General features: G+C 32.3%; 3 protein-coding genes and 2 long non-coding RNA genes across 5 annotated transcripts; 3 read left to right on the top strand and 2 right to left on the bottom strand.

Annotated features, from left to right (window-relative positions):
• Positions 1-476: 476 nt before the first annotated feature.
• LOC136974699 (uncharacterized protein F54H12.2-like) lies at positions 477-1,520 on the bottom strand. The gene has a single exon (XM_067269641.1). The coding sequence runs from the start codon at positions 1,518-1,520 to the stop codon at positions 477-479; it is 1,044 nt and encodes a 347-aa protein (XP_067125742.1).
• Positions 1,521-4,892: 3,372 nt separating this feature from the next.
• On the top strand, positions 4,893-5,667 carry LOC136974698 (uncharacterized). Its single transcript, XM_067269640.1, has 3 exons — positions 4,893-5,300; positions 5,390-5,468; positions 5,564-5,667. The coding sequence occupies exons 1-3, from the start codon at positions 4,893-4,895 to the stop codon at positions 5,665-5,667; spliced, it is 591 nt and encodes a 196-aa protein (XP_067125741.1).
• A 12,143-nt stretch (positions 5,668-17,810) lies between these two features.
• LOC136974701 (uncharacterized) lies at positions 17,811-18,455 on the top strand. The gene is made up of 3 exons (XR_010880682.1): positions 17,811-17,830; positions 17,915-18,255; positions 18,334-18,455. It is a non-coding gene; the product is annotated as an uncharacterized lncRNA (long non-coding RNA).
• A 906-nt stretch (positions 18,456-19,361) lies between these two features.
• On the top strand, positions 19,362-20,867 carry LOC136974697 (uncharacterized). Its single transcript, XM_067269639.1, has one exon. The coding sequence runs from the start codon at positions 19,362-19,364 to the stop codon at positions 20,865-20,867; it is 1,506 nt and encodes a 501-aa protein (XP_067125740.1).
• Positions 20,868-23,565: 2,698 nt separating this feature from the next.
• LOC136974700 (uncharacterized) lies at positions 23,566-24,163 on the bottom strand. Its single transcript, XR_010880681.1, has 3 exons — positions 24,076-24,163; positions 23,806-23,912; positions 23,566-23,633 (listed from the first exon to the last, which is right to left on the bottom strand). It is a non-coding gene; the product is annotated as an uncharacterized lncRNA (long non-coding RNA).
• Positions 24,164-72,089: the final 47,926 nt, after the last annotated feature.

Below are 72,089 nucleotides of genomic sequence, written 5' to 3'. Positions count from 1 at the left end.
ATATTCTGTTTCGATGGTTTAATCCCATAACTATCGTAGTAAAAACAGATTTTTCCGTCAAAGAATACCGATATCCAGTGACTTCCGGGTTTATTTCTTTCGTCTAAGTTAATTATAAACGATTTATACTTAGCGATGCAAACAGGTAAATCATCCGATGCAAAAACTCCTCCAAAAGTTTCTTTTATTTTCGGATCGCTGGATGCGAGCCTCCACAGCGTGACGGTGTTCATTAGTAATCGACAAAAACAGTCCTCGAAGCATCGATTTCTAGAGTATTATTGTATTCGAGTAAACAAATAACGTTTACAGTTTCTAGTAATGCCGTTGCGAACTTAAATTCGATTGAGATGTTTCCTATTTGATTTATACTCTTATGTGATTCGGAGGCGGCTCGATCCTGTGTTAAGTCGAAACTGTAGAGAGTGTATCCGTCTTTATACTCTTTGTAAGATATGTTAGTATATTTATGGTGATTAATACATCCTATATCTTCGAATAATGATATAAAATTTCTTCCATAAGCGTCTTCCATAATCCGGAGAATATGGTTGAGGCGGCAACATTTGGTTGTCTTTTAATAAACATATATAATTTAAATTGTAATTTTTAAAATTGAAAGGATTATATTTTACATTTCCATTAAATGCCGTATTAGAAACTAGTCCGATAGTCATTCTGTAAGGCAGCTGGCCGATTACGGCGTTTGAGATATTAGTAGATTGTATTCCGCTACTTAGGGTAAAAACTTTTACATCCGTTCTTCGAAACGGCATTTTTATGATGCCTGTTTGCAGCGCTTTTTCTATTCCAATTTGAACAGACGAACTAACGTCTACTTTATTAATTTTTAGAGACGCGTTTTTTATAATTATTTTATAATTATTGCTGGTAGACATTAGAGCAAAATCGTCTTTAGATCTTTCTAATTTAATTCTTAAATCAACGTTATTAATTAACAATTTAGGTTGATTAGACAAATCGATATGAAGCCTTCCGATTAAATCTATTAATTTACTTTGTTTAGCAATATTAAATCTTTTAGCCAATCCTTCATTATTATCGTCTAACGAGTCCATATATTGCGCAGTATCTTTATAAAATAATGCGCTCGTTAAAAAAGTTTCCTGCGCATCTTTTGAATAAAATAATAATGCTTCTAAAATAGATCGGTAGCAGTAATTAGTCTGCGAAATTATTTGTTTATCATTTAAAAACACGCTGCATTGAGAAAATAAACTATTTAAAAAATAATTAACAGGTGCAACCTTTTCTTCGGCAGAAACGTCCGTTCCGTCGTTTTTAATAATTTTTGCTTGAACGTGGAGATAAATCGAATGCAAGTCGATATAATTTTCGCCAGAACCGGATATGTAAAATTCTATCGGGGCACGGCTATCCGATATTGTTGCTACGGGATGAACAATAACTTCTGTAGTATTGTCGATGGCCAGTTGCGTCGAAACGGTGCTAAATAAGTCGAGCTCGCTTTTGGTGCAGGGGCAGGAATTCGGGTCCATTTTTCTTATTCCGAAAATATATCGTGTACTTTCCGTCTTTTATTCTGCGTCTGCTTCAGTCTCTTCGGTCGCTTTCGTTTTATACCCGATCCGCCTTGCACTTTTTTAACTACATCATCTTTAATTTCAGAGCCAATATCCTTTAGATGCGATTTTGCCGATTCTTTAAATGATTTCCCCGCAATTACGTCTGATCCAACACCCGACGCAAAATTTAATGCTTTGCGCCCCAGATACGATCCGATCTCGGCCCAGAATCGGTACTGATTTTCTAAAAAGATCGCCGAAGAATCCATACCCTCGCTGAATTTGAGGCCCCGCAAAATAACCTCGTCCCGTCAAATGTTGCCTCAAATATAAATCGGGAGTCCATAACGTACCTCCTGCTTGATTACAGTAGTAATTTATACAAGCTTTTGGATCGAGCTTCATTTTGCACTTCTTAAAGACAAACTAATGCTAGATATTAAACTAACAGGTATTTATAACTGTTTAAAAGATAAAATTAATATTGTTTTTCCTCCGAAAAAGACTATCTCTTTTCCGCTCGCAGATCTCAGTTCGATTTCGATTGTTTCGATAAAATTTTTCCTAATAGGAAAATACAAAGGTTTGGAATAAACTTTGACTATCTGATCTTCTTTCGTGCCCATAACGGGTATAACTCTTAATAACGGGGCTGTTATATCTCCTACGTGATGAGAAGAAATAATATTCGAGTAAATAAAAATTTCCGAAATTCCTGCCGACATTTCGATGGGATAGCGACTTATATATTCGCCGGGTGGAAATTTTGTAGCCGTAAATCCGAGAAAATCTTTCAATTCATCTCCAAATTCTACAGAAATATTCCACGGAACTTTTAAAATAATTTTATTATTAGGCAGCAACGCCAGTTTTATATACTTAAAAATGCCAAGAAATTTTTCGGGAGACGAGTATAATCCGATAGGAATAAAGATTTTTTCGTCTTTATAAACTTTCTTAATTACTTCTCTCTTTCTATTTTTCTCCACTAAATTAAAATATTCGTTAGAGTAGTCCTGAGTCGACAGTCGAAAATTATGAGTCGAATTACCTCTTAATACAGTATCTTCGTTAGGTAAGTTTAGCATATAAAGTAATTTCGACGAATCCTTTACGGTGATAAATAACTCGTGCTCGTCTTTTATATTTATATCCACAGTTTGATTATTTTTATCGAAAATAAATTCTGCCAAATTAGAATTTGTTAGACTAACTATGTTCGAATTTATTATATCAAACAATTCAGTTTTATCGCCTTTAATAGAAAGTTAATGGAACCAAATATGATTTATCCGGCAAGGGCTCATCTTCTCCTTTCACGCTTTCTTCGATCGTCACAATATACTGATTATTATGATTAGATATATTAAACCAGTTTCTCGGAATAATAGCTTCGGCAAGACCGACGGTCCAATTTCCGTGTAAATTAATAGGAGGACTCATTTTCACCGTGAAATGCGACTGCGTATTCCCCGGAAACAGGTCCATACTTGCATTACTTATCAGCGTCACGAAAAAATCTGATTGCATCATTTTGTTACCTTTTGTAATTCTTCGGTATAAAACCTTCCTTCTAGAATCTCGTTATTCGCATCTTTTAATACGTAAGTCGGAGGATGCGATAGAAATCGGTCGTGAATAACAAATATTTCCTTCGTCCAGCCCGGCAGATATCCGCGACTAAATGTTTTACGTATTTTCGAAATTCGAACTAAATCACCAATATTAAATTTAAATTTACTTTTCCTTTTTATACCGTACAGCCTATCAAAAATCGAACCGTAATGCAAAAGACTAACTTCAGATGGAGCCATCCCGATACTTCTATGAAAACTATTATTATATCCTTTTACAATATCGTTTAATTTATCGATATATTGATAAGAATTACGATAAGTAATTAATCTATATATTTTATTTCGTAAAGTTTTATTTAATCTCTCGACCACCGAAGCCTTAGTATCCGAATGGGTCGAATAGTGATTAATTTTATATTTTTTAAACAAATTTTTTACTAATCTATTATAAAATTCGGTTCCCTTATCGGTTTGCATATTTTTAGGAACATTGCGTTTAAAAATAATTTGAAACGCTTCGGCAACAGACTTAGGTTTTTTATCCTTTATTGGCACAACGTAACAATATTTACTAAATACATCAATTACTGTTAATAAATATTTTATACCGTTATTATATCTAGAAAATTGCTTTAACACAATTAAATCGGCTTGCCATAGGTCGTTAGGATAAAAAGCTTTAGTTTTTCTTCGCGAATATTTAACCCTTACAGGTTTATGCAACGAATAAACAGGTTGAGAAGACAGCCATTTTTCGACAGTAGATCTCGGAAATTTAGAAGCTTTAACTAGTTTACTCACTCCTCCAAACGATGCCGAAGATTTGGGGTTATAATATAACCGTCTCAGTAGTTTCTCCATTCCGGACTCTTCTTCCTCTTTTTCGACGACTTTTTCCACTGGTAAAATACTCTCGGAGAAATTGTAGAAAAAATTTCTTCGGGACTTTCGACTTGTATCGGTTGATATCGCGGCTTTTCGCCGATTTCGGGTAGAGTCGACAAACTTTTATTTCCTATCCACTCTCTAGGAAAATTTAATTTTCTTACAGCTTCCCAAAACACGTTAAAACCGATAGGCGCAATAGATGTTTTTCGATTGCGAGACAAATGAGATAACAGATCAATTATGTGGCTTCCTGGTACTGGAGTGCCGCTAACTGTTAATTCACCTTTTGTATTCCATCCGTAGTCGTTTTGTCTCAGTTTATCGATTAAATGAGGAATGTATTTTTGATATAGCTGGGGTACAGATATAGTTATTTGTTTAATAAACGCATCCTCACCGTTATCGGAGGTAGGTGGTTTTTCTTTGGGTAGCTCCGGCGGTTTTTCATCGGGCACAACAGATATTCTGACAGGCTCTTTCGGCTTATGGACGGTTCTCTGATATCTCGAAATCAACTGACTTAATAATTTAACTTTACTATCGTCGGATAAATCGGTACTCTCGAGTAATTCTTCGATATTACTTCCAATTCTTATTTCAGGGGCTGTATTCTGGTCACTTATCTCTCGTCTCTTCTTTCACCGACGAATGACGTCAAAGTGAGAGACGAAATTCGTCTCTCATACAAAGTGGCGATTCTGGTCGTTCGTAACGATCTTGTCTTTGTCGTTGACGTCACGATTCTATTCAGTTGATTATACATGTTCGGGTTATCTGCGCGCGCAACGCGGTATAGAATTTTAACCAATGAAATTGTACAATTTTCAAAAGTGCAGAATATGAAAATATAGAGCACGTGGTACCACAAGAGGTAATCAAGATGTCTCGACTTATGTTATCATCGGAACAAATGGAAATTTTGGTAACCAAGTTGCAAAAGCGTCTATATTTAGCTAAAGGAAAATTGGACGGAAATATTTCCAAAAATACTTTACGAGATGGATGGCAAGAAATTAGGGATAAAGTGAACTGTCTAGCTGATGGTCCACTGATCAAAGTGGAACAATTAAAAAAAAGATGGAGTCAGTGGCGTTCCCCAACGAAAAGTAAAGCGGCTGCTTTAAGGAAAGATATACTTAAAACAGGTGGAGGGAAAAGAAGTACTCCACCATTAACAGATCTTGAAGAAAAGGTGTCATTAATTGGGAACGAAGAATTTGGATTGGAAGAAGAAAATTTATACGAGCTTGGAGCTTGCACTACAAGTTCCGTTGAACCTTTACATAATGTAAGTAATACCTTTTTATTTATAAATTCATTTTTTATATATTAAATATAGTCTATATATATATATATATTTATATTTATATATCGTAGATACAGAATATAGTTCCCGAAGGAAATGATGTGGAACCACATCGTGAAATAGTTGAGAGGGAAGATCTTGAATCTGCAAGTAAGTTATTTATTATGTCAAGTAATTATATTTCTTGACTTCAAGTTTATTTAGTTTTAAAATTAAATGTTTTAATCTTCCCGTTCTAATGCCAGATTCTGGATGTCGTCGTCGTCGTCACCGATCTTCAAATGAAGATACTGTAACTTCATTTATAGAGCAATCTGCATCTAATCAAAATTCATTATTAACAAGGTAAACCTTATAATCTTTTTGGAATTTATTTTACTTTGAAGTTGACTTCATTGATTAAAATATTAATATAGTTAGATAAAAATATTAAAACATTTCTCTTTGATTAAATGCTTTGTCTAGTTTCATTAAAAGTATCTAGTCATTTATGTGTATATATATATATATATACATTTTTTTTATGTAGGCTTTCATCTATAGATGAAAACCTAGCAGAAAATAATGAACTAATAAGACGACAAAATAATATAATGGAAGAGAAAAATATGATTCTCAAAGAAATCTTGCAAACTCTGCAAAGGGTATTTATTTTATATAATTGTTTAACATTTTAATACTTTTTAAAAAATTTATTGAGTAAACAATATTTTTATATTCACATGCGTGTCTTCTTTTTTCAGTTTGCGTGATGTGTTCGTACTGCTAGCCAATTTAAACAATTTTGTCTGTCTCTTTTTTTATTTTATAATGTACTTAGAAATGAAATAAATAATAAATAAATATTTCTAAATAATAACTTAGTGTGTTTACTTATTTATTTAGTCTCTAAAGAATAAAGACTGGAAACAAAATTAATTCACTTTTTTCATTCATGTTTATTTTAACAGAATCTCTGTAATATTAACTGTTGCCTGACATTTACAGCATTCTGATTTGCAGAATGTTCCATTTCATTTATGCTATCATCATCATCATCATTTCCACAGATTTCTTCTGTAGGAATGTTAAATGCTACACAAATGTTATGTAAAATAGCACAAAGAGTAGTATAAATAAGAGAGACTCTGGGATAATTTGTTAAACTTTTAAGACTTTATAACTTTTATTGTAGTAACGCTCAACCTCCCGAGGGAAAGACGTCCACCAGGGGCTAAAAATGGCAATAACCGTTGAATCGTTCGAGCGTTTCTACGATATTTGTATTCCAAAAGCTCTCGTAGACATTAAAACCACGCCCATTTTTGTTGCCCCTTCGGATATACTTCACCGCGAAAATGTGAGCGAGCGTTTTTAGAATACGCCGCAGATATTTTCTCGACGAGTCTTAAGACAAACGATGTTTTAAGATTTCTTTACAATACGACGATCTCTCTCTTAAGAGAATCAATATTTTTTTCTTTATTTAAGAGAATTAATATTATTATATATATATATATATATCTTTAATATTTAAGATATTTTTCTTTCGTTAAGCCAATGCCATCTGTTGGCAAAATATTAAATTGTTAAGTCTCGAAGGTATCATCTGTTGGCAAAATATTAAACTTCATTTCTTTTTAAATTATTTTTTTCCTTCGAAATTTCGAAACCGATTAAAAAAATAACAAATAGCGCGAACCGTCCGTCGCTAATCGGATCGCGCCATTTGCTATTTGGTTTTTATCGATACTTTTACGATATATATATATTTTTTTCCTTTTTCTTTTATTTATTTTTATATTTATATATTTTTTTTATTTTTATATAAGAGAATCTCAATATTTTTATATATTTTTTATTTTTATATATTTTTTATTTTTATAAGTTTTTGTTTTGGTTGGGCGCCATCTGTCGACAAATATGTGTCGCGACGACGATTAAATAAACGACACAATTTTCTCTCTTTTGTTCTTTTTTATTATAAATAAGAGCAAAAAAGTTATAATAAAAAAAGTTAAAATAAAAAAAAATTATAATAACATACAAAAGAGTTTGGGCTATATTAAAATAATTAAAAACAAAATATATACAAAAAAAGTTACATAAAAAAAAGATTATATTAACAATAAAAAAATTGACGAGATCTCTGTCGAATGTGCCTAAAAAAAAACAATAAATATTATGTTGTATATTTATTTTTAAAAAAATTTTTATTATAAATAGTTTAAATTAAAAATTAAAAGTAGATTGTAAGGAAAATCTGCAAGAAAAAAAAAGCAGAGGGCGTTAGTCGTTCTTCTTTTTCGAAACAAAAAAGATTGTCAAACAAAGAAAGATGTCTAGTCATAGTGTCTAAAATGCAACTGTTGCTTTTAGACTTACAATTGTTTTTTAAATATAAGAGACGATCGATAGGATTAACCGATGTATCCCCAACAACCGCGAAGGTAAGAAGTTTAAGATTGAAATTATAAAAAAGCGTATTAAAAAAATTATAAAAAAGTTAGTCGTAGAAAGCTTAAATTTATTTCAAATATTAAAAAAACTAAAAGAATTTAAATTGACCTAATGTCTAGACACTCATCTTTGTTCGCCTCGAAAAAATCTTGCGGAATATTCTTACATCTATTATTTAAAATTTATATAAAGTTTTTTTGAAAAAAACTTACCTTTTATTCGTTGTCTTCAAATAAAATTACTTTTTGGCAACCCATTTTTATTATTATTTTTTTATCGGATTCTTGGAAAATAACTACGTTTTTTTTAAAGGTTGTGTTTAAGTTGGTTATTTTTGAATATGTTTTCCCCTTATAATAAATAGTTTCTTTTTTATGCACGGTTATTATTATTTCTGATGAGATATTTAACGGAATACTAATTATAGGTTTAACAAAATAAATATTATGGTGCAATATTGTTGTTTCTGAAAATTAGCAAATACTTTTTAAAAAAAATACAAGTAAAAAAATTTTACTAAAATATAAAAAGATAATTACCATTTCTGTTTAAAATTCTCCATGCTCTTTTGTTGAAGAAACATACTTGATTTTCTTCGTCGAAATTTTGTAATATCTGAACTGAATCCCATTTTTCGTTGACAACGTGGTTGCCAGTGTAAATGCGATCTTAAAAATTTAGGCTATATTTAGTGAAATATTTCGTCTCTAAAATTGTCACATTCGACGGAGATCTCATCTTGGAGAGGGTTAAAAAATGGGGTAAAAGCGAAAGTATTTATACTCTAGGTTTATTAATATATGCGTTCACTTTCGCTAGTCCCCATCTTAGCCTACGGCATCAAACTCGCGTCTTATCTGTCCCTCTCTATCTTTTTACATTCTAGGTCAAAGATAGGCCTCCTAATTCAAAGTCAAGAATTCGAGGAGGGTTAAAAAAATGGGATAAAAGCGAAAGTATTTATACTCTAGGTTTATTAATATATGCGTTCACTTTCGCTAGTCCCCATCTTAGCCTACGGCATCAAAGTCGCGTCTTATCTGTCCCTCTCTATCTTTTTACATTCTAGGTCAAAGATAGGCCTCCTAATTCAAAGTCAAGAATTCGAGGTGACCCGATTCCCACACAAAGCGACTAATGTTTTATAGTTTCAATTAAAAAACGCATTTTTTAAGTTTTAAAAAAAATTTTATTTGAGTAAACTAACGCTACATTGGTTACATTTAATGAATATATTTGGTGGTATTTTACCAAAACGAAAATTATTGCGTACAAAAGCGAATACATAGTTATCATTAAAATATTTAGTATTAGGCTGAAGAATTTTTAAGTCTTGGTTTCTCGATATTTTGTAGAGAAAAAATAAGCAAAAGTATCCGCACGTAGAACTATACGGACCTTGGAGCGTTTTTCGATTCCAGCGCAACTCCTTGGAATTTTGTCTTATGAACTTTATAATGTTCGGGATTTTTGGCGGTAGTCCGTATGAGTCAAAATAATAACAAGTCGAATTTCGGAAAAAAAGAGCTATCCAGTGTCGTCCGGGATTTTTGCTGTTCTCCGTATTAACGATAAAGCTTCTCTTCTTTCCGATTGTTTGAGGTAATAAATCCGAGGGATAAACGCCACCGAATGTCTTGCTAATTTCGGAATCACCTAACGCCAGTTTCCAGAGCATAATCGTATCCATTAGTTGTTTAGTAGTCGACGTAAATGTTTCGCGATCGATCGATTTCTATTGTATTACGATATTCTAAGAAGCATATGACGTTAACTGTTTCTGGCAAAGGTCTTTTGAACTTTAAATCGAAACTAACATTTCCATAGGTCAACACAGAGGTATGGTTTTCGGAGGCTGCGCGGTCGGGAGTTAGGTCGAATACGTGGAACATGTATCCTTGAGCGTAGTCGGAATACGATATATTAGCGAATTTTCCGTAGGGAATTCCCCCTATTTCTTCGAATAATGTTGCGTAACTTCGAGCGTAAGATTTTGCGTCAAAGTCTGGACAGAACGGGTTGGGTGGGATTAAAATCGAATCTTTTATAACAGAAATATAGTTTAAGTCGAAATTTTCAAAATTGAAAGGATTTAAATCGATCTGTCCATTAAAAGCGTTATTTCGCACCAATCCGATTATAATTCTTTTCGGGATTTGACCGATTATCGCATTCGATATATTTGAACTTAAAATCCCTTTACTTAATGTAAATACTTTAATATTAACTCGTCGATAAGGCATTTTAATTACAGAATTTTCTAATGTTTTTTCCATTCCAATTAAGATGCTAGGACTTACTTCTATTCTATTTACTTTTAACGTAATATTCTTTAATCGAATCTGATAATTATCGGCCGTCGCCATTAGAGCGAAAGCGTCTTTCGAACGTTCCAATTTTATTCGAACGTCTACGCCGTTTATCAATAATTTAGGTTGATTAATAAAATCGAAATGAAGTCGTCCGTATAAATCTAATACTTGGCTTCTGCTGCTTTTCTTAAACCTGGTGACTAATCCTTCATTCTTGGGGTCTTTAATCGGGTTGGTTTCGTTTAAAAATCCGGCGGTGTCTTTGTAGAAGAAAGAGCTGGTTAAATAGGTTTTTTGCGCTTCTTCGGAGGAAAATAATAGATTTTCTATTATCGCTCTGTATGGGTAATTAGACGTGCGTAGATATGGTTTTATCGTTAAATATCGTAGTACATTGAGAGAACATCGAATGCAAAAAATTATTCACGGGTGTTACTAAATCGGTATCGAGAGTAGAAGTTCCATTTTGTTTAGTAACAGTAACTTGCGCATTAATCGAAATACTGCTCAAATCTATTAAGTTTTCTCCGGAGCCGGGGATTAGAAATTCTATAGGAGATTTCTGATCGGTTATCGAAGCGATGGGATGTAGAATAGCCTCGGTAGTATTTAAAATCGCCAACTGGGTCGGAATAGTTTTAAAAAAATCTAGTTCCGATTTTAAACACGGGCAGGAGAAAGGATCCATTTTTTAGGAGAAAATATCTACTACTTTCCTCTTCTTAGTATTCTTTCGTTTTACGCTTTTTCTTAGACGTTTTCGTTTTTTACCCGACCCGCTTTGAATTTTTTTAATGACGTCATCTTTTATTTCTCGACCCGCCTGATTAATTCTCGATAGAGCCGAGTCTTTTAACGATTTTCCCGTGAGTATATCCGACCCGATATCTTTCGCTATATTTAACGCTTTTTTTCCAATATATCGACTCGCGTGTTTTAAAATTGGTATTGCTTCGCGAAAAATTGAACCGAAAAATCCATATCCTCGTTGAATCGGTCGACTTTTAAAATACGGTCCTCTTCCCCATTGAGGAGTAACATAAGGGGTGTGAGGAAATATAGAATCGGGATATCCTCCCGTCTGCGAACGATAATAACTAATACAGTCCTCCGGTTTAAGCTTCATTTTATCAAATAACCGATTCTTTAATGAATCCGGTTTTATATACTTTTTCGGCGAAAACATAATACCAAAAGCGTTTTTCCCGAAGTAAATATGACGTTTTCACCCGTTGATGTGCATATGTCTACGGTTATAGTCTCGATATAATTCGATCGAAGAGGGAAAAATAACGGAGTATTATAAATTTTAACGATTTGTTGATCTTTTACTCCCATAACTGGAATTACTCGGAATAGTGGAGCCGAAGTATCGCCTACGTGATGCGATTCTATTAAATTAGAATATACAAATATTTCTGTTATTCCGGCGTTTAATTCTAAGGGATAAGTTCCCGTAAATTCTCCTTCGGAATATTCTAATCGATCGAATCCTAATATATCTTTTAATTGACTATTAAATTTTACGGTAGTTTCTCGTGGAACTTTCAATAATAACTTTTTATCGGGAAGCGATTTAAAACTGATTGTCTGAAATGATTTAAGAAATTCTCTTTGTCCGTATAATCCAATCGGTATACGCATCGTATTTTCGACGTTTTCGATTTTTACTTTATCTATATATCTATTTTTTTCGATTAATGTAATAAATTCTTCTTTAAAATCGGTAAAAGATGAATTATATTGAATCTTTTCATCTTTTCCTCTTACAATATATTGTTTTAAATACTCTAGATTTAGAGCCGAAAGAAATGTAGGAGCATCTTGATTTATGCGTAATTCGCAATCTTGAGCGATCTGAATCGTCACAAAGCTGTCTTCTTTGTTATAAGAAAATTTAATAAGACCATCCTTTCCTAATTCTTTTAAATTATTCGTAATAGTCTCGAATATATTACTTGATTTGTTCTCTCCTATAGGATATAACGGAATTAGTGTAGTCAAATCATCAGTTTTTACTTTAATCAACTTCGTCTCTTTAGAAATTATGTTGTAAGTATTATTTTCGCTAGTTATATTAAACCACGAACGAGGTATTATTATCTGGGACAATGCCGCTTCCCACGACCCGCTTAAATTTATCGGTGGATTAATTTTCGATGTGAAGGACGATTGAGTATTTTTTGGAAAATAGTCCATACTCGCCGTACTGATAAGCGTAACATAAAACCTATCCATTTTTGACTTTCTGCAGTTCTTCGTTATAAAATCGACCCGTAATCGTCTGGTTGTTGTAATCTTTTAACACATAAGTGACCGGGGTCGTCGGAAATCGGTTTTTTATATAGAAAACCTCTTTACTCCATCCTGCCAAATATCCTCTAGAAAACGTTTTACGTTTCTTAGAAATTCTAACTTTATCATTAATTTTATATTTATATTTTATTTTCGTTTTCGTTTTACCGTAAAGTCGATTAAAAATTTGTAAATGGTGTTTAGGTTTCACCTCGGCCGGAGGCATTCCTATAGTTCGATGTTTACTATAATTATATGCCTTCACCAAATCGTTTAATTTATCGATATATTTATTAGAATTTCGATAGGTAATAAGACGATAAATTTTATTTTTTAAAGTTTTATTAAACCGTTCTACGACCGACGCTTTCGTTTCGGAATGAGTATAATAATGATTTATTTGATGTTTTTTAAATAAATCCTTAATTACAGAATTCATAAACTCTTTCCCTTTATCGGTATGTATCATCCTGGGTATTACTTTTCTAAATATTTTTTGAAATGCTTTTTTTATCGTTTCGGGTTTTTTGTCTTTTACCGGAATTACATACGCATATTTAGAAAACACGTCGATAGTTGCTAATAAATATTTTATTCCATTATTATCTTTCGAAAATTGTCGAACATCCATAAGATCCGACTGGAGTAGTTCTCCTTGATATAGCGCTTTAGTTTTACGGCGACTATAATTTTTTCGTACGGGTTTATGCAACGTATACGTATCTTGAGTCGATAGCCATTGTTCGACGGTTTTTCTAGGCAACTTTGTCGCTTTTATTAGTCTCGTTACGCCGCCAAACGATGCCGGATGAGATGGATTATAATAAATAGAGCTTAATAATCTTTCCATGAAATATGTTTTCTTTTAGACGAGCCAATCCGTTTAGGAATTTTCGTAGACGAAACTCTTTTTTTCCTTCCGCTAGTAATTGATCGTATTGGTGGGCGGTGGAATCGACGGCGTTCGAAAACGAAGTATGGGCGATTCTTCTATTCGTAATCGACTCGATAGCGCCTTATTTCCTATCCATTCTCTAGGAATATTAGATTTAATAATCGCTTGATAAAATTCGTTAAATCCAACGGGCACTATAGAAGATTTTCGATTGCGCATTAAATGCGACATCAGATCCGCGATATGGGAGTTAATTATCGGCTCATTATTTACCAGAAATTCTCCTTTTTCGTTCCAATCGTATTGATATTGCTTTAGTAATTGAATGATATGCGGAACATATTTTTGATATCCCAGCGGGACAGAAACTGATATCTGATCTTCGATAGTCGTCGGTTTTGTCGGTTCTAACGATGGTTGCGATTCTTCGATCGGTTCTGATACCATCGAGACTCGAATCGGTTCTTTCGGCGCGTGAATAGTTTGTTTAAATCTCGAAATTAGTTGACTTAATAATTTAACTTTCAAATCGTCCGATAAAGTACTTTCTTCTAATAAATCTTGGATATTATCGTGCAATCGTATTTCCGGTTTTTGCAGTTGATATTTAGGTACTAATTCGGGAGGTACTAACGCCATTCGTTGAGCCATTTTTTTTATAATCCAAAAATTCTTTTAGCTAATGATATTATTGGATCTAGAATCGTGCCTAAAAATCCTCCCGATTGATTTATCAAAATCTTCTTTTTTGCTTGGAGACCTATTTTTTTATTTGCGAGTTTTCGAATACATTTTTTATATTTTTTTAATTTATTAATGTTTACCGGTACTCGGCCTTGCAGCGTATTATCGCAAATTTCGCATATGACTTTTATCTGATCGGGCGATGCTTCTTTTAACAAAGCTTTTCTCTGAGCGGGTGTTGCCTTTGCCAGCACATTTAACAAATGATAATTTTTTCTGATATTCTTCATTTTTGTGGAATATAAACCCAATACACGCCTTGATTGTCGGGAAAACACGAATCTCGTAAACACAATTCTTTATCGGTCGATGGATGGAAATCGATAAACAAATAACCGTACGGTTTGGATGTCGCGTTTAAATATGCGTCTTTGAAGTAGGGCATTTTGCCTATAAACGCTTGACGAGCGAGACAGTTGATTTGGCTTTCATCTCTATTATTCTTAAATAAAATCAAATAATGAGTATTTAAACTAATATCTCTCATTACTTTATTACGAGGAAATAAATTCTGCATTATCAATATAACGCTTATATTTTTATGATGCGATTGAACGGTAAATAATTCCGCAATTTTTTCGGTTATAGAATGCATTAAATCGTCTATAATTATTAAATCTACATTTTCGTCGATACTTTCGGGAATACCGCATTTAAAATGAATATTTTTCTCTTCCACGAACCAAGGTTGATACATCGAGTAACACCATAAAATGCGATTTAATCGTTTTTCGTAGATATTTTCGTGTAGCATTTTCCGAACTAAAGACGTTTTTCCAGATTGAGACGGGCCCACGACGATACAACTGGACGGATGTTTTAAACGCATTTTCTGCACAGTAAGTTAAATTCGTTCTTTAATAATTGTACACCATTATACTTGTGAGGCAATCCATCGGTCGAAAATCTTCGAATGTCGTATACAGTTCTTCCAGCATTCGTACATTTATGTAAATAAAAGTTTCTACCTAAATGTAAAGAATATTCGCAAGTAGTGTTTTTTATATTAATTTCTTTAAAATTTGATCCTTTTAATAAAACTATAAAAGAAATTGTTAGCGAAAATATTTCTATACAGCTTATAATAATAAAAGCGACTACTATTTTGCGAGACATGATGATCTAAAATAGCAATTAAAACCGAAATAACTGCTTATTAAATAAAATCAAAAACACTACTGCACATGCGCGAAAACATAAAAACCACAATCGCGAATTTAAAAATTATTTTATTCGAAAAGATGGCGAGGTATAGAGACGATGTACCCGAGATTCGTTGGACGGCGTTTTACCCCATCAGCGAGAACTTATTAGTTCCGTACGCATTCTCTAGAACCTCCTTCCCTTGCATCGAGTTGGCAGAAAAATCGGCTAAAACTCAACAGTTTCCTCCAACTACTAAAATTCTATACTCAGTAGATTTTCGACCATGGTTTAACCCAAAAGTGAAACAGATCCGATGGATACTGACAGCGAAAGAATCTCCCCATCATCATAGCGTACTCATTGAAGAGAAATCGGACAAAATCTTTACCAACTTCGACGAATGCGCTTCCCACGCTCTAGAAAACGACCCTCATTGTGGACAGACTGAAAATAATATTCCAAAAATGTATTTTGAATACGAAATTAAAAAATAAAATTGCATTTTCTCGAAAATTTGTGTCTTGTTTTATAATTTTTTTCGTCAACAGATGACGCTACATAAAACAACAGTGCACATGCGCGAAAAAACATAAAAACCAATCGCGAATTTAAAAATTATTTTATTCGAAAAGATGGCAGGGTGTAGTGACGATATGCTACCCGTGATTCGTTGGACAGCGTTTGTTCCATTGAAAGAGAAATTATTAGTTCCATACGCTTTCTCTAGAACCTCGTTTCCCTGCATCGAGTTAGCAGAAGAATCTGCCAAGGCCGCGGCTAAAGCTCAACAGTTTCCTCCGACTGTTAAAATTCTATACTCTGTAGATGTTTGCCCTCGATTTAGACCAAAAACGAAACAGTTCCGTTGGATGCTGACTGCGAAAGAATCTTATCATCATTTCAGCCTGGAAATTTTAGAGAAATCCGACAAAACATTCGAAACTTTCGAAACATGTTTTTCCGACGCCGAGAAGCACGACCCCCATTGCGGACCCGAAAATAATATTCCAAAAATGTATTTTGAATACGAAAGTAAAAATCAATAAATCCAAAAAAAATGTATTTTGAATACGAAATTAAAAATCAATAAAATTGTATTTTTTTTTCCTCGAAAATTTTGTGTTTTATTTAATAATAATACCGCAAACCATTAATTGTAAATAATATATACTTTTTTAAATTCGTTGATCTAAAACAAATTGTAGCGTGAAAAAAAAATTCGAGACCTAAAAAAATTATAACGTAATAAATACGTTGACCTAAAAAATAAAATGGTGCGTGGGAAAAAATTCGCAGACCAACGTAATAAATACGTTGACCTAAAAAAATGGGCGTGAGAAAAAATTCTCAGACCAACGTAATAAATACGTTGACCTAAAAAAATGGCGTGAGAAAAAATTCTCAACCAACGTAATAAATGATCACGTGAAAAAATAATTAATTCTGTTAATAACGATATTTAAAAAAACGTGTCGCAACACGAAAAAATATATAAAAGTTCGAATAATATTTATAAAAAAAACATGTTGCAACATGAAAAAAAATATAAAAAGCTCATTTGTCTAAACGATTGCATCATAAAAAAAGCTTATTGGTCTAAAACAAAACTAATCGATTGCATCATACAAATTGATTTCGTCATATAAAGCGCTACAAACTAAAATTAAATTAGTATTATATTAATATCGGAAGAAGACAAGTCGTATAAAAATGGAGAAAAGAGAAATAGCCCTGCTCTCTGACGAATTAAATTCGTTGGTTGATTGGAAAGATTTCTCTAAATTAAATTTGACGGAAGACATAATAAGACGACTTCAAGATAAAGTTGATTGGGATATTATTTCTGAAAAAAATCTTAGTGATGAATTTATTGAAGAATTCCAAGATAAATTAAACTGGAATAAAATATGGAAAAACAGACATTACTCTCCTATTTTTTTAAACAAGTATAATCATCGAATTAATTGGGATGATGTTTGTCGTTATCAGCAGTTAACAGAAACATTTTTGAGTGAATATTCTGATTATCTAAACTGGGATCTCGTATCTCAATATCAAAAATTGAGTCCACAATTCATTATAAGTTTTAAAGATTCACTCAATATGGCGCTTGTTTGTAAATATCAACGATTAACCGAAGAAACTATTAAAGAACTTGAAAACCATGTGGATTGGGAGATTATTTCAGAATATCAAGATTTATCCGAAAAATTTATGAAAGATTTTAAACATAAATTGGATTGGTGTAGTCTCATCAGTAATCAGAAACAATTATCGGCCAAATTTATAACTGATAATTATCAATTTGCTCTAATTCGTGTTTTGGCAAAAATATGTGAAAGACTTTAATTTTTTTAAATATAATTAATACATTTATACATGTATTTTGTATACTTACTTCTTAATTGATGTAAATGTTTTTTTATTTCAATAAAAAAATGAAATGAATTGAATATTTCTGTTGTATTTTTTTTACTTAACACGAATCGGTTATAATGTATTTCTCATCTCCCGGTGTTGGCCTCACATCCGGTTCGTTCGCTCTTTTACAAAACGAGGTCAAATCAACTCCCCCCAACGATATAAAGACGGGAGGTTTACTTTCTTCGGTTAATTCGTTAGCGAGTTTTTCTCTAAACACATACGCTTTTAATCTCACAAGGAAAAGAAAAAAATGGAAGGTAATTATCTAGATTTTTTTTGTTATTTTTAAAAATAAGAAAATTAAATTATTAATAATTTTCATAGATAGACATTTTTTTTAGATTCTCAATCCTTATTTGTAATCGATCATCCTTTTACTTCTAAGAAGCGAAAAGCTACAAAAAATGATGATGCGCCAGCCGATAAAAAGAAAAAATACGATTTAATTATTTCAAAAGACGAAACAACTTATAAGTCGATTCCACCATATTCTGTATATATTTCTCATGGTTATAATTTAGAAATTAAGGAATTTCGCCAGCAATTTTACATCTGCTTAGCAAAATCAAACTCTAATGCAGAGATTCAAAACAGATTTAATATTCCTATCAAGGAATTCCCTTTTTTCCAAAAAGCTTTCGCAGCCGTAGAAAAATTCTTGGAGGAGTACATGTAAATAAAAGTAAGTAAAAAAATTTTTTCCAATTTTATAACGTTTTTTAAAAAAATTATGTAAATTAATTGAATGTTTTTTTATCAGAAAAACAATTCTCTCCCTTCAAAGAATATTGTTCGAACAACGAGGGAAAAAAAAGCTCGACCTAGATTACATCAGGTAAAGAAAAAATGTTTTTGCTAATAGAATCCGCTTTTCAAAATTTTTTACAATGTTATCGAAAATCTAATCTCGAGTATGTTGATCCGGTCATATTTTTTAGAGATATAAAATCCGAATTATTTAATGTAATTACGAATTTTGGAAACGACTATAGAATTCGATTTGTTATTAGTCTTAAAGTAATAATGTATAAATGCGTAGAAACAGGACATCGATATGATTTTAAAGATTTTTTTTTTACAAGCTATGCTGAACGAGTTTTATCCCCGTTTTTGGCTTGGAAAAATATCGATAACGCGATAGAAAAAATTCTAAGCGATATATCAATCGCCGTTACGTTAGGTAGTGGATGGATAATTTATAAACTGGCTTTTATAGATGTTCATAGATCGCCATATGATACAATTAATGGCGGGTGCGGATCGATAATTTTGCCCAAACAATTAGCAAACAAAAAATGTCTTTTAAATATTCAATGTAAAGACGATAAATGTTTCGTTTATTGCATTCTCGCGTCTATTTTCCCGCTTGCGAATAATAAAAATAAAGTATCTACTTACAGAAAATATTTAAAATTTATTAATTGTTCGAATTTAAAATTTCCCGTTTCTTTGGATCAGATATCGAGTTTTGAGAAATCAAATACTGTTAGTATTAATGTATATGGTTATAAGGCTGTCGTTTTTCCTTATTATATAAGTAAATTTAAGTTCGATAAAAATGTAAATTTATTACTTTATAAGCAACATTATTTTTTAATACGGAATTTTAATAGACTTTTACACGAAAAGCAAAGATCTCTTTATTACTATTGTAATAATTGTCTAAACGGATTTCAACGCGAGTCGAGTTTAAACTTACACAGAGAAATATGTACAAATTTCAAATTTCAAAGACTGTCGGTTCCTAAACTCGAAAATTCTATTCTTAAATTTACAGAATTTTTTAAAATGCTTAAACATGCCGTAGTCGTATATTGCGATTTTGAATGTTTAACTGAAACGGTTTCTAATGCGATGCAATCGACCGATACTAGTTTTAGTACTGTTACGCAAATTCATAAACCGATTTGTTACGCTATGATCGTATTAGATAAAAACGAAAGAATCATCTATTCTAAATTTTATTGTGGGTTAAATGCAGTAGAGGATTTCCTATCACGATTGAAAGCATTGTCGGAACATCTTATTAAAGAAATAAAACTGAATATTCCATTAGATCCTCAAACAATTCCAAATTCTATTAATCGAGATAAATGTTATATTTGCGGACGAAAATTTTCCTCTAATGATGTAAGCGTAATCGATCATAATCACCTAAATGGCCGATTTCGGGGGGTGGCTTGTCAGGGGTGCAATTTGAATTTAAATCTAAAACCATTTATTCCCGTTGTTCTGCATAATTTTTCTGGTTACGATTCGCATCTAATTTTAAAAGATATTACTAAAAAGTATATATCTTCTTTAAGTATAGTTCCCATCAATATGGAAAAATATACTACATATTCTTTAGATTGTTTTAAATTTTTAGATTCTTATCAGTTTTTAAACGCTTCTTTAAATAAATTGACAGATAATCTAGTACAGTCAAAGTACGACTTTCCAATCTTTAAACAATTTTTTTCCGATAATAAAAATAGCTATCTGTTGAAAAGAAAAGGCGTTTTTCCGTATAGTTGGTTTAATAATATTTCAAAATTAAATAATACTTCTTTACCCGACAAAAAATATTTTTATAATGATTTAACTAGAAGCCACATAAGTTCCGAAGATTACGATTTAGCTCGGCTTGTCTGGAAAGCTTTTAATTGTAAAAAATTTTCTGATTATTTGCAATTATATCAATTTGTCGATACAATTTTACTCGCTGATATTTTTACAAATTTTCGAAATTTATCATTAAAATATTACGATCTCGATCCTCTTCATTTTTTAACTTCTCCCCATCTTACATTTACTGCAGGATTAAAAATGGCAAAAATAGAATTACAGCTTTTTACGGATCTAGACATGTATCTTTTCGTTGAATCCGGCCTTCGGGGCGGGCTCTCGTTAGTATCTAAGCGTTTTAGTCGCGCTAATAACCCTTACGTATCTCAAACTTATGATAAATCGAAGCCTCATAGTTATATAGTGATGATTGATAGCAATAATCTATACGGATTGAGTATGGTTCAATATCTCCCATATGGAGAATTTCGTTGGTTACGTCGAACGGAAATTGATGAATTTGATATAAAAAATGTCCCTCTAAAATCCGAAATAGGATATATACTCGAAGTTGATTTAGAATATCCTGTTTCGCTACATAATCGTCATAACGATTTTCCCCTCGCAGTAAATCATGAAAAAATAGAATACGAAGATTTATCCGAATATCAGAAATCGCTTTTATCTTCTTTAAATCTAAAATTTAGCAATAATATTAAAAAATTAGTTTCCGACTTTAAAAGATAAATTTCATTATATTATACATTATAGAAACTTAAAATATTACCTAAAAGAAGGATTAATTTTAAAAAAAATCTATAGAATACTTTCATTTAAACAATCCCCATATTTAAAACCATATATTTATTTTAATAATGAAAAACGAAAAGCCAGTAAAAGCCAGTTTGACAAAAATTTTTTTAAATTAATGAATAACAGTTTTTATGGAAAATGTATGCAAAACGTTCGTAAACAAATAAATTTAAAAGCGGGATTGGATAAAAACCAATGTAAAAAATATGTAAACGATCCCGCGCTAGAGAGTTTCCAAATAATAAACGAAGAGTGTGGCATTTTCAGATTAAAGAAAACAAATTTATTACTGAATAAGCCACTATACATAGGCTTTTGTGTTTTAGAGTTAAGTAAATTGCATATGTATTATACATATTACGAAATATTTAAAAATTATTATAAAGATAGGGTTAGGCTCTTGTATATGGACACCGATTCTTTAGTATTAGAAATTCATACGGATGATGTCTATGTTGATTTTAAACACAATCTGGCCAACATATTCGATTTTAGCAACTATCCATCGGATCATCCGTTATTCTCCGAAGAAAATAAAAATAAATTAGGTTATTTCAAAGATGAGGCGAACTCCCTGGCTATTTCGGAATTTATCGGTCTAAAAGCTAAAATGTATTCAATTTCGGGAGAATGTATTGAAAAAAAAACAGCGAAAGGTATAAGTAAATCTGTTGTTAAACAAACTTTTTACCACGATCTTTATAAAGAAACACTACTTAAGAAAAAGCAATTTCGGCATACACAAACGCAAATAATAAGTAAGAACCATGTAATTACGACGCAATTTCAAAATAAAATCTCTCTTTCAGCATTTTATGATAAAAAATATATTTTAAGTAATGGAATAGACATGCTATCCTACGGACATTATTCGATTTCTTCTTAGGTATTTAGAATACTTTTCTATCGACTTTTTTTTTTCTATTTTAAAATGAAAAAATGTAATCATTTTTGTATTATTGTAATCCTTATTTTCATATATGTAGCTATTTTTTTAATTATTGTAATGAAAAAAAATGTAATCATTTTATTGTAATAATTTTTATTATAACTTTTTTTGTTCTTATTTCTAGGGAGAGAATGTTTGAAATATCAGAAAAACAAATATTATTGTAATCCTTTATTTTGTAAATGTAGTGATTTTTTTTAATTATTGTAATGATGAAAATGTATCCCTTTTTTTATTGTTAATGTAATCATGTTTATTATAATTTTTTGTAATGAAGAAAAATGTATCTCTCATTTTATTATTACTGTAATCATTTTTATTATAACTTTTTGCTCTTATTCATAATAAAAAGAACAAGGGAGAGAAAAAATTGTGTCAAATTAATTTGTCGACAGATGGCGCCGGCTTAACAAAACCAAAACTTAAAAACCAAACCAAACCAAAAAATAAAAAATATATAAAATAAAAAAAATATATAAATATAAAAGTAAATAAAAGAAAGAGGAAAAAATATATATATATCGTAAAAGTATCGATAAAAACCAAATAGCAAATGGCGCGATCCGATTAGCGACAGACGGTTCGCGCTATTTGTTATTTTTTTAATCGGTTTCGAAATTTCGAAGAAAAAAAATAATTTAAAAAGAAATGAAGTGTAATATTTTGCCAACAGATGACACCTTCGAGACTTAACAATTTAATATTTTGCCAACAGATGGCATTGGCTTAACGAAAAGAAAAATATCTTAAATATTAAAGTTATATATATATAATATATATATATAAATAATAATAATTCTCTTAAATAAAGAAAAAATATTGATTCTCTTAAGAGAGAGATCGTCGTATTGTAAAGAAATCTTAAAAACATCGTTTCTCGTAAGACTCGTCGAGAAAATATCGGCGGTGTATTCTAAAAACGCTCGCTCACATTTCGCGGTGAAGTATATCCGAAGGGGCAACAAAAATGGGCGTTGTTTTAATGTCTACGAGAGCTTTTGGAATACAAATATCGTAGAAACGTTCGAACGATTCAACGGTTATTGCCATTTTTAGCCCCTGGTGGACGTCTTTTCCTCGGGAGGTTGAGCGTTACTACAATAAAAGTTATAAAGTCTTAAAAGTTTAACAAATTATCCCAGAGTCTTTCTTATTTATACTACTCACAAGCCATCACTATTTTTGCTAATTTTTCTGGAACATATTGTAATCCTCCAGCTAACTTCAAGTCAAGGCATATGAATCTAATAATTAAAAATAATAATTTTAATATTTAATTTTGTAAAATTAGTAAATTGTTAGTAAGAAAAATGTGAGAATTTCTCATACCTCTGCTTTAAAACACCAAAACATCTTTCAATGGTGTTTCTGGCTTTTCTGTGAGCTGCATTGTAATTTAATTCTGCAGCTGCTGATGGATTACCTACAGGTGTAAGCAGCCATGTTTCTAAAGGATAAGCACTGTCTCCTGTAAACATAATTTAGAGAATGGTATTTACTTTTTTATACCAAATTAATAAGAAAATAATGTCTTTACATTTTTGTTTTAGTTTGGAATTACATGACACCGAAATATTTCAAAAGACAATATGTCTGTGAAATATATGCTTACCAAGCAACCATAATCCTCTTCCTATTACTCCATCTTCAAAATTTTCCTGCAGAGTGGAATTTCGCCAGATAAAAGCATCATGCGTGCGCCCCGGATACAATGGGTTAATATTCAAAATTCTCAACTGAGAATCACACACCTAAAAGCATAATTTTAGTCTTATAAACAACTATTATTCAAATTGTAATATCTTGTATTCAAGTGATATTGATAGTGAAATGAGTGATTTGACATAGAAATTTAAAGATACCACTTTATTAAAGACATTAATTTTATTTATAGTTAGATGGTTAATTTGTATAAATACTTACAACTTGAACATTAATAGAATGAAATCCTTTTCTATTGATAAATGATTCTTCATTATATTTGGAGGCTGGAGGTGCCTTGATTGCAATATGAGTGCAATCAATAGCTCCTGCAATAAGTAAAGAAATAGTAAAAATCATATGATTAAATAAGAAACTTTATCATTTTATACACTAATTTTAAAATTATAAATTGTAACAGCTATTTAAAAAAATAAAAGTAATTACATACTATATTATATTCTAATGAACAAATAAAAACAATTTACTCACCCACAACTCCTGGCATTTGACTGATGATAAAAAATCCAGAGGACACATCCAATTGTTGTTCTCTACTCCTAGGAAAAGAAATTTTGTGTCCCAATTGGCGGATGATACTGTTGACTACAGATGGCATAATTCGGGACACTGTCAACTGGGCAACTTTAAGTTGGCAGTGATCACCGACATTTCTTTGAAATCCACCAGAAGCAAAAAATTGTAAGGTTATCAATAACTGAACTTCTGGTGGAATAACGGTCCGTGACTTTCTCTGGACTAAATCATCCCGCAATTCGTTGTACAGCCTTGCGGTAGCTTCTTTCGTTAGACGAAATCTTGAACGAAATTCATCATCATCTAAATCAAAAGCGTTATCTCTATCTCGAAATACTCTTTCTCGAGATAGGGAACGTTTTGTGAAGCGATCGTATAGCACGAGTAGCATGGAGTCGTCCATATTGGATATAACGAAAACGAGGCGAAAGACGAAAGACCGGTCGAAAGACAGCTATCCGCTCGTCTCTGATAAAAGAGAGAAGCGAAGAGAGAAAAAGTTGTCAAGAATCGCGTTTAGAGAGACTCGACGATCTCTCGAGACGTAAACAAATGAATAGCCAATCAGCGACCGGCTTGTGAAAGACGAGAGACAAGAGACGATGACCAGAATAGGACCCCAGGTTTAATTTGATATCCTGCTAACAACTCGGGAGGGACCAGAGCCATTTGCTTCGCCATTAGATTCTTTTTCCTATTACTGTACCGATTAATCCTCCTGCCATAGACAATAACGGCGCCAGTAGAAGAGGAAGGAATCCACCCGATTGATTAATCAAAATTTTTTTCTTGATATTTAAAGGAACACGTTTTTCGCTTAATTTCCTGATTACTTTTTTATATTTTCGTAATTTATGAACGTCAGCAGGTATATTTCCTCTCAGAAAATTATCGCATATTTCGCACAAAACTTTAACTTGATCGGAAGTAGCCTCTTTCAATATCGCTCTTCGTTGAGAGGGAGTAGTTTTGGCTAAATGCGCCAACATATGATAATTTTTTTTTACGTTCTTCATTTTATCGGTAAGTATATCCAATAAATACCTTGTTCGTCCGGAAAACACGAATCCCGCACCGAAAGTTTCTTGTCTGTTTTAGGATGAAAATCCAGCAGCAAATAACCAAAATCCTTTTCTGTCGCTTTTTTATATGCGTCCATAAAAAAATTACATTTTCCTGCGAAAGCCTGACGTCCCAAACAGCTTACTTGACTTTCGTCTCGATTATTTTTAAACAAAATCAAATAATGCGTATTTAAAGTAATATCTCTCATAATTCTATTTTTCGGAAACAGATTTTGCATTATCAGGATCACGCTTACATTATAATGGTGAGACTCTGTTGTGAACAGAAACGCAGTTTTTGAACTGAGTTCGTGCATCAAATCATCGATTACTACTAAATCCCATCCTTGCACAGATTCAGGTAGGCCGTACATAAATGTAATACCTTTTTCATCTCGAAAAAACGGTAAGTATACAGAATAACACCATAAAACTTTCTTTAACTGTTTTTCATAAATTTTACAACGAATAATTTTTCTTACTAACGTAGTCTTTCCACATTGCGACGGTCCGGCGATTATGCAGTTACTCGGGTGCTTAAAATACATGTCAATCGATTTTACTGACTTTAGCAAATTTATAATGTTTCAATCCGCAATTTATCTCTCTAAATATTAATATATTCTTTTTATTCTTTTCAACGTAAACTTCTCTGATAACATCCGAACAATCTTCGAACGAATAATATAATTTATTACTAACTTCGTTAATTCTTCTGTCTGCATCAACAATTACAAAACCGAACTTTCCATCTCCTTTCCATATATCTCCGTTAACTTTAAGATAACGCAAAACAACGGGAAAATTATCGGGAATATCGAGTGAAAAATTATTTACCGCAGCTATCACAGGAGCATCCTTTATGAATTAGTTGGCGACAGATTTTTGTAGAGTGAGGTTTGGTGTTTTTTTTTTCTCGTTTCTTCGAAGTTCACTGCGATAAATTTTTATCACGTAGATTCATACATTTTGCATTGTTTTTAATGGATAAAAGGTGGAAATTTTACTGTGAATTTAGAACTTGTTTTTCAGAATATGCTACTTTATAGAAAGAAAGGCTGAAAAATAATTTATTTATTTTCGACAATTAGCAAGAACTGATTTTTGTTTGAATATAAATGAAGGCATGTATTATAGGTATACTAATTTATTTGTGCATATAATTATCTAGTCCCAGTTTCGAAACATTTATGTTTTTAGTGTTTATAAGTGTGTTATTTAGACATGTCTACCGATTGGAGGATTTTAGAAGAACTTATACTTTAACAATTTGTTTTAACTATTATGATTAGTGTGCATGTGTATCGTTGTACTGTAAATTACTTCGTTTTACTATGTTAGAGAAAGTACGTCACACATTGGATTGCCGACTTAAACTGTTTGCTTTTTCAGAGTGAAGTGGACTCTCTTAGTGAAGTGTGTTTTAGGAAAGTTATGCTTTTTTTTCTGATGCATACCAATGATGAATATCGCTTTTAAAACGAAATATTGGTCAATGACGATAACATATGTAATAAATGTGAAAAAGAATATAAAAATATTTATACATTTTTTTAATTGTTTTGTTGTTTCTTATAGTTTAATTTATTAAAATTTATTGTATGTAAAGTAAGTTTATTTACCAAATGCCAATATTTTAAACCGCAATAGTATTTCGGTGTAAATTTGAACAACGAATTTTAAAATTATAAATAAAAGATATACTGAAATTTTCTTTTATTTACAATGATTACGTCACTTCTACAAAAAAAATACAAGACGACCTTCACCCACATTTTAGTCTGGGGGGAAAAACTGCCAGGCGTCGTGGTTATAAACATAACAACCTTTACTTCAGCTACTGTTGTGGATGAAATTCGTTAACTGTCAATTACATTTTCTTGCATTTGATTCGCAAGTTGGAAAAAATCGTCATTACTTAAATGCCTAAAACTTTAAAAAATTATATAAAATTGAAAATAAATTCAAAACTTTTGAAAAAATCGTAACGGATAAAAAATCACAAAAGAATTTCATATAAATTTGATAAAAAAGATTTTAGCAAAAAATTACCAAGAAAAAAATTGTGTGACAATAAAGAACGATTTTTTATTTATTAACTGTAACTGTTTAAAAATTTTTTTTCCTAAACGAAAACAAGAAAAACGTGTGGAAAAATTCTTAAAAAATTTTTCACACTTTTTTCCCACAACTAAGTGGTAGCACCACGTCTGACTGTTTTACTGTTAAGAGGATATCATTGTGGCAGTAATTTAGTGAATATATTATATATATTTAAAAGTTATACTTTTTTTAAATAAGAATTATATTTCGTTTATTATTTTGTTAAATCTTTTTCCACGGCGCTACATGTAAACCAGAAAATAATATAGAAACTAATCGCTTTACAGAAACTCAATAGATATTTTGTGGTGTGATAAACGAAATTATATATTATATAAGCCAATGGTATATAAATGTAACTGCTGAGTTTTGTAGCAATTGATCAAGTGGTCTAGGCGTGTATAGCAAACAAACATTCAAACAAACAAGTAAACATTTTAATTTATATATATAGAAGCAATTTGAAGACATCGTGACAATGTCACCATGTCAAGCTGCAAGAAACATTTCAGCCCGACATTGTGACGTTGTCACAATTTGGCTAAAATTTTTAGTTATTTATTTAAAAATTATAGGTTCTCTACTTTAAATTAGTTATCTTGCCGTTGCACATAATACTTTTCCTTTTAGCAATAGTGTCATGCCTGTAATCTACGTATCTTTTTTCCGCAAAGATGGTTTTAATCGAAATAACGTAACTTGTGCAAATGTGAGGATGCGTAATATCCTCAAACCCTACTCGCTTAGAGTCAACCTTACGTGAAAAGGTTACGACCCTTGTTTTGCTCGCGATCTGTCAGGATGACACGAGAAAACCTTTTACTGTATGGGGGTAGTGGTTTGTTGGATGCAGAGAGACTCACACAGATTCCGTATTTACAAATTTTACCGCGTTTATTTATATGGAAAACATGCTTACAATGAGTTACACAATCCGAGAAGGCAGGTTCCTCACAGTCGAGAGAGAGATGTCGTTTCTAAGATTATAGATTACATGTGGAGAAAGTTCGTCTCTGTTGATACAGTTGTAGCAGTCTGAAGCTTTGTCTCCAGCAATATTCTCTGATGGTTAGAAGAAAGTTCGTCTCTGGCACGGTCTTGGAGGTTGAAAGGATGAGGAACTGTCACCAGGAAGTCCATCCTAGCTTTCGGAATTTGTATCTTTTTGTTAGCTCGGATCTCCTGAACTGATGTTCCCCAACATTACTTCGCAACTTCCCCGTGTCCTTGGGATCTCGTGCTTTTATATTATTTTTACCCGAAATCCTGAGGGTTTGGTTAATCTGAAAGATGGTCCCTGGTAATTCTGTTGGTCTTTGGTCTGTTGCCAGGAACGCGATTTGGGCCTCGGAGTCGCTAAACATCCCCGAACTCTCCTGTCCGGGCTGTTCCCCTTCAGAATAGAGTCAAGCTCTTTCCGGATGGCGGTCCCATAAACTTTACCTTAATGTGTATTTTCTTGTCCTGGAGAAGATGCAGCTGCTCAGGTCACCGCCCCCTCCACAGGAGTGTTAGTAGGTCCCGCTTTGAACTCTCGGTAAGGTGACCGTCCAAAGTTACTCGGCAAACCATCTCTCAGTCATTCTCACGATGTACGATCGGGGATCTGTCAATTAGGTCGGGAATGCAACAATTAAATTGTCTCGCACTTCGTTTCTTGGCCACACCGGTCCTGTTTACGAAATAAGTCACCGATTTAATGGCTCTAACTTGACAATCAGTTTCCAGACGGGAGTGGGGGTGTTAAGTCTTGGCCTCACACAAACCATAGATTCTTGTATAGTTAATTGGGGCCTCCTGCCTCTATTTTTTCCACACCTGGACTCGACGCTTATTTGTCTTACCACGTTCTCGAGCTCAAGGTAAGATTGACAAACAGACAGCAACATTGAAAATTTATAGGTTTATTTATAGGTAAAGTTGTAAGTTTATATTTAATGAAGTTTAAAATACGCCGTTTACCGAAATATTAAAAAATGCAACTTAAAGGAGGTTCTGTTGTCAAGCACAACTAAATGATGTCACTGACGCCACTACAACGTAATTACCACCTATCCTATCTTCGCATAAAAAATAGATAAAACGTTTACTCTGACTCGAATTTTTCCGCAAAATAAGTAGTCTATACTTTTCGTCAAAACATAAGACAAACGTAACCAAAGTTTACAAGTTTACAGACATTGCTCGCCCTGTTAAATAAGCAGTAATATTTCAATTAATTATTGAAAAGATCGACCAAACATACTACGAGAGCGTGGAGAGTTAAATTTTCACGTTTCATAAGATGTACAGTACTTTTTTTGATTTTTTGAGATTTCAAATTTTTCTGATAAGTCTATACTTGACTTCTTTTTCGAACACAATATTTCATTTTTCCTGTAATAAGATTCATCATATTCAAACAATTGGGTCTTTAACTCGGCCTGCCAGTGACGCAATATTGGCTACCTCTATTGTGTTAGATTCACAATCTTAATTTCTCAAGAACATGGTTTTTTTGCAATTAAAAGTTTCATCAATACAGACAGCGCTAACTATATGGTAATTTGAAGCTGTAAAAGAATATTTAGAATATTATTATGTATATCTATAGGGATTTCTATATTTAATACGATTTTTACGAATATAATTAGAATTGTATAAATGCAGTTACAAGTAACATTTATACAAGTTTAATAAAGTATATCAGAATGTATTAAATGAACTTGCCCGAATGAAAAAGTTCATTTTAACGTAAAAAAAATACACTAAGCTGAGTGTGTTCATTCGATTGATTGTATATTTATGGCTTCATTTGTACTCTTTGACAATAGGTCTATCTTTGATAATAGGTCTCATGACTGAATAATAGGTCTATTTAGTTATCTTCAAAAAGAGAAGAGTAACATAAGGAATAATCACAAAATATACATCGAACTATACAAATATAAGATTGAGATCACATGCTTTTCATATAATGATATTACAGATTCACAATTTTACTATTGAAGGTTACCGATATACAGTACTTACTGTAGCGTAATTACAATACAAAACAGAAATCAATTGTTTGCGTAATATCCTATTCAAAATATTTTTATTTTAAAAAAATTCGCCTTTGTTGTTTTAAATAATTGGAAAAATTTGTACGCAGAGCCATCTATTTTAAAATTTTGTTAAAAAAACTTTTTTATATTATTACTTATTATAAAATGTAGCAAAGCTTAATTTGATAGTAGAGATGGGTTTTATATATATGTATGTATGATAAATTTTAATAATGACTAAAATCTTTATTAAGTCTGATTAATCTCTAGATATGACATATGGCTCACCTCTATCTTCCCATCCTCTACAGTCTAGACCAGTGGTTCCTAACCTTTTCTAGGATGCGGAACACTCTTGTGAGCAATTTTCTTTAGCGAAACACTTACTTAAGTTAATATGAAATACATAAGCTTGTCATCAGTTATTTTATTAGAATTGAGCAGTTATAATTCAAAATCCTTACTCATATTATTAACGCCAATTCTAAGACAGGAAAAAATATACGTAAATAACTTTAATGGGAAACTTGTGCCTGATGTTTTTTATATATTTCATTTAGTTTTTATCATTGCCTTTATCTTATTCGAAACAGTAGTACACTCCATAAGTACGAGTCGTACAGTACATATATATTTAAGTTTATGAAAATTTTATGATTTTAATTTTTTGATATTCGGCGGCTCGAATACGATTGTACACTTTCCGATTTGCGACTAAATCTGCGGAACACTTGGGAGATACTTACGGAACACCAGTGTTCCGCGGAACACCGGTTGGGAACCACTGGTCTAGACCTTTAACTATTAAAATTTAATAAGCATCAATGTTTCTTACGCAAGTTACAATGCCAAATTTCGTCTCTTAATAATTACCTCTTTCTAAACTATAAAACGAAATAGACGTTAACACTCACACACTGATATCCATACATACAGAAAACCAGCGATTATTTCATGCATTTCTCGTTGTTTTCAGGTCCCCTGAGCTCAAAAATGTAATAGTTTCGGGGTCATGTTTTGTCCATTTGCCATATTTTTTTTCTTTTATATATAACAGGGCCGGAAAAGTAATAATTTTCGCAAGAGCAACAATCTCATCTATAAAAATAAATCTATCCGTAATTACTTTAATTCGTTTCATTAAATTGTGGGATTTTTTTCTCTGCATTCTGCATAATGAGAAATATTAGCGAGGTTGAGGCCGAAGGTTTCAACGCGAAAACGTATACGTCAGCGCCGCTTTTCTGTAAGCCTAGAAGTTTGACAAAGGCGTTTAGAAAGTGGAATCATTCTCGACATTCCAAAGGCCATTGCCAAACTTCTAGGCTTACAGGAAAGCGGCGTTGAACGTCCGAAATACACGTTTCGCGTTGAAAACTTCGGCCATAACCTCGCTATTTCCTCCCATCTCGAACTTGAAAATACAATCCATCTGATAATTCGTGTAATCTGTTTTATCTCCCCACGATGATTCATTCCGTTCGTACAATTTGTCCATTGGTTTTCTCACGTCGAACTGTTGCTGATTAATTTTACTTGTGTAAAATTAATCCTCAATAGTCGAAAAGTGTTTCTCTAATCTGATACGGATATGTCTATTTGAGAAATTTCTCTGATAAACTCTGCATGGGGTATATTCATTATTTATTTAGGTACGAAAAAATAATATACATGCCTAATACCGTCAGGTACAACTAGGCAGGCAATACAATGGTACTAATTAAATTATACTAAATTATAACAAAAGTTTCGATACTAAGCGTAGTGGCGTGATAATCAGCAGTAATTATCATATTATTTTGTGAATTTTTAGCACAATAACAGATAAAAGTGTGATAGTGCATATAAACGCGTTTAGTCATTTAAACCTGACAACGAATCTAGCGTGGCGATGTAGAAAAAACGGCGATATTACATTAAAACCTGAAAATATATTAAACGCGATAAGAAAGGTAAGGCGAGATAGCATGAAGTAGGCTAGACACGATACAAAGGATAGCCATGGTGATTCCGTTAATGCCTATAAGCATGCACGAGAATAAAACAAATTCGTGACCTAGTTAAAACCGCAATATAAAACAAATGAAACTATGATACAGCTCATTTTGCGAACCCATGATGGGTTTGCTGTAAGGTCATCTTAGTGCCCACAGGCGAAAAGAGTATTAAAAGAACAAGGTGAAAGAGATTTTAAAAAGTATAAAGGTGGTTATCATTTTACAGTATATAGTTTACCAGTCCCTATTGGGTTAACCTCTTAACAGTGAGGGACGAAAATAGTTGTCCAAGGCGATCGAGTGGCAGTGGTGAGGGACGACTATACTCGTAAAAAAATTCTTATAAAATACCTGGACCATTTCGTGAAGTCGTAGAATTTTCACGAGTAGTTGGATTCTCCAACTTTATTTTGGAATATCCTTTAGTTCTCGAGAAATTACAATAAAAGAGAAAAAATTAAAATAAATATGAAATTTTAGACGGCCATCTATCGAGATAAATCGAATTTAAATTTTTCGCCGTCATCTGATTGGTTTAAAAAATCAATATTCCTAATTGGCTCGCGTCAGAAAAAAGTAGGTGTGACTTCTGTAAATGACGCTATCGCGAGAGCACTAATACAACCCGAAATAGTAAACAGCCTATGTCATTAGTCTAACGGTTTTTGTGTGACCTACTTTTTGTAAAATCAACATTAGAGTAAGCCGTAATAATTTATAGTAAAACGGTCTTCTGTAATTTTCATAGTACTTTGTAAAGCTTGGATTTCAATTTAATAAGTATTATTTAGTTCAGAAACATTATAAATACATCATCATATAGGAGAATAACATAAACTTTATTTTTTAGTATAATACAATTTAAAAAATCAAAAGTTTGTAATATTACGAAAAAACTACATCGAAACATACGAAGTCAACTAATTTACTTAAATTCAGTTTACAGTCAAACCTGTTTTTATGCGGGGATAAGGACCGCATTAAAAAAACGCATAAAAAAAATCTCAAGAAACTTCACGAATGGCTGTAAATAATAGTTTTCGCAACACAATTTAAAAATATTTTTTTATGCGGTCGACAGGGACCGCATAAAAAAAGTCTCACATAGAAAATAACTCAAAACCGTACGAAACAGAATTTATTGACAACAGATGTCAGCACTTGACTGCATCGTCTGGTCTATCGTCTGTTTTACATATTTTTGTCCAGGTGGTGTTTTGTTGACTTAAAAAGTAAATTATTTCATTTTTCGCATATTCATGCAATAATATTACTATAATAAGTGCATTTATGCTATAATGAGTTTATTTAGCTATAATAAGTCAACGTAAGACATGACGAATCGCACGAGACTAGTCGCCAACTATACCGCACAAATTAAAAATTCGCATTAAAAAAATCGCACAAATAAAAATCGTACATAAAAAGAGCGCATAAAAACAGGTTTGACTGTATTATACAACTGTGGATACTTTTGCCTTCCTCAGTTTTGTCAAACAAAATTCGAAATCTTTAATTAATCCTATAAATATTTAAGCGCCATTACTATTCGAATGATATATCATTATATCAAGCTGAATTTTACATAATTTGGAACTGTAATTACAAATATAACTGAAAAATATTTTCGATATCAACACTAGGCCTTAATTATCAAATCAAAATTCTTAAAGAATAAATTTTTCTAACATTTTCTAATCGAGTAATACGTAACTAGTTAAGTAACGCTACATCAGCGTGTAGTCGGAACGAAGCTGCTCGCACCTTTATTTTCTAGATTATGAGGAAAAAAGAAACAAAGAATCATTCGTTCTCAACAATATATACCATTTCTATTGGATCATTTAAAGGTACAAATATAAGGTCAGAATAAGCCATTAATTAATTGCTATGCCAATGTCTTATGAAATTCTGTCTATCACTATAGGCCTTGGACTTACAGATTGACTCGTAGCGATCTTTATTGTAACTCTTTAAAAATACTGAGTCAGTTATTTTTTCACTCGACTCAATGTAACATAGGTAAACCGATAGCTGTCTTTTTTCCCTATATCTATTTTGATTTTTGGAAGAGTTAATCCCTGTGATTTATGTATAGTCATCGAGTATGCTAAGGTAAGGGGGAACTGTCTACGAGATGGCAATATACTGCCATCGTTCGAAGTGCGTGTTATAGGGATTATTGGAAACAAATTATCATAGATGAAAGGTCCCTGATAGCTATCGAATTCCACTAAAATAAACAGAGGAAGAACTGGAGGGCAAGCATTAGGAACATATATAATGTAGCGTATAGTTTTTAGTGAACTATTGACGAGACCTCCTTGCACCCATAAGTTGACTCTCAAAATGATTCTGGCATTAACTGAGAGATTCAAAAACTTGGAGGACTGAGAGACAGGACGAGAGACCAAGAGCTTGAGTCATCTTTGGACGAAGTAAGGGCAATATCTGGAGTGTTTTCAGATGATATATAACAGGCATGGGCAAGTGCGGCTTTTTTTGAGTTACATGCGGCTCTTGCTGAAAGTGCTATCCTTTTTGGCCTTACCATACTATCCACCACAATAGTACAGAACTGCGGCTCCCATGCATTTTGCAAAACCTACATTTCGGCTCCCACTGAACTCTTGCTTGCCCACCCCTGTTATATAAGCAAAAGGGCATCCAGTTGACTGCAAGTAGTCTTCATTGCTTTGTTTAACTTGCTCGTTTGTTGGATATAGCTCTACTGCCGTTTGGAACTGATCTAGTTCATCTCTGGATAAATAGGCTCGATTTCCTGTCGTCAGAATGTTCATATTTGTATCAGAGAAATCACCCAAGCTAGATGTTGTAAGACATCCATGAAGGAACTATCTGCGCTATTTTGTCTATGAGAATTACTAAGTTCAATAAACTTCTCAAAAAAATCAAATGCGAATATACCTTGTTGGGACATTACATCGTAAAAAACACTCGAGTAGAGAGGAGTATCTTTAACAGGAGGAAACCGACGAAAATCACCAAACAAATAGATAAAGAATCCACCAAAAAACTCATTTTTCTCGGAGTTTATCTCTCTCAATCTTCTCTCGACAATAAATATTAAGAAAAAAAAAAGGAAACACAAAACAGTATAATTGGTTTTTTTTTTTTTTTTTTTTTTTTTTTTTTCCTGTCTTTATATGTATATTACGTTTGGGTGTTGGTGACTACAACTATATGTTACTTAAGTCTTAATTTAGTATTTATTCTTGTATATAAGTTTAGATTTAGCCCTCTATTTTTATTTTGATTAGTATAATAAGCTTTATGTACAATTCATGGAATGCTCAGAGGCTTGGTGATACTTCTACATCTCTATCTCTTCTCGGTATATTACATGCTGTTGTCCCACAGACTACCGAAACCGATTGGGCAGCTTCCCTGTGCATTGGTGAATCATTCTTGAAACCAAATATACACTCTTGTAACTCTCTTAGTGCTCTTTGAGCGGAAAGAGAGTGTCTCCTCAACTGCCAACTTTTACAAAAAAAAAAAAAAAAAAAAAAAAAAAATCATTAACATTTCATCGATGATGATGAATTTGAGCGACTTCATCTCAATTTGGAATCTCTGCGCAGCTTCTCCATTTAGAGATCGAAATTTCGTACTAACGATAGGAAGACGAAGGAGAAAATGGATCGTAAATCCATCAATATTGATTGCTTTCGATTTTCCACTTTCTACACTATGTATTATTGGACTACAAATTTATTTGTGCATATAATTATGTAGTTCTAGTTTCGAAACATTTGTTTTTTAGTATTTATAACGTGTTATTTAGACATCTGTACCGATTTAGTGCTAAAACGTAGAACTACATCAAAGACCGATTAGAGGTTTTTAGAAAAACTTATACTTTAACAATTTGATTTGATTATTATGGTTAGTGTTCATGTGTATTGTTGTACTGTATATTACTTTGTTTTACTATGTTAGAGAAAGTAGGTCATACATTGGATTGCCCAAGTAGACTTCACTTTTTCAGAGTGAAGCGGACCCTCTCAGTTAAGTGTGTTTTAAGAAAGTTATGCATTTTTTTTTCTGATGCATGCCAATGATGAATATTGATTTTAAAATCAAATATTGGTCAATGACGATCTCATATGTAATAAATCTGAAGATGAATATAAAAATATTTCTACATTTTTTTTAATTGTTTTGTTGTTTCTTAAAGTTTAATTTATTTAAATTTATTACACATAAAGTAAGTTTATTTACCAAATGCTAATATTTTAAACCGCTTTAATATTTCAGTGTAAATTTGAACAACAAATTTTAAAATTTTAAATAAAAGATATACTGAAATTTTCTTTTATTTACAATGATTACGTCACTTCTACAGAAAGTAAAACAAGAGACGACCTTCACCCACATTTCAGTCTGGGGGGAAAGGCCGCCAGACGTCGTAGTTATAAACATAACAACTTTACGTCATCTACCGTTGTGGATTAAATTCGTTAACTGTCAATTACATTTTCTTGCATTTGATTCGCAGGTTGGAAAAAATCGTCTTGACTTAAATGCCTAAAACTTAAAAATATTATATAAAATTGAAAATAAATTCAAAACTTTTGAAAAAATCATAACGGATGGAAAATCACTAAAGAATTTAACATAAATTTTAAAAAAAATTTTAGCAAAAAATTACCGCGAAAAAATTTCACATATAAAAAAATTATGTGACAATAAAGAAAGATTTTTTCTTTACTAGATGTAACTGTTTAAAAATTTTTTTCCTAAACGGAAACGAGAAAATCGCGTGGGAAAATTTTTAAAAAATTTCTCACGCTTCTTATTCACAACTAATTGGTAGCGCTACGTCTGACTGTTCCACTGTTAAAAGGTTAAAGATATTAAAATCCCTTCAAAATCTAACACTATCAACATACTTATCATCTTTCAATCACTTGGGTTAACCATCCACTGATAAAGTGAGCAGTTTTCACCAGACCATTGCCGATTCAAGGGGATTTAAACCAGTATGTATCGACTCCTTGGTTTATCAATCTTCTAAATTAATTATGTTGAAAACATTTTTTTTTCAGTCGTTTATCACGTTAACTCACTTATAAATTAGAATACATTTTTAATACATTGTTCATAAATACGATATGAATACCATTAAAATTTTATTTTAATTAATGAAAAATTTAATTTTATTTTTTAAAAAACTTTCTAAAGATATTTACTGAATAACGCACACAGTAGGTATAAATTTTACTTACCGAAGATGTGAAACGAGATACTAGAAAGGATAGACTCATAGTTGCAACAACCAGAAATATCAAAATAATAGAACATGCAAGACGCGTTACACTGTCCAGTCCAAAGAAAACAATCGCGCAAAAAAAGAAACTTGTCTGATATATTCTGCAACAATAAGCGGCAGGAGTGTACATTTCAAAAAAAAAAGTTTATTTCTTGTATATAAGTCCATAAATCCCAATGAGTTTCAATCAAGTTTTCGATTTTATTATTTAGAAAACATTCGTCTTTTTTCAATTCATCGACTGCATGAGATAAATTCTTCACGAGATTATGACGGCCAATGTACCTATAACAAATACACAGAAATCTATTTGACCAATTGCGTAAATGCATACTAATGTGATATTCAGATTACAGAATGCGAGTTCAAACTCGGAGTTAGTTATTTCCTTTAAAGCAGGATACAGAAATAAGTCAATTACAGTAACAAATGGAAATAGAGTAAAAAAGAAAACTGTAATGTAACCTATAAAATATACTTGAATATCATCAGCCATTTTTTCTTCTCCTTGTATCCACTGTTGTTTCTAGGAAAATAAAGCCTTTTCCTTTTAAACAAACTGAATTGAAAAGCTACAAATACATCGAATGTACCTAAAATAAATTTCATAAGTACGTTATTGTTCGGGAATATTTGGATCTATCTGACACACACCAAATTGTCTGTTATCTCTTGAGTAGAAAGTATTATGTTAGTCCAAATAAATATCTCTATAGCAGTTTGGTACAAAAAATATAACTTTGACAGATATTTTCTGTTTTTGGCAGGCTTCATACAATCGCAATACATCATTTTAATTCCAAATATCTCTAACGTTGAGAAAATTGGGCTTAGTAAACAAACAATGCACAAACTACGTTTTGTGTAATCTGTATACATTTTTTACTACTAGATATGAAGAACGTAATAAAAATATGAAAAATTGTAGACTTAAAATCAGTTTTGAGTCGAAATAAACCAAATGCAGGTTTTCTTAAATTAGAAAATGTTTTGAATAGCGTATTACGCAAACTATTGATTATTTGACGTATAGCAATCACGTGTGCAAAACTGCACTCGTGGCCTTCACTAGTAAACGTATAATGTCAATACAGTTAAAGCATTCGATCTTGTTTTAAAATTTAGAATTTTTCGTCAGAATATTCTCTTTATTCTTTGTTTAATATTTTCCTTGATACTAGGAATTGAGTCAAGTGAATAAATTAAACAAAACTGTTTTAATATTTCAAATTCAGTTTTATGTGAAATTGTATTTTTTTAATACAAATTTATATTATTGTATTATACAAAACTTTAATTAAAATTTCAGTCTTTAAGACTAATTTTAATTGCTCTTTAGGGTTCGTTCTACGTAGCAACGTCGAGCGACTCGAGCGGATAGAATCTTTGTATGCCCTGTCCAGAGTGGACACGTGTTGTTTACAAAATGATGGCGAAGCGACTTATGAAATGTTTGCTATGGAAAACATGGCAAAGAATAAAACGTTAAATTTTAATTTAAATTAATACGGAGAGTGTCAGAATGTCATGGAATCTTGGAAAAAATTTGAATTTCAAAAAACTGTTCTCTGCCTTAGACAAGTTTTGGAAATTTTGCTCAAGTTTGAAAAAAATTGTGAAAATAATTTAAAATGTTCTACACGTTGAAATGCTAGCATCATCCGTAAAAGAAAAATTTGCTGGAAACAAAGTAATTGCTGATAGAATATACGCTGGATATGGTAACATTGGGTTTCTTCGATAATTACCTGAAGATCGTTGCCTTTCAACGCTTTACACATTGCCTTTCCATTTACCTCGATTCTCTTCAATAGGCTGCAACTGGTATAAAACCTTATTTCGATCATAATCTTTTTTCGCAGCTCCTTGGGTAATTGTTTCGTTGATTTGTTGAGCGATTGTTATTGTTATTATCTCGTCATTCAGGCGAATTCCGGTTCCAGTTAGTTTGGACAGAAAGGCGGAATATTATAGGTATTATTATTATAGCCTTTCCTGATTATTTCGTTTTAATATAGCATTCCTAGAATTGTTTAGGGACAAGTCTCTGGCTAATCCATTCAAGCCTTAAGCTTTGCAATTGCTGATGATAGCTGCTCTGAATCCTCTAAAAGCTAAATTGCTGATGATAGCTGCTCGCTCCTCTCTAAAAGAGGAGGAGTCTGTTGACCTATCGCTGGCCTTAACTGTATGCATGAGTCTCTGGGATGTGTGGTAAGACTATCGATTGTTTCCTCGCTAATAGCAGTGTTGAGAGTGGCCTGAAAGGTCCCCGGATCTCTTGACATTACCTGTTGCATGATCCAAATATCGATTCCGTTTAGAAATTGCGCCTTTAACCGTTTGTCTAGTTTCTTTCCCTGGATTCTCTAAATAATGGCGGCTTCTGCAGCATCTGCACCAGGCTCTGGCATAATCTCAATTTCTATAGCCAATGCTTGAAGCCAGGTGGCATATGTGTGAACATCCTTCTATTTTTTTGGCGCCCATGCATAGAATCTACTTAAACAAAATGAATACAGTTTGTGTTCAAAACACTGTATCATTATCCGCTTGAATTCATCAAACTCATCTACCTCCTTAATCTGACGGTCTTTCTAACAAACTCCTGAGCTATCCCAGTGAGTTTGAGTTTCACCTGCCAGCATTTGTGCTTTTTTGACCAGGCCACTACCTTCATGACATCTGCCAATGAATCAAAAAAATCTGTTACTCTGGGGCCTCCTGTCTCTCAAGAGAATACTGCCAATAAAGGAATTATTCCCGCCCAGACCACCCAGTGTAAGAGGGTTCAAAGCTGGATTTGGGTTCAGGTTTGGGTTCGGGTTTGGGTTGCCTGCCCCAGCCATAATGGAGAATGATCCCCATCCTTCATTATGTCTACTTATTAAAATCTATCTCCTATAACGACGCTATCAATTCTCCTTAGTTTTAAAGTCCCTAATTCAACTTGAATCAACCTTCTTACTCGAATATAGCCGTTTTTGTTTTATTGATTGCTCAAGGAAGTTGGGTCCATTTCTGAAAAACCAATTTGTGGGTAGCCAGGAGGTAGGACAAAGTCGTACTTCCCTGTGTCAGCAAACAGGTTGGTGAGACCTGCCCACTTGTCAACGGATGGCTGGTTACGTTTAATGGTTTTGAGAAGTCAGGATTATTTTTGTCAGGTCGAGTGGAGGAGTTGAAAGGGGTCAGTGATAAGGTGTAGGCGTTGTACAAGTAAAGGATGACACCATTTCACATTAGGACAACGATTTATTTAAAATAACTCGCTTAACGATTACATATTCTAACTTAGAGAACCAAAAGGGAAAGAACACTAAGTTCTAACACAAAAGGGTGGGGGGTCCAAGAGAGAGTTTACATTAACTGTTTCATACCTCGTTGATAATTCCCTAATGATTCGAAATCTTTCCTGTTTAATGGCACAAAGGTATCCAAAGTTTGCACAAAGGTATAAAATCACGACTGATGCGCAAATCGCTGTTTGTAATAATATGAGGCTCGGAGATGCAGCGATCAGCAGACTCTCCTTTAAGGTTGGATGTAGTGGGACTGGTGGTTGATGAGAGAATCCCTGGGGGGAAGGAACGAGCTTTTATCACTTCGTGTTGGGAAAATACTAAATGTGACAGATTGTTGTAGGCGGTAATGGTTATTGGAGCAGGTGTAGAGGTTAAAGTTGTTCCCGGGACCGAAACAATAAGACAAAGATGAACGTTAATTGTAAACTTTAAGTCTTGCAGTATGAGAATGAGTGCCTGGATGGATGAATGCTTACATTCAGAAAGGATGATTATAAAAATTCCCACGATGTTGTTTCCCTTTTGTTTCGAATTCGTTAGTCTTTAGAAAGGGAAATAATTAAGAAAAATCGCCAAAAATTTCAGATTTCACAAAGAATTTATGTATCAGTAAATTTATAAAATATATTTAAGTTTATTTTTTTTATTTTTTGTTGTTATTATTTCTTATTAATTTGTTCTGTAGTACTAATTATTAAATTGTTGTTTATTGTATATTAAAAATATTAAACTACTTACATGTGTGAAAATTCATATTATAATATATTCACTTTATCAAATGATTTTAAATGAAATATTTTATCTTTAACTTATTTTATATTTTATCTTTAAATTATATATGTCCTCCACTTTCAAAAGTCAACTTCCTTTCCTACGAAGTTATTTCCTTGGTGTCAGGTCATCTCATCCTCTGAGTAAGCCTTTGGTCTGACTTCATCCAAGTCAGATGAGCAGATTTTAGGTCCGTTATTAGCGGGGAAATTTAGGATAAAAAAGGCAACAATGCCAGTTTCTGGGCAGTAATGTCCTCCTCCTTATAACTAACCAAGAGCCACTCATGTTTGGAGAAGAAGTTCCACCCACCAGTGCCCCATACGAATATTATAGAACTTCGACGTGAAAAAGAAAACGGACCAACTCCCAGAGGTATTATGTGGAATGAGTGATTGTGTAACTCTCTCTCGTTCGATAATCTGTATAATGTTTAGTTAGATCATCTATATATGTAGACGTAGACTAATACTCCATAACTATTAGAATAAGCTTTTATCAGCAGAATGTTATCTTGTCATCTAGAAGAATGTCTTGTATCTTGTCATCTATATTTTGTTATTTTATTAAATTAATTTGTTTGTTAACTCATCTGTCTTGTAAGTTGATTAATGGATATGCTTGCACCAGTGGCGTAGCATAGTGGGGGCGGCAGGGGCGGCAAAATTTCACAATAAATAATAACAACACCTAAATAAAGGGGCGGCAAAATTTTCCTCCACCCAGGCAGCTGACACCCATGCCACGCTACTGGCTCGCATGCACTCCCCACTCGTTTTGCCCTCCTATCTATCTGAGAACTCTGAGATCGTGCTTTACCAGCCTGTGCAGAGTAAGTGGTCAGAAGGATTAACCCCTAACCCCTGCTTATCTCACATGTGTTAATTAACACACACACAAACACATACGTTCAGTATATCAAGTTTATAATATAAAGTGGATTTAATAATCATTTAAGGAAAAATTAAAAGTTTTTAAAGCAAAATTTAGAATATTTATCCACAAGAATAAACTTTCGTTTTGATAATAGTCAGGTAAGAGCCTTATTTTCAGGAGACGCTGTTACTATCAGGACGTGGTGGGATGGCGAATGGCCTTACTGTCTCTACAAAATGCCACAAGAGTCCTACGACCATAACACAATGTGACGAGATTATGCCGCCGCTAAAATAAGCATGAAACCCATCAGACGTAAGTTGAAGTGTAGATATTCAGGTAAAAGCCTTATTTTCAGCTGACGGTGTTACTATTAGATGTTTTGCAATTGTTTACTTCTTGTTGTGTTTCAATTGTTTAAATTTCATTGATATTTATTCAGTTCTATGAATTTAATTATAAATTAGATATATCTATATATTATATAATTATATATTTTAATATACAAATATGTTATTATGAATTATTTATGTTTTTAAAGTAATCCTATATTCGTGGCTATATTTACTTTTAAATGAGAAATTCGTGAAGAGAATTGCGATAAGAACAATTTATTGCAATGACAAGCATTGATTTGTTTAGGAAATTATTTTAGTCAACTGAATAAACCAAATAGCAATGAATATCTAGTTTTATTCTCTGATTGTTACTTTGTCAAGCAATCAGAGTCATTTCTGGAAGTTAAAAAACTACAACAAAATGAGTGTTGCCGGATGTGGCTTTAATGCGTGAACATTTTATCCAAATTTTAAAGATAAAATTTTTCCACTGATTAAGAACACCTGACAGAAATTTCAAATGTATTTTAATATAATTGTTGTCAAACAGTGTTTTTCATTTTCTTAAAAATCATATCAAAACAAAAAACATTAAGTGTATTGCATACTGTACATCGTTATTTATACATGTTACTGTGAAAGACCGAAATCTGGCGGATGTTGAGATTCGCTAATAAATGTCAGCATTCACACAGTTGTTTCGTATATGTGCGAAATATTTGCAAAATATCATCATTTCTCACTTACACCGACAAACAGCGCCAAATTAAGCCTCTAGCGGGCCCTAGACAAAATTTTAATTGGGGCCCCATTTAAATAAGTTGCTTCTAAACAAATCTTATATAATGTGACATTAGCGTAGCTAGCATGGGTGACACCCGGTGCGGATATCGTGGTGTCACCCCAAGTCACACCGTAGTGTCACCCTTTTTAACTCTTTTATAAAACACTATTGAATTGTAATATCTTCGCACTCGAGCAACTTGAACGCTATATCGAATATGCGATGTCGCGACGTATAAGTTTAGATTTAGAAAATAAATCATAACCATACATTAGTACTACCACGAGAGGCAGTCCTAGGAATATTTCTAGATGGTGATAGATCTCGTGGCGTACATTACTTCTGACGCACGGGTGGCTGTTGACCTGTTTTTTTTTTAGGCAATGGCTAGTCGAGCGGAGCTTAGTAGGAATTGTTAAATACAGCCTTTTCTGTCCTATCGAATTTCTTACATAATTTTTAACTCGTTTTGAAACAGAGAAATCTTCTGCACTGAAGCCGGGCCCCTCCGAATTACGGGCCCTAGACATTTGCCTACTTTGCCTATTCGATAATCCGGCCCTGCCGACAAATATCGACATTCAGCATGTACTGATTTGAATGTTGAATAAAATTATTGTTCCTAGCATTTAGTCGTGGAACACTTCTTTTCGCAATTACAGCGTGTATAGCCCTGCTTTCCACTTCTCGAATTAGTTGCAGCTAATTCTCTCAGAGACATTTACCTAACCTAACCTAAACATAACAAAACTTACCTTAACTTAAGCTAACCTATCGTAACATTAATAATATAACCAAATATTCGGTCTTTCACTGACAGTCTTTTGCCTGTGTCAACATTCTCTAATATCGGACTTTCACGATGACATATGTTATAAACCAAAATAGGAAAAACTAATAATTAAATCATTATGAAATCTACATTGCATATGTGCAAGATGTCATTAGCAAATTGATTAATTACTGATGATGTTTTCCGGAACAACTCTTGATTTATTTAAACAGTTTCCTTGGAAATCCCGAGGTGGAGTAGTACTTAAAACTGAATACAAATTTACTCCAAGCGTTTCTTCCCAATGACCTGCGAGTTCCATACAGTTATCTTATAAAAAAAACGGATTTCGAGTGATAAAATTTAATCTGAAAAAATAGTCTTTAATATCATCCAAATAAAACGACACACATAAATTTCACGTTACAATAACTGAAATTACAGAGAAACTATTTTCTAAATTGCAAACTTAAAGGTACTGATAAACTTATTCACACAGAGAATAAATCACTGGCAAAAAGCAGAACAAATAAGCAAAAGCGAGGCTCGAATATAACACAAAATCAGCAGACCTATAAGACTCCTCAGATACGGAATCGAAAAACTTCCCCTATAAATACTACTAAATATACCACATCGCAAAGTGAGGCTACATTCGACTGTTATATAGGAGAAAATCCGGCTATAGTACAAATAGATACTGGAGCTAAGGTGCCACTTTTATCAAAAGCTTTCGCTGACACTATAAAAATAAGAGTACCCGTGGATCGTAATAAAGAAATGAATTTAAGAAGCATTACAGGTCATCTTATCCAAACGTATGTCATTATAAGTCCTGCCTTTCAGATCAGGAACCTGCGATTCCCGTTTGCATGTTGTCTAGTAGACATAGACGTTACTTATCTTTGTGACAGCATTATCGGCAGGGATATTATAACAAAAAAGGGATTTCTTATTGATTTAAAAGGTGGCGAAATGACTATTTCCCGTGGACTGTAATACCCTTTTTAAACCCAGAGAATTCTAAGAGAAAAGCGGGAAGAGAACAAAGCGACCTAGATAGGGAAAGGATACCAGAAAGTAGCAGTCGAAAAAAAAAAATAGAATAACGGCAGACCCATCTGTCGAAAGTTCAAGGTCAAGAAAAAGATCACATTTACAAGCAGAACTGGAGAAGGAAGTGAAGTGGTGTCAGTCAAAACCTGTCAACTTCCTCCTTTGACAGAAAATATAGTCACCGCAAGAATTTTAGGGGTCAAGAGAAATAATACAGTGGGAGTGATAGAAACTATAACCTTTGCTCAGGTAGGAGTGTCAGGAATCAATTTGTTGGTTGCACCCAACAAAAAAGGACAAGTTCCCGTATGTCTCCTTAATGCTACTCACAAGACAATTAAATTAGATAAAGGTGTCAAGGTCGGATCGTTTTTGACGCTATAGAAGAAATTGATCCTGTGGATACAATAAAAGAGGGAGCAACTGAAAAATTGTCAAAGGCAGAATTCGGCTGACTTTTTGACTGAACTACCATTCCTAAGGAAGAGAAACAAGCTCTTTTAACCTTATTCAACAATTATTGGCATGCTTTTGCTTTAAATGACTATGACATATGCTATTGCAATATAGTTACCTTTTGAATGGGGACCAAATCAGCAAAAAAGCTTCGAGCAACTTAAGAGAATTAGGACGTTGGCACCATTATTAAATTCACCTGATTTCACTAATCATTTTATACTCGCAATAGTTGGTTCGAACTCTGCCTTAGGAGCAGTATTGGCACAAGAAGAAAACGGCAGGGAGAAGCCAATTTCCTATGCAAGTCAACTATTTAGGAAACCTGAACTGAATTACAGCACTACTGAACAAGAATATTTAGCTACAGTGTGGGTTGTAAGATATTTCAAACCTTACCTCTATGGACAAAAAATTCACTATCATCACAGATCATCGACCCTTCGATGACTACTTGATTGCAAATATTCTACGACAAACGCTAGATTATCTCGCTGGATCATTTTCCTTCAGGAATTCGACTTCTACATTATACAAAAAGCAGGAAACTCACAAAAATGCGGATGCACTTAGTCGTCTTCCAATCTGACAAATAAAAGAAGTTGAACCTATTTTCTCAGTGGCTCAACTGGCCAACTCCCAGCAGCAAGATGATCCTTGGCGACCTGTTATACAAACATTAAAGGACGACATAACTACAGGAAATTATTATAATCTTAATTTAGAAGAACGAACTTTAATCGCTTTGTAGTGAAAAAATACGTAATGTGACAGATTGTTGTATGTGGTAAAGGTTTTCGGAGCAGGTGTAGAGGTTAAAGTTGTTCTCGGAACCAAAACAATACGACGAAGTCGAACGTTAATTGTAAACTTTAAGTCTTGCAGTATGAGAATGAGTGCCTGGATGGATGAATGTTTACATTCAGAAAGGAAAGTTATAAAAATTTCCACTATGCTGTTCCCCTTTTGTATCGAATTCATTAGTCTTTAGGAAGGGAAATAATTAAGAAAATGCGCCAAAAATTTCGGATTTCACATTATTGTCGAACGGATGTCGTGACATTCAATGAAAGAGTCGAGCGTCAAATCTTGAAGTTTCGTAACGAGTATTTTCTTTGACTTCTTTGAGATTTCAATTTTTCTGATAAGTCTACAATTGACTTTTTTTTACGAACACGAAAACACCTCATTTCTTTGTAATATGTCTGCTGTTATTCAAACTTTCAACACAGCCTGTGAAGTAATTAAATTCATTGACTTTCAGTGAATGGTTCTTTCTTTAATCCGAAAGAATTCACCTCGGTAGACTATCTTACAGCAATTCAAGATAAGAAACTCCTTTATTGTATGTTTACATATGCTTTATTTCTCTAGTCTCTCTTCAGTGCTACAGAAAGTAAAAATTACAAACATTGAGTTGACAAAAATAATAACTTGAGTAGATAATGACAAGTAACACAAGGAAACACATTTTACAATACCATTAAGAACTTCATCAAAATTTTTACCGAGGCAAATTGTTACACTCATACGGTACTTCTATTTACAATGTTAAAATACCTTTTAGGGCGTGAAGTGTATTACAAAGAAACGATGTCGCTATGAATAATAATACAGTAATAAAACTTAGTAACACATAAGTTACTTAAAATTTCTAAAAACATTTTACAAAAATTTACATACAGATTCCAATATATTCTCTGAAAATATTCCACCCATTCTTAATTCTAAACTATAGGTATGTGTTGTTAAGATCCATAAATAATAATTTATACGAAATATCCTTTACATACTCACGGTGCTTAGGTTTTACAATACAGTTTACTGGTTCTTGGACAGGGTGTTTGTATGGAGTTTATGGCAGAGTTAGGCACTATACTCGGACGAGTTTGGTTTGATCGCTAGGCGACCGATCAGCCGGCCTTAACGTACCCGAGAGGAGATAGAATGCCTTCCGGGAGGACTTTTATGGGGAGCTGGCCCCTATTTAGGCGTTATCCGCAAGGAGAAAACCCGGAAAACTCCTAGCTGCCAGCCTGTCCGACTGGGGCGCGAAACCATGAACTTCCCAGTATTTAGGGTCTGGTTACCACCGCTATGAGCGGTAACGGAGTCCACTCGACAGTTTACTGGTTTATTGTCACGCCTTCTATAATGTCGTACCATAGTTGTTTAATTTGCATGCTATTTGAGATATTTATTAAATTATTGCCATTATGTTTTACACTCTCAATATGTTCTTTAAATTTCCGTTCATAAATATTTTTCTCTACGTGAAGAATTTTAATATTATTTCTATCAATATTACAGTTACTATTTTTGATATGGTTAAACCAAGGAGAGTTATAATAGTTTAATCTTATAGCTGACTCATGTTCTTTGATCCGTAATTTTAAAGTTCTTCCTGTTTCACGTATATAATCTTTTGAATTTTGACAATTATAATTAATTTTATAGACTATTATTAATAAATTGAAAAAAACAGGTGTAGTCTTATGTGTTTTTAATCTATCAATATGGATTTTATGTGAAATTTTATTGGTCAAAGAGATAGCGACCGAGAGAATTGCTGTAAGATAGTCTACCGAAGTGAATTCTTTCGAATTAAAGAGACAACCATTCACTGAACGAACAATACAGCTACCATTAGAAAATTCATTAGCTTTTCTAAATTAAATCTGTAATCTTAACTTTACATGAAGGTGGTTTCTTTGTAATTAGAAGTTCTGTCAACACAGACAGCGATGAATATAAGGCACTCACCATCTATAAAATAATATTTACAAAATTAATATATATACCTTAAAAATGTTACATAATTACTACGATTCTTTCAACAAAATAAATTTGTAAATTATACAAACAGTCATAAATAATATTTCAATATACAGGGTGTCCCAAAAAGATGTACTCACTCTTTGATACACGATTAATAATATGTGTTTTTTAATTTAGTAATAATTTTTAAATTAATGTATTTATTTATATGTTTATTGATTTACTTCTTTGAACTGCGTGTTTGTCAAGACACGTCTATTTACAAAAAAGTATTTATATATTTGACAATCAAAGAGTGAGTCTTTTTGGGACACCCTGTATATTGAACGAACTTACTCGAATGAAGAAGTTTTTTTTCACATAAAAGAATCCGCCAATGTTCACTCCAAATGGTGTTTTACCATATCTTTTCATAAAGTTTAACATCTTTAAAAAGAAAATGTTTAATAATATTAAATTTATAGACCGAAAAAAAATATTTTAACGTATTTGTATTACCTTCATTTTCGTCTCTAACGGTAAATCAGCAGAACACAGTTTATCGATTTCGATGAAGTTTCCGTACATCTTGATAAATTAAAATAATTATCATAAACAAAAATTGTAAAATCGGTATATAAACTCATATAAATTAAATTGTAATTGATGAATTAATTTCAATATTATATTATATCACACTTCTATTACAAATGTGTTGAATACAGAATGAACGTAATGAGCAATACTTTTTTTAAATATGATTTTCATTTAACGCAAATTACGATGAGTAACTTAATTTCAATTCTATGCGATTTGCTTTTATTTTGGCACCATCGACCTAGTTTTAAAAAATTTTCTTTCGTATTCGAGCTTCACATTATTCACATTTAGGTTTTGTTTTCAATTACAATTAGTAAAAAAAATTCTGCGAATGACCCTAATTATATTTATTAGTTTCGTTTTTTAACAGGTGAGTCTCTATTTCCGGAATATATTTACAGGAAAATTAGGATATATAAATTAATATCAGGTGACCAAATAAATAATGTGGTTTCTTAAAATATGAATAAAGATACTTTTATTTTTTTGTTTAAAATAGTTATATTCATCCAGATATTTTCCTTTGCATTCAATTATACTTTTTTAATAAGAGGGCAATTTGAAAATTTCATTTTTAGCATTAAAATTGAGTGTCTTTTTCTTTTATATCTGAGTGATTTGAAAAAAAAACAAAAACACGATTACCGAAGATTTAAAACATGTGTTAATTCGACGGTGATAAGTCAACAGAATAAATAGGATTAGGGAACAGTTCTCATTACAATTGCATTTTTTTCTTTCTTGTGGTTTATGCAATTGGTGGTTTATCGTTTAGTTGTAAAATCAACAACACTGACGATTTACCAAAAATGATTTTTTATCCTTAATTTGTCATATACCCTTTGTAACTGCTCGCTGTTATAGTTTGATCAACATTCAAGGAGTCGTGATAAACAACATTACTCGAAGATCACCGAACAGAAAGATTTATTCGTGAATAGAATTATTTTAAACAGAAAATACATGCAGTTTTATTTACATTTTAAAAAGCGACATTATTCATTTGGTTACCTAACATTTGTGAGTTTTAACTTATTGTTTAGAATTCTATTCCTTTAAAATTATTTCAAAGTTTAATACAGTTGATCGGGATTAAAAGTAGTTATAAATTCCCATATTAAATTTTTTATTAATGAGAATTTTAGTAAAAATAATAATTAATATAACACGATTTAACAATTCTGCTTAAGAAGATAATGAAAGGTCAAATTCAACTGAAATATTAATTAGAAATAAAGCACAAAGTTTTATTCTGTACAATTTAATAAAGTATCATGGCATATTTTATTGTATATCGCACTTCCATAAAAGTTTAATAGATCTTTAAATATTAAGTTTTTATCAAAATGCTATACAGTAATAACTGATTTGTTTATTCTATAATGTATTTATAAATGAGATATACCTCGATATATTTCATTATAATTATATCGTACATTTAAAACATGAACTCTTTCCACTCAATAGTTTCTTTTGTTAAACGAAACGATCAGCATTACAATGCGTTTAATAAAAATAACAACACGGAATTTAAAATTTATTCCAGGTAGTGAGAAGGATGATATGCAAGTTTGATTTTATGTATTTCAACGTCTTTATACTTTTACATTCAAAGTATAAAATTCTAATATAAACAATAAAAAAATTTTATTGAAGAAATAAGCTTCTTGAATTGGTCAATAATTATAAGATTTAACTTGATATTATTAATATAATAATACTTAATATTAGAACTAAGTTATTAATATTAAATTGAAAATGATGTTTTTGAGGTTATTTTTCAAAGCTTATAACCAGAATGGCCTCATTTGTTTATGATTGTTTTTCTCGAAAGAAAATCGTATACAAAAACATGTTTTTTTTTAAGGAAAACAATATTTTTACTTTTTCGTTCTCTAATATAAGCCCAAATCATCACGGAACCCTTACTTATTTGTCGTTTAAAGTAGACTTTCCTCTTCTTTGTTAAATCATGCAAATAGTATGGAAAATACTAGGCCTACCTAAATTGAACTTTTTCTCATCTGACCACATAACACTTTTCCACTCTTTATTCCAGTCCATGTGGTATGTGGGCCAATTTAGTCTAGCAGCTTTGCGCTTGTCTGTAAGCAATGGGTTTTTTTTTTGTCTTTCTTTCGTAGATTTCATACAATTGGCAGCATAACACATAACCCAAACTGTCCTTAAGCTTACTCCAAAGTCGGGTTTTGCAGGAATATTTCATACAGAGCTTGTTCTATTCGTAATTTCGATTAAAATTGCTCGTTTCCATACGAAAAGTAACTTTTTGCGGCTTTCCGGTGCTCTTTTTAACTGCAAGTTCCTTACCTCAGATAATTTCTGATCATACAAATAGACCTTCCTGCATTTTTAGCGATAGAATTTATTGACCGGCCAGATTCACTTAAAACACTTATTTTACCCTTTTTAAACGCTAAAAGTATCGCGCTTTTAACCGTTTTGTGCCTCCGAAGTAACAATGCCTTGCTATACAAGCAGACGAAATCTTTGATTGCCTTAGCAACAATAAAAAATATTGTAGTTAGATAAATTTGGTTTCTAGATACAAGTTAAACATTATTCTTAATGATCAATAATGATAACACAAACTCAAAAATTTGATACACATACATATATTTTTTAAACTTAATTTTCAAATATTATTAAGTTTAAGAAATGTGTGTATGTGTATCAAATTTTCGAGTTGATTTTATCATTATTCATCATTAAAAAATCATTTTCTTATGAGTAATTGCCCGCCAATTTATTTAGAATCGTATAAGCAATAGGAAATTATATCGTTAGTGTATAAGAAATAAAAGACATCTATCAGACGAGCAATAACTCTTAGTACTTTCAACTTATTAATAAAACGTTGGCTGTTCTGATCTTTTCTGAATGCACTGTAAATAATTCTGTCGTATTTCTCTGTAATTCATCTTAACCTAGAACCATAAAACTATTTCTAACTTTATCATTTATAATTTTTCATAAAATCGAGAATTCTTTTAAAGTTTCTGGACGACGTTGTCATATTTTTCGTAAAATTCTATTGCATTCTCATTGGTGAGAAACAACTTATTAATAGCTTCGAATGCAGATTCTTGTTACAACGGCAACAATTATCGGCCGTAGCCAATAAAAGTGATTAAAAAAATCTAAGCCAAGTCGCTTCTTATCTGATATTTCTGGAAAGCATTCGAGCCTAGCTAATACTGTACATCAATTCTATTTTAGCATTCGAATAAAGTGACATTCACCCATCTCTAGTTCTAAGTTGAAATGTACTGAACAAAAAATTATGAACATATCGCAATCATTCTCTTATCCTGAGATATGGCCATTATCCCAAGCTTGACGACAGCTGAAAGATTTTGGTAAAACTGATATGAATTGTCGACTCCGATATCTTGGCTATTCAAGGGATGTGCTTTCAGAAATGATTGAATGATATAACTAATGTTAAGAATAAAATTATTGCACAAATTGCAACATTTATTTGAAACAAAACAGCTTTCGATAATGATTCCACTGATATTTGAAAAAAAAGTTATATATCCCACTTTTCAGTTGTGACAAAGTATTAAATTTGTCGATAGCTATTGATAAACGTACGTATAAAACATATACTCAAAAATTTTTTATTTAGAAAAATTGTGCACTTCCGTGAGTGTCCGAAGTTAATTAAAATTAATACGTGATCAATTGAGAAGTCTCATATTTCTGTCATACGCGGATCTGAGAGATAAACAGAGGATGCAACCTCATCACGAATCAACAATCTTTACGATGTTTTGAATAAGTTCCGGAAATAAATTCAAACATCTAATTATTAATGATAAGAAACTTTCAAAATAGATAAAATTATGAAGAAAGTATCAGTAATTCGGACGAATCGTCTGGTTCTTGACAACTCGTATTTGCCGAACCAAAACATGACTCTAACTTGGATCATAATAAATCAAAGTCTCCTGACTTTTCTCTCACGCTTAAGAAATAACAAACGGGGCTGACATATTAGGAGCATAGACGAAGCTCTACTCGGCAGCTCCCTGACGGTCTCAGGATCACCGATTTTCGACTAGACCTACGATCGTCTTCACAACGTCGTATAAATAGAACCCATAAACATCGAGTTATTTTTACGAGGTATCGTACTTAGAATTGCACTTTCATTTGTAAACTCTCTCTCTTGGTAAATTAACCTATAAGGACATAGATACGAGTATAAGGCTTTAATGTTTATCCGATACAGTCCTACGTAGCGCCGGAATAAGCCTCTAGCGGGCCCTAGACAAAATTTAAATTGGGGCCTCATTTAAATAAGTTGCTTCTAAACAATGGGCTCTCGTGGCGCACATTACTTCTGAAGCACGAGTGGCTGTTGACCTTTTCTTTTTTTTAGATAATGGCTAGTCGAGCAAAGTTTAGTAGGAATTGTTAAATACAGCCTTTTCTGTCCTATCTAATTTCTTAAATACTTTTTAACTCGTTTTGAAACAGAGAAATCTTCTGCACTGAAGCCAGGCCCTAGACATTTGTCTACTTTGCCTATTCGATAATCCGGCCCTGGTCCTACGGACTAAATAGAAATAATACTGGCACATAAAAATAGTCCCGGACATTATGTTACCTACGAAATGTAGAATAACGTATAGTGTATTAGCTTACTGTATCATATGCTTTTGTGTTAAGTTTATTAAATTTGTTATTTTTATTGGTTAACCTGCTCTCGTGTGGACTTATTAGGCGCCAACACCATATTGTGAATAGCCGGGGCTATAGGGGTAATTCTATCAATCACTTACACGGCACGGGTAGTTAAACCAATCTCAAAGTCAGAGGTTGGCTTATAAAATTATATTTAGATCGTAGATCGCAAAATTTTGATCACGTCAGGATGCTGACACCAGATAGAGATTTATCTTGCGCCCTATCACGAGTTAAATTAACATAACTTAAAATTAGAGAATAATTTTTAGGAGAGCTTAAAATCTATGAATGGGGAGTATGCGCGAGAAAGTAATAGGAAGTTCTCTTAAGGAATTTGAGTCCAGTCAAATTAATAATTAAATAACTGATTTAATGGATAAAGCAACAAAGATTACAATAAGCTAAATCAAATTAAACAAACAGGAATAACAAAATCCAGCTAGTATTTGACACTATTATAGGGTATTCTACCCTATAGTCAGGGCCGGATTTACATAAGGACATTTGGGGCCTATGCCCAGGGCCCCCACAAAACTAAAAAAGAAATTATGTTTAAACATAATTTCTTTTTTTATTATTATTACCGCGACAGCTTAGTGTTGCTTAATCATTAGAGCCACAGGCAGAGAAAACCAAACCCGGGAAAAAACCTATGAAACATCGGAAAATTTCGGGAAAAAATTTCACATAGGTATTTTTCAATTAAATTAAAATAATTAGTTTTACAAAATAAATTATATGTATATTTACAATAACCCTATTTTTAAATGAAATTTACCACTTCCTAGTTGAAATCTAGTTGAAAGTACAGTATTTTGTGTAAATTTTCTAAATCATCAAATTTGACTACTCTTAAAAGGGCCCCCCCACCGTCTTTGTGCCCAGGGCCCCCTGATTGTTAAATCTGGCACTGCCTATAGTCCGAGAGAGAGAGAGAGTTTATAAAATATAAATACCATAATACCTCTGTGAAATATTCCATTTCCAACGTTTTGTGGAAGGAAGTAGTTGAGAGATTATAGGAGATTCAGGCACAATATTAAATTATGTGGCATTCTGTAGACTGCACACTTAATTTGGCGCGTAACCCTCTTTTTATATCCAAACACTCTTCCAATGAAAAATTGCATATTTTGTCATTTGACAACGATCTAAGTCGACTAAACATTTAGTCATCGGGTGAATAACTACTTTTGAAGGAAGTAAGCTGATGAGAAATGGAAATAAACTTCCTTAATTCTCCTCCTTATTTCCTTATAAACCGATAAAAGTGCATAATTTTTGTGGCTAAATATTTGTTCGAATTTTTACAATATTATATAATTTTTTAAAAATATAATTAAAGATATTAAAATCCTTTCAAAATCTTACACCATCAACATACTTATCATCTTTCAGTCACTTGGGTTAACCATCCAGTGGTAAAGTGAGCAGTTTTCACCAGACCATCGCTGATTCAAGAGGATTTAAACCGTTATCTATCGACCCCTTTATTTATCAATCTTCTAAATTAATTATGTTGAAAACATTTTTTTTTCAGTCGTTTATCACGTTAACTCACTTATAAATTAGAATACATTTTTAATACATTGTTCATAAATACGATATGAATACCATTAAAATTTTATTTTAATTAATGAATAATTTAATTTTTTTTTTTTAAAAACTTCCTAAAGATATTTATTGAATAACGCACACAATGGGTATAAATTTTACTTACCGAAGATGTGAAACGAGATAGTAGAAAGGATAGACTCATACTTGCAACAACCAGAAGTATCAAAATAATAGAAATTGCAAGACGCGTTACACTGTCTAGTTCAAAGAAAACAAATGCGCAAAAAAAGAAACTTGTCTGATATATTCCGCAACAATAAGCGGCAGGAGTGTATATTTCGCAAACTAAGTTGAGTTCTTGTACATAAGTCCATAAATCCCAGTGAGTTTCAATCAAGTTTTCGATTTTATTATTTAGAAAACATCCGTCTTTTTTCAATTCATCGACTGCATGAGATAAATTCTTGAATCTCCTCGAGATTATGACGGCCCATGCACCTAAAACAAGTACACAGAAAGCTATTTGTCCAATTGCGTAAATGCATACTAATGTGATATTCAGATTACAGATTGCGAGTTCAAACTCGGAGTTAGTTATTTCCTTTAAAGCAGGATACAGAAATAAGTCAATTACAGTAACAAATGGAAATATAGAAAAAAAGAAAACTGTAAGGTAACCTATAAAATATATTTGAATATCATCAGCCATTTTTTCTTCTCCTTCGTATCCACTGTTGTTTCTAGGAAAATAAAGTCCCTTCCTTTTAAAAAAACTGAATTGAAAAGCTACAAAAATACCAAATGTAGCTAATATAAATTTTACGAGTTTCTGATTGTTCGGGAACATTCGGATCCATCCGACACACACCAAATTGTCTGTTATCTCTTGAGTAGAAAGTATTATGTTAGTCCAAATAAATATCTCTATAGCAGTTTGGTACAAAAAATATAACTTTGACAGGTATTTCCTGTTTTTTGCAGGCTTCATACAATCGCAATACATCATTTTAATTCCAAATATCTCTAACGTTGAGAGGATTGGGCTTAGTAAACAAACAACGCACAAACTACGTTTCGTGTAACCTGTATACATCTTTTACCACTAGATATGAAGAACGTAATGAAAATATGAAAACTTGTAGACTTGGAATCAGTTTTGAGTCGAAATAAACCAAATGCAGCTTTTCTTAAATCAGAAAATATTTTGAATAGGGTATTACGCAAACGATTGATTATTTGATGCATAGCAATCACGTGTGCAAAACTGCACTCGTGGCCTTCACTAGTAAACGTATAATGTCAATACAGTAAAAGCATTCGATCTTGTTTTTAAAATTTAGAATTTTTCGTCAGAATATTCTCTTTATTCTTCGTTTGATATTTCGCTTAATACTAGGAATTGAGTCAAGTGAATAAATTAAACAAAACTGTTTTAATATTTCAAATTCAGTTTTATGAGAAATTGTATTTTTCAATACAAATTTATATTATTGTTTTATACAAAACTTTAATTAAAATTTCAGTTTTTAAGATTAATTTTAATTGCTTTATAAGGCACGTTTCACGCGGAAACGTCGAGCGACCGCGAGCGGAAAGAATCTTTGTATGCCGTGTCCAGAGTGGACGCGTGTTGTTTACAAAAGGCGGCGAGACGACTTTATCGAATGCTTGCTACGGAAAATATGACAAGGAATAAAACGGTAAATTTTAATCTAAATTAAAACGGAATTTCAGAATGTCCTGGAATCCTGGAAAAAATTTGAATTTCAAAAAACCGTTCTATGCCTTAGACAAGTTTTGGGAATTTTGCTCAAGTTTGGGAAAAATTGTGAAAATAATTTTAAATGTTCAACACGTTGAAATGCTAGCGCCATCCGTAAAAGAAAAATTTGCTGGAAACGAAGTAATCGCTGACAGAATATTTGTTCTGCTTTTTGCCAGGATTCGTTCTCTGTGTGAATAAGCTTATCAGTACCTTTAAGTTAGCGATTTAGAAAATAGTTTTTCTGTAATTTCAGTTATCGTCAGGTGAGATTTATGAAGTGTCGTTTTATTTGGATGATATTAAAGACTATTTTTTTCAGAATAAATTTTTTCCACTCGAAATTCGTTTTTTTTATAAGATAACGGTATGGAACTCGCATGTCATTGAAAAGAAACGCTTAGAGTAAATTTGTATTCAGTTTCAAGTATTACTCCACTTCGGGATTTGCAAGGAAGATCGTTTAAATAAATCAAGAGTTGTTACCGAAAACATCATGGACAATTAATCAGTTTGCTAACGACATCTTGCACTTCCGCAATCTAAATTTAATAATGATTTAATTACTTGTTTGTTTCTATTTTTGTATATATAAATCACGATGTACAGTATTCCGATTAATGTTTTTTGTTTTGATATAATTTTTAAGAAAATGACAATCACTGTTTGACAACAATTATATTAAAATATATTTAAAATTTCTGTCGGGTGTTCTTAGTGTGTGGAAAAATTTTATCTTTAAAATTTGGATAAAATGTTCACACATTAAATGACTATGACATATGCTATTGCAATATTGTTTCCTTTTGAATGGGGACCAAATCAGAAAAAAAGCTTCGAGCAACTTAAGAGAATAAGGACGTTGGCACCATTATTAAATTCACTTGATTTCACTAATCCTTTTATACTTGCTATAGGTGCTTCGGACATTGCCTTAGGAGCGGTATTGGCACAAGAAAAAACGGCAGGGAGAAGCTAATTTTTTATGCAAATCAACTATTTAAAAAACCTGAACTGAATTACAGCACTACAGAAAAAGAATATTTAGCCACAGTGTGGGTTGTAATATTTCAAACCTTACCTCTATGGACAAAAAATTCACTATCATCACAGATCATCGACCCCTACGATGACTACTTGATTGCAAATATTCTACGACATACACTAGATTATCTCGCTGGATCATTTTCCTCCAGGAATTCGACTTTGATATTATACACAAAGCAGGAAACTCACAAAAATGCGGATGACCTTAGTCGTATTCCAATCTGACAAAAGAAATTGAACCTATTTTCTCAGTGGCTCAACTGGCCAACTCCCAGCAGCAGGATGATCCTTGGCGACCTGTTACGCAAACATTAAAGGACGACATAACTACAGGAAATTATTATAATCTTAATTTAAAAGAACGAGCTTTTATCGCTTCGTGGTGGGAAAATACTTAATGTGACAGATTGTTGTAGGTGGTAAAGGTTATTGGAGCAGGTGTAGAGGTTAAAGTTGTTCCCAAGACCAAAACAAAATGACGAAGTCGAACGCTAATTGTAAACTTTAAGTCTTGCAGTATGAGAATGAGTGCCTGGATGGATGAATGTTTACATTCAGAAAGGAAAGTTATAAAAATTTCCACTATGCTGTTCCCCTTTTGTATCGAATTCATTAGTCTTTAGGAAGGGAAATAATTAAGAAAATGCGCCAAAAATTTCGGATTTCACATTATTGTCGAACGGATGTCGTGACATTCAATGAAAGAGTCGAGCGTCAAATCTTGAAGTTTCGTAACGAGTATTTTCTTTGACTTCTTTGAGATTTGAATTTTTTCTGATAAGTCTACAATCGACCTTCTTTTACAAACACCAAAATATTTCATTTCTTTGTAATATGTCTTTGTAAACTTTCAACACAGCCTGTGAGGTAATTCAATTCATTGACTTTCAGTGAATGGTTCTCTCTTTAATCCGAAAGAATTCACCTCGGTAGACTATTTTACAGCAATTCAAGTTAAGAAACTCCTTTATTGTATGTTTACATATGCTTTATTTTTCTAGTCTCTCTTCAGTGCTACAGAAAGTAAAAATCACAAACATTGAGTTAACAAAAATAATAACATGAGTAGATAATGACAAGTAACACAAGGAAACACATTTTACAATACCATTAAGAACTTCACCAAAATTTTTACCGAAGCAAATTGTTACACTCATACGGTACTTCTATTTACAATGTTAAAATATCTTTTAGGGCGTGAAGTGTATTACAAAGAAACGATGTCGCTATGAATAATAATGCAGTCATAAAACTTAGTAACACATAAGTTACTTAAAATTTCTAAAAACATTTTATAAAAATTTACATACAGATTCCAATATATTCTCTGAAAATATTCCATATATCCATTCTTAATTCTAAACTATAGGTATGTGTTGTAAAGATCCATAAATAATAATTTATACGAAATATCCTTTACATACTCACGGTGCTTAGGTTTTACAATACAGTTTACTGGTTCTTGTACAGAGTGTTTATATGGAGTTTATGGCACAGTTAGGCACTATACTCGGACGAGCTTGGTTTGATCGCTAGGCGACCGATGAGCCGGCCTTATATAACACTGCCTTAACGTACTCGAGGGAAGATAGAATGCCTTCCGGGAGGACGTTTATGGGGAACTGGCCCCTATTTAGGCGTTATCTGCAAGGAGGAAACCCGGAAAACTCCTAGCTGCCAGCCTATCCGACTGGGGCGCGAAACCACGAATTTCCCAGTGTTTAGGGTCTGGTTACCGTCGCTGTGAGCAGCAACGGAGTCCACTCGACAGTTTACTGGTTTATTGTCACACCCTCTATAATGTCGTACCATAGTTGTTCAATTTGCATGCTCATTTGAGATATTTATTAAATTATTGCCATTATATTTTACAATCTCAATATGTTCTTTAAATTTCCGTTTATAAATATTTTTCTCTACGTGAAGAATTTTAATATTATTTCTATCAATATTACAGTTACTATTTTTGATATGGTTAAACCAAGGAGAGTTATAATAGTTTAATCTTATAGCTGACTCATGTTCTTTGATCCGTAATTTTAAAGTTCTTCCTGTTTCACGTATATAATCTTTTGAATTTTGACAATTATAATTAATTTTATAGACTATTATTAATAAATTGAAAAAAACAGGTGTAGTCTTATGTAATTTTAATCTATCAATATGGATTTCATGTGAAATTTTATTAGTCAAAGAGATAGCGACCGAGAGAATTGCTGTAAGATAGTCTACCGAGGTGAATTCTTTCGAATTAAAGAGACAACCATTCACTGAACGAATAATACAGCTACCATTAGAAAATTCATTAGCTTTGCTGAATTAAATCTGTAATCTTAACTTTACATGAAGGTGGTTTCTTTGTAATTAGAAGTTCTGTCAACACAGACAGCGATGAATATAAGGCACTCACCACCTATAAAATAATATTTACAAAATTAATATATATACCTAAAAAGTGTTACATAATTACTACGATTCTTTCAACAAAATAGATTTGTAAATTATACAGGCAGTCATAAATAATATTTCAATATATATTGAACGAACTTACTCGAATGAAGAAGTTTTTTTTCACATAAAAGAATCCGCCAATGTTCACTCCAAATGGTGTTTTACCATATCTTTTCATAAAGTTTAACATCTTTAGAAAGAAAATATTTAATAATATTAAATTTATAGATCGAAAGAAAATATTTTAACGTATTTGTATTACCTTCATTTTCGTCTCTAACGGTAAATCAGCAGAACACAATTTATCGATTTCGATGAAGTTTCCGTACATCTTGAGAAATTGAAATAATTATCATTTAAAAAAAATTGTAAAATCGGTATATAAACTTACATAAATTAAATTGAAATTGATTCATCAATTTCAATATTATGTTATATCACACTTCTATTAGGAATGTGTTGAATACAAAATGAACGTAACGAGCAATACTTTTTTTTTAAATATGATTTTCATTTAACGCAAATTACGAAGAGAAACTTAATTTCAATTCTATGCGATTTGCTTTTATTTTTGCACAATCGACCCAGCTTTAAAAAACTTCTTTCGTATTTAAGCTTCACATTATTCACGTTTAGGTTTTGTTTACAATTACAATTAGAAAAGAAATTTCTGCGAATGACCCTAATTATACTTATTAGTTTCGTTTTTTAACAGGTGAGTCTCTATTTCCGGAATGTATTTACAGGAAAATTAGGATATATAAATTAATATCAGGTGACCAAATAAATAATGTGGTTTCTTAAAATATGAATAAATATACTTCTATTTTTTTGTTTAAAATAGTTATATTCATCCAGATATTTTCCTTTGCATTCAATTATACTTTCTTAATAGGAGGGTAGTTTGAAAATTCCATTCTTAGCATTAAAAATTGAGTGTCTTTTTCTTTTATATCTGAGTGATTTGTAAATTGTTTTCTACGCACACGATTACCAAAGATTTAAAACATGTGGTAATTCGACGGTGATAAGTCAACAGAATAAAAAGGATTAGGGAACAGTTCTCATTACAATTGCATTCTTTTCTTTCTTGTAGTTTATGCAATTGGTGGTTTATCGTTTAGTTGTAAAATCAACAACAGTGACGATTTGCCAAAGATGATTTTTTATCCTTAATTTGTCCTATACTCATCGTAACTGCTCGCTGTACAAACCTGCTGTTATAGTTTGATCAACGTTCAAGTAGTCGTTATAAGCAACATTTCTCAAAGATCACCGAACAGAAAGATTTAGTCGTGAATAAAAATATTTTAAACCGAAAATACAAGCATTTTTATTCACATTTTAAAAAGCAACATTATTCATTTGGTTACGTAATATTTGTGAGTTTTAATTTATTGCTTAGAATTCTATTCCTTTAAAATTATTTCAAAGTTTAATACAGTTGATCGGGATTAAAAGTAGTTATAAATTCCCATATTAAATTTTCTATTAATGAGAATTTTAGTAAAAATAATAATTAATATAACACGATTTAACAATTCTGCTTAAGAATAAAATGAAAGATCAAATTAAACTGAAATGTTTATTAGAAATAAAGCACAAAGTTTTATTCTGTATAATTTAATAAAGTATCGTGACATATTTTAGTGTATATCTCACTTCAATAAAAGATTAATAGATCTTTAAATGTTAAGATTTTATCAAATTGTTATGCAGTAATAACTGATTTGTTTATTCTATAATGTATTTATAAATAAGATATAACTCGATATATTTCATTATAATTATATCGTACATTTAAAACATGAACTCTTTCCACTCAATAGTTTCTTTTGTTTAACGAAACGATCAGCATTACAATGCGTTTAATAAAAATAACAACACTCGGGTGGATGATATGAAAGTTTGATTTTAATGTATTTCAACGTCTTTATACTTTTACATACAAAGTATGAAATTCTAATATAAAGAATAGAAGAATTTTATTAAAGAAATAAGTTTCTTCGATTGGTCAATAATTATAAGATTTAACTTAATATTAAAACTGAGATATTAATATTAAATTGAAACTGATGTTTTTGAGATTATTTCTCAAAGCATATAACCAGAATGGCCTCATTTGTTTACGATTGTTTTTCTCGAAAGAAAATCGTAAACAAAACTATTCCCTTTTTTCGGGAAAACAATATTTTTACTTTTTCGCTCTGTAATGTCAGCTTATATCATCGCGGAACCCTTACTTATTTGTCGTTTAAAGTAGACTTTCCTCTTCTTTGTTAAATCATGCGAATAGTATGGAAAATACTAGGCCTATCTAAATTGAACTTTTTCTCATCTGACCACATTGCATTATTTCACTGTTTATTCCAGGTCATGTGATACGTGGTCCAATTCAGTCTAGCAGCTTTGCGCTTGTCTGCAAGCAATGGGTTCTTTTTGTCTTTCCTTCGTGGATTTCATACAATTGGCAGCATAAAACTACGTCCCAAACAGTCCCTAAGCTTACTCCAAAGTCGGGTTTTGCAAAAATATTTTGTGGGAACGCCGGGAGGTAGGACGGAGTCGTGCCTCTTTCTTCTCGGCGAACAGGACGGCAAGACCCACCCCACTGTCAAGAATGGCTAATTTTTCGCTATATCCCGACTCGTCGGGATTGGGTAATTAATTTTCAGGTCGAGTGGAGAAAGTGTGTGGGTTCGTCGATAAGTTTACGGCGATACTTGAATAAACGGACCCAGGATGAAAACACATGAAGATTTATTTAGACGGACAAACAAAATACAGAAATCTAACGCGTCCCGTCCCTAATCGCGGAAGAGAGAGTTTACACATGTTGGGGGATCATACCTCGTCTTCTGATATCTCGGTTGAAATCGAAGGTGAAATCATCTCGGCTCTCTAGTCGTGGAGGTAAGCAGGAGGATCGGTCGGTGCGGCTCGTCGTCGGCGGGCTTCGGTGGCTTCGGGGAAACCCCCGAAAGGGGGATTTGGCCCTCGATTCTCCGGACTGATTTTACGGGTCGGGCGTCTTATGCGGACCTTCAGCGACCCTGTTCTTAGATATCTTCCCCCTTTATATACTCCAAATCTAGTCCGCTGCGATCACCAATCGGGACGGTGAATGAAGAGTCGATCTCCGTGACTCAGAGGTAGGATCCGGAGAGGAGGGAAGCGTGTTTGACGGCGAAAGGCTGCACATTCTTTGAATCTTGATCGCTATCTCCCGAGAAAATTTGAATAATACATTTGAAAATCGGACTGGCCGGTTTAACCCCGTCCTCACAATTTCATACAGAGCTTGTTCTATTCGTAATTTCCATTAAAATTGCTCGTTTCCATACGAAAAGTAACTTTTTGCGGCTTTCCGGTTCTCTTTTTAACTGCACGTTCCTTGCCTAACGTCAAAAAATTTCTGATCACGCAAATAGACCTTCCTGCATTTTTAGTGATAGAATTCATTGACCGGCCAGTTTCACTAAAACACTTATTTTACCCTTTTTAAACGCTAAAAGTATCTTGCTTTTAATCGTTTTATGTCTCCGAAGTAACGACGCCTTGCTAAACAAGCTGACAAGGATTTTTGATTGCCTTAACAACAATAACAAATTTTGTAGTTAGATAAATTTGGTTTCTAGATACAAGTTAAACATTATTCTTAATGATCAATAATGATAACACAAACTCAAAAATTTGATACACATACATATATTTTTTACACTTAATTTTTAAATTTAATTAAGTTTAAGAAATGTATGTATGTGTATCAAATTTTTGAGTTGATTTTATCATTATTCATCATTAAAAAATCATTTTCTTATGAGTAATTGCCCGCCAATTTATTTAGAATCGTATAAGCAATAGGAAATTATATCGTTAGTGTATAAGAAATAAAAGACATCTATCAGACAGCAATAACTCTTAGAACTTTCAGCTTATTAATAAAATGTTGGCTGTTCTGATCTGTTCTGAATGCACTGTAAATAATTCTGTCGTATTACTTAGTAATGCGTCTTAACCTAGAACCGTAAAAAGTACTTCTAACTTTATCATTTATAATTTTAACTATTATAATTTTTCATAAAATCGATAATTCTTTTATAGTTTCTGGACGACGTTGTCATATTTTTCGTAAAATTCTATTGCATTCCCATTGGTGAGAAACAACTTATTAATAGCTTCGAATGCAGATCCTTGTTTCAACAGCAACAATTATCGGCCGTAGCCAATAAAAGTGATTAAAAAAACTAAGCCAAGTCGCTTCTTATCTGATAATTTCTCGAAAGCATTCGAGCCTAGCTAATACTGTACATCAATTCTATTTTAGCATTCGAATAAAGTGATATTCACCCATCTCTAGTTCTAAGTTGAAATGTACTGAACAAAAAATTATGAACATATCGCAATCATTCTCTTATCCTGAGATATTACCATTATCTCAAGTTTGACGACAACTGAAAGATTTTGGTAAAGCTGATATGAATTGTTGACTGCGATATCTTGGCTATTCCAAGGGATGTGCTTTCAGAAATGATTGAAAGAGATAACTAATGTTAAAAATAAAACTATTGCTTAAATTGCAACAATTATTTAAAGCAAAACAGCTTTCGATAATGATTCCACTAATATTTGAAAAAGGTTTATATATCCCATTTTTCAGTTGTGACAAAGTATTAAATTTGTCGATACCTATTGAAAAACGTACGTACGTATAAAGCATATACTCAAAAATTTTTTATTTCAGAAAGTTGTGCACTTCTGTGAGTGTCCGAAGTTACTTAAAATTAATACGTGAGTAATTGAGAAGGTGGAAAAACCCAAATTTTTTTACCACCTCATATTCCTGTCATACGCGGATCTGAGAGATAAACAGAGGATCCAACCTCATCACGGATCAACAATCTTTACGATGGTTTGAATAAGTTCCGGAAATAAATTCAAACATCTAATTATTAATGATAAGAAACTGTCAAAATAGATAAAATTATGAAGAAAGTATCAGTAATTCGGACGAATCGTCTGGTTCTTGACAACTCGTATTTGCCGAACCAGAACATGGCTCTAACTTAGATTATAATAAATCAAAGTCGCCTGCCTTTTCTCTCACGCTCAAGAAATAACAAAAGGGGCTCGAACTCAAGCCTCAAGGCTAACATATTAGGATCATAGACGAAGCTCTTCTCCCTGACGGTCTCAGGATCACCGATTTTCGACTAGATCCACGATCGTCTTCACAACGTCGTATGAATAGAACCCATAAACATCGAGTTTACTTCACTAGGTATCGTACTTAGAATTGCACTTTCATTTGTAAACTCTCTCTCTCGGTAAATTAACCTATAAGGACATAGATACGGGTATATGGCTTTAATGTTTATCCGATACAGTCCTACGGACTGAATAGAAATAATACTGGCACATAGAAATAGTCCCGGACATTATGTTACCTACGAAATGTAGAATAACGTATAGTGTATTAGCTTACTGTATCATATGCTTTTGTGTTAAGTTTATTAAATTGTTATTTTTATTGGTTAACCTGCTCTCGTGTGGACTTATTAGGCGCCAACACCATATTGTGAATAGCCGGAGCTATAGGGGTAATTCTATCAACCACTTACTTAGCACGGGTAGTTAAATCAATCTCAAAGTCAGAGGTTGGCTTATAAAATTATATTTAGATCGTAGATCGCAAAATGCTGATCACGTCAGGATGCTGACACCAGATAAGGATTTATCTTGCGCCCTATCACGAGTTAAATTAACATAACTTAAAATTAGAGAATAATTTTTAGGAGAGCTTAAAATCTATAAGTGGGGAGTATGCGTGAGAAAGTAATAGGAAGTTCTCTTAAAGAATTTGAGTCCAGTCAAATTAATAATTAAATAACTGATTTAATGAATAAAGCAACAAAGATTGCAATAAACTAAATCAAATTAAACAAAAAGGAATAACAAAATCCACCTAGTAATAGACACTATTATAGGGTATTCTACCCTATAGTCAGGGCCGGATTTACAGAAAAACATTTGGGGCCTGTGCCCAGGGCCCAAATGTTTTTCTGTAAATCTAAACTAAACTATACAAAAATAAAAAAAAAACTAAAAAAGAAATTATGTTTAAACAAATTTTTTTTTATTACCGCGACAGCCCTAGTGTGGCTTAATCATGAGGGCCACAGGCAGAAAAAAACCAAACCCGAAAAAAACCTATGAAACATCGGAAAATTTCGGGAAAAAATTTCACATAGGTATTTTTCAATTAAATTAAAATAATTAGTTTTACATAATAAAATATATGTATATTTACAATAACCTTATTTTTAAATGAAATTTACCACTTCCTAGTTGAAATATAGTTGAAAGTACAGTATTTTGTGTAAATTTTCTGAATCATCAAATTTGCCTACTCTTAAAAGGGCCCCCCACTGTATTTGTGCCTAGGGCCCCCTGATTGTTAAATATGGCACTACCTATAGTCCAGAGAGAGAGAGAGAGTTTATAAAATGTGAATAACATAATACCTCTGTGAAATATTCCATTTCCAACGTTTTGTGGAAGGAAGTAGTTGAGACATTATAGGAGATTCAGGCACAATATTAAATTATGTGGCATTCTGTAGACTGCACACTTAATTTGGCGCGTAACCCTCTTTTTATATCCCAACACTCTTCCAATGAAAAATTGCATATTTTGTCATTTGACAATGATCTAAGTCGACTAAACATTTAGTCATCGAGTGAATAACTACTTTTGAAGGAAGTAAGCTGATGGGAAATGGAAATAAACTTCCTTAATTCCTCTCCTTATTTCCTTATAAACTGATAAAAGTGCATAATTTTTGTGGCTAAATATTCGTTCGAATTTTTACAATGTTATATAATTCCTCCTTTTAAATATTATTAAAGATATTAAAATCTCTTCAGAATCTTACACTATCAACACACTTATCATCTTTCAGTCACTTGAATTAACCATCCAGTGGTAAAGTGAGCAGTTTTAACCAGACCATCGCTGATTCAAGGGGATTTAAACCGGTATCTATCGACCCCTTGGTTTATCAATATTTTAAATTAATTATGTTGGAAACATTTTTTTTTCAGTCGTTTATCACGTTAACTCACTTATAAATTAGAATACATTTTTAATATATTGTTCATAAATACGACATGAATACCATTTACATTTTATTTTAATTAAAAAAATAATTTTATTTTTTAAAAAACTTTCTAAAGATATTTACTGAATAACGCACACAGTGGGTATAAATTTTACTTACCGAAGATGTGAAACGAGATAGTAGAAAGGATAGACTCATACTTGCAACTACCAAAATTATCAAAATAATAGAAATTGCAAGACGCGTTACACTGTCCAGTCCAAAGAAAACAACCGCGCAAAAAAAGAAACTTGTCTGATATATTCCGCAACAATAAGCGGCAGGCGTGTACATTTCGAAAACTAAGTTTAGTTCTTGTACATAAGTCCATAAATCCCAATGAGTTTCAATCAAGTTTTCGATTTTATTATTTAGAAAACATTCGTCTTTTTTCAATTCATCGACTGCATGAGATAAATTCTTGAATCTCCTCGAGATTATGACGGCCCATGCACCTAAAACAAGTACACAGAAATCTATTTGTCCAACTCCGTAAATGCATACTAATGTGATATTCAGATTACAGAATGCGAGTTCAAACTCGGAGTTAGTTACTTCCTTTAAAGCAGGATACAGAAATAAGTCAATTACAGTAACAAATGGAAATATAGAAAAAAAGAAAACTGTAAGGTAACCTATAAAATATATTTGAATATCATCAGCCATTTTTTCTTCTCCTTCGTATCCACTGTTGTTTCTAGGAAAATAAAGTCCCTTCCTTTTAAAAAAACTGAATTGAAAAGCTACAAAAATACCAAATGTAGCTAATATAAATTTTACGAGTTTCTGATTGTTCGGGAACATTCGGATCCATCCGACACACACTAAATTGTCTGTTACTTCTTGAGTAGAAAGTATTATGTTAGTCCATATCAATATCTCTATAGCAGTTTGGTACAAAAAATATAACTTTGACAGATATTTTCTGTTTTTGGCAGGCTTCATACAATCGCAATACATCATTTTAATTCCAAATATCTCTAACGTTGAGAGGATTGGGCTTAGTAAACAAACAACGCACAAACTACGTTTCGTGTAACCTGTATACATCTTTTACCACTAGATATGAAGAACGTAATGAAAATATGAAAACTTGTAGACTTGGAATCAGTTTTGAGTCGAAATAAACCAAATGCAGCTTTTCTTAAATCAGAAAATATTTTGAATAGGGTATTACGCAAACGATTGATTATTTGATGCATAGCAATCACGTGTGCAAAACTGCACTCGTGGCCTTCACTAGTAAACGTATAATGTCAATACAGTAAAAGCATTCGATCTTGTTTTTAAAATTTAGAATTTTTCGTCAGAATATTCTCTTTATTCTTCGTTTGATATTTCGCTTAATACTAGGAATTGAGTCAAGTGAATAAATTAAACAAAACTGTTTTAATATTTCAAATTCAGTTTTATGAGAAATTGTATTTTTCAATACAAATTTATATTATTGTTTTATACAAAACTTTAATTAAAATTTCAGTCTTTAAGATTAATTTTAATTGCTTTATAAGGCACGTTTCACGCGGAAATGTCGAGCGACCGCGAGCGGAAAGAATCTTTGTATGCCGTGTCCAGAGTGGACGCGTGTTGTTTACAAAAGGCGGCGAGACGACTTTATCGAATGCTTGCTACGGAAAATATGACAAGGAATAAAACGGTAAATTTTAATCTAAATTAAAACGGAATTTCAGAATGTCCTGGAATCCTGGAAAAAATTTGAATTTCAAAAAACCGTTCTATGCCTTAGACAAGTTTTGGGAATTTTGCTCAAGTTTGAGAAAAATTGTGAAAATAATTTTAAATGTTCAACACGTTGAAATGCTAGCGCCATCCGTATAAGAAAAATCGCTGACAGAATATTTGCTGTGTGAATAAGCTTATCAGTACCTTTAAATTAGCGATTTAGAAAATAGTTTTTCTGTAATTTCAGTTATTGTCAGGTGAGATTTATGAAGTGTCGTTTTATTTGGATTATATTAAAGACTATTTTTTTCAAAATAAATTTTTTCCACTCGAAATCCGTTTCTTTTTATAAGATAACTGTATGGAACTCGCATGTCATTGAAAAGAAACGCTTAGAGTAAATTTGTGTTCAGTTTCAAGTATTACTCCACTTCAGGATTTGCAAGAAGATCGTTTAAATAAATCAAGAGTTGTTACCGAAAACATCATGGACAATTAATCAGTTTGCTAACGACATCTTGCACTTCCGCAATCTAAATTTAATAATAATTTAATTACTTGTTTGTTTCTATTTTTGTATATATAAATCACGATGTACAGTATTCCGATTAATGTTTTTTGTTTTGATATAATTTTTAAGAAAATGACAATCACTGTTTGACAACAATTATATTAAAATATATTTAAAATTTCTGTCGGGTGTTCTTAGTGTGTGGAAAAATTTTATCTTTTAAATTTGGATAAAATGTTCACACATTAAACCACATAGCCAGGACAAGGCGACACCCATTTTGTGGTAGTTTTTTAGCTTCCAGAGACTGACCCTGTTTGTTTGACAAAGTAACAATCAGAGAATAAAACTGGATATTCATTGCTATTTGATTTCTTCAGTTAACTAAAATCATTTCCTAAACAAACCAATGCTTGTCATTCCAATTAATTGTTATTATCGAAATTCTCAGTACAAATTTGTCATTTAAAATTAAATGTAGCAACGAATACAGCATTACGTTCAAAACATAAATAACTCATAATAGCATATTTGTGTATTAAAATATATAATTATATAATAGATACTATATAAATATAATAGATAGATATATTTAATTTATAATCAAATTTTATAACTGAATAAATATCATAACGAAATTTGAACAATTAAAACCCAACAAGAAGTAAACAATTGCAAAACACCCAATAGTAACATCGTCACCTGAAAATAAGGCTCTTACCTAACTATTATCAAAAAGAAAGTTTAATCTTGTGGATAAATATTCTAAATTTTGCTTTACAGACTTTTAATTTTTCCTTAAATGATTATTAAACACTTTATAGTATAAACTTGATATACTGAACTTATGTAAGTGTTTGTGTGTGTGTTAATTATCAATAACACGTGTGAGATAAGCAGGGTGTCGGGGATTAATCCCTTCTGACCACGTACTCTGCACAGGATGGTAAAGCTCGTTTTCGGAGTCGTCAGATGGATAGGAGGGCAAAATGAGTGGGGCGTGCGTGCGAGCGTGTCTGTTAATCAACTTACGAGACAGACGGGTTAAGGAAACCTGAACTAAATTCAGCACTACTGAAAAAGAATGTTTTGCCACGGTGTGGGTTGTAAGATATTTCAAACCTTATCTATATGGACGAAAAAATTTACTATCGTCACCCCACAGCCATCGAAGGGGTCAGATCATCGACCCCTTCGATGGCTACTTGGTTGCCAAGATTCTACGGCAAACACTACACTATCTCGCTGGATCATTTTTTTCCAAGAATTCGACTTTTATATTATACACAAAGCAAAAAACTCACAAAAATGCGGATGCACTTAGTCGTCTTCCAATCCAACAAATAAAAGAAGTTGAACCTATTTTTTAAGTGGCTCAACTGGCCAACTCCCAGCAGCAGGATGACCCTTGGCGACCTGTTATACAAACATTAAAGGACAACGTAACTACAGGAAATTATTATAATTTTAATTTAGAACAACAAGCTTTTATCGCTTCGTGGTGGGAAAATACGTATTGTGACTCATTGTTGTAAGCGGTACAGGTTATTGGAGCAGGTGTAGAAGTTAAAGTTGTTCCCGGGACCAAAACAAAACGACGAAGTCAAACGTTAATTTTAAACTTTAAGTCTTGCAGTATGAGAATGAATCCCTCGATGGATGAATGTTTACATTCAGAAAGGAAAGTTATAAAACCTCCCACGATGTTGTTTCTCTGTTGTTTCGAATTCGTTAGTCTTTAGGAAGGGAAATAATTAAGAAAAATCGCAAAAAATTTCGGATTTCACATTATTGTCGAATGGATGTCATGACATTCAATGAAAGAGTCGAGACTCAAATCTTGAAGTTTTGTAACGAGTATTTTCTTTGACTTCTTTGAGAT

This window comes from Centruroides vittatus, unplaced genomic scaffold, assembly GCF_030686945.1.
Source record: "Centruroides vittatus isolate TY-2023 unplaced genomic scaffold, ASM3068694v2 contig_354, whole genome shotgun sequence".
In the NCBI taxonomy this organism is placed as follows: Eukaryota; Metazoa; Arthropoda; class Arachnida; order Scorpiones; family Buthidae; genus Centruroides; species Centruroides vittatus.
Note: the sequence above shows the minus strand (reverse complement) of the source record. Positions and strands in the feature narration are given on the sequence as shown.

Coding starts and splice junctions, on each gene's coding strand:
- LOC136974699 (XM_067269641.1), bottom strand. CDS start 1,520: ATGGACCCGAATTCCTGCCCCTGCACCAAAAGCGAGCTCGACTTATTT.
- LOC136974698 (XM_067269640.1), top strand. CDS start 4,893: ATGTCTCGACTTATGTTATCATCGGAACAAATGGAAATTTTGGTAACC. Junction 5,301..5,389: donor CCGTTGAACCTTTACATAAT/GTAAGTAATACC, acceptor TATATATCGTAG/ATACAGAATATAGTTCCCGA. Junction 5,469..5,563: donor GGAAGATCTTGAATCTGCAA/GTAAGTTATTTA, acceptor TTCTAATGCCAG/ATTCTGGATGTCGTCGTCGT.
- LOC136974697 (XM_067269639.1), top strand. CDS start 19,362: ATGCTTAAACATGCCGTAGTCGTATATTGCGATTTTGAATGTTTAACT.